The following is a 72,089-nucleotide window of genomic DNA, read 5'->3' on the forward strand; positions in this document are numbered from 1 at the left end:
ATTTAAATTTAAAATCACATAAGTAATATTTAGTTAAGATATAATACATAAATAATTTTTTATGTGTGTTAAAAAAAAGACAAGGTAGAAGGAATAAAAAAAAGGGGGGGTGGAAGGTTGTTGTTTCTAAGTCCCACATTGGTTAATGAGGGAAGAGAAGAGGTGCCTTCATGTATAAAAAGGAGGGGGTGTGTGCATTAGGAAGCATGAGAGGCTAAGATGCAATTTAGAGGAAATTGCAACTTTTGACCCAAAGGTTTGAATAATTAAATTCAAACCTATAGTTTTTTTTATATAATTTTGGGACCACAATCCCATTTTTATATTATTTTTCTCTCTTCCTCTCACATTGCTCGGTGTTTTTCTCGCAAGGGGGATTATTTTCTTTTTCTTCAGGTATGTTCTAAATTTCCTGTTTAGATTAGCATTTAAAAATTTATTTAATTACAAAATTAATTTTATAGTTATTTTCTAAATAATATTAGCTTTCTAGTGATATAATTATTTTGTAGGATAGAGTAAATATTTTGATTAGGATTTTTCTATAGGATAGTTAATCTGATGATATGATGGAGTAAAAATATAGGTTAAAACTCTTAGGGATATAATGAATATTATAGAATATTTTCTTGAGGTTGAAACTCATGTTTAAGAATTTTTGAGTTAAAATCTAGATCTATATGGTTGAATTTATGTGGAATCTGAGATGTGGGGATAAACCTATGATTATTAAATATTTATTTAAGTATGAATAGGTATTTTTGAGGTTATAGAAAGGTGATTTGAGGCTTCAGGATAATTCTAAAATTTTTAATTTATTTTTGGATAAATTTTTAGAATATAGAAGGATGAAATTGTGATATTAGAAGTGAATTGAGGATAAAAAAAATAGTTCATTAGGGTACGAGAATTTTAGAAAAGAATTTGGGAAGTTAAATGAGGCATAAATCTTAAATTAGTGTTAATATGGACTATAGATCTAAGACTTTCTAACTCTTTAAATTAGAGTTATTTATTTAATGTAAAATTAATATATAGTATTGTGAAATAATTATATAGATTATATTGACAAAAATAGTGGTGAAAAAGGAGTTGTGAAGGGGAAATTGTTATTCAAGACACAAGGTAATCATTATTAATGTGTTGTGATGGGTGTGTTTGTGAATGGTTATGTGCTGTTTTATTGTTTGGAAAAATTATGAATTATTGAAAATAAATACTGTATATACTTGTTTAAAATTATTGCCAAGTGGGTTAAAAATTTATTTTTATTTATCATGATGAGCTATTATTGTTCGGATATATTTCTGTTTGGATATTTAAATGATGCATGACTTGTCAGGGTATTTTAATATATGGTGTTAATGAGAATTTCTGTTCGGTTAATTATTACCACGTGGTAAGCCCTCATTGGACCCAATGAGTGGCGTGTCGCTTGGTCCAACTTACCTTTGGCCGGGTGATTTGGCGTCCGAGCATGGTGAAAGGAGGATATAAGGTGCAGTCATGCAATTAAATACTTGTTTGGTTTGTTTGAAAATATTGTTCGGTTAAATATTTTGTGTGCCCACTTAGCAATCGCATGATTAGTTACATCCGCATGCATCATTACATATTAATTTTTGGTTACTGGCACTTTTAAGTCTCATTCCCCGTGGTTAATATTTTTACAGGAGCGAGTCCGGCCGAGAAAGTACCAGAGGTGTAATTATAGTGTATGAGACACCATCTTTTACGTTGCCTCTTATTTTGGATTATACAATGTATCTTGTGCCAACTTAGGACATATCTTCTTTGTGGAGCATGTAAACTCTAATCCTTTTTTTATTAAATGCATTTATATTTTCAAGAGGATTATGTCTATCCCTTTTAATTTATGACCTAATTTGAATAACATGCTATGAGGATCATGTCTGTCCCTCATGGTTCTAATTGCTTTTTGAGATATTTTAAGACCTGTGGTATATTGTCTTGGATGTATCATGGTAGAAAAATTTTTCTACCATGATAAGGGTATGATAAGGGTTCAATAAAAAAAATGAGTTGTTGAATTAATAATTTGCGAAAAATCAGTTTGTAAATTTGAGGTTGTTACAATCTGCAAAAGTCTTATTGTGCTCTTTTAAGAACTTTTGTTCAGTCATTCTCAGCCGATTGCATTTTACCCTTAGAAGTTCTTTATGGGTATCTGTGAATATTGTATTTCTTTCAAGCTTTTAGATGAAAATTAAAAATAAATAAAAGCCCAATAAATTTAAGTAAATTAAAAAATAAACTAAATAAGGAAAAAAAAGATTTTATAAAAAATAAAATAAAATAATATCTTCATAACTTTAAAGAAATTTTTTTCCTTTTTCATGGCCCCCAAACCCCCTCATTTTTGTTGCTATCAAATTGAAAATTTGAAATAATGGAAAAAAAAAGTCAAATGAGGATTTCATTTGATATGAATGATTATATCATTAAGTGAAAAAACCCTAGTTGATGCCTATAAAAGGAATAGCAAAGAGGCCACAAGGGAAGGGTAGAGAGAAAGATAATTGAGGAAAATTTCGAGTGAAAATGTGCGGACAAAAGGATGGTGAAGCACAGCATACAATAAGTCCCTTAGAATATTGTTATGACACACGTATAAATTCTTGTTCATTTGTGCTATCTATGTTTTTCATCTCTAATGAATAGCCACCACTTTTTCTTTCCTTCAACAAAAAATTATTATGCTCAAATGAAGGGTGCAAAGTATGGTTTAGCATAGGAATTCATTGAGTGTGCAGCTAACATAGGTTTCACATATTGTGTATGATTTGTTTCTTTGTTATTACAAAATAAAAATCTGAAAGCGTGGCCATTGAGATTGCTTGAATGATGAAGAAATGCCATGGGGATTGTTGATATAGAAATCATTGAGATTGCTTTGCTTTTATTCTTTTAATGGTTATTGATTATAAAATATCGTGGTAAGAATGCCTGTGCATTTACATTGGTTAATAAGATAAGAATATAATTTTTTTTAATCTCTTCCTACTTCATGGTATTGTCAGCAATAAGAGGAGTAAAGCGTGATTTTTAAATTAATTTATGATTACAATTTTATTAATTTTTCATGAGTGATACTATATCACTGTGGATTTTTAAAATTGTCAAATTTGATACCTTGAATGATACTAAGTCATTGCAAGTATCAAATTTTATATTTAAAATTTTAAAATTAAATTATTCTATAGAAAATTCACTTTGAAAATTTCTTTAAGGTTTGTCATGAGTAATACTAAATTACCGTGTATACATGAAGGCATCAACTAATGGATTGTGAGTGATACTAAATCACTGCAGGTTTCAATATTTGTTAAATTTCCCTCTCTTATGCATTATTAAAAAATAATTAAAAAATAAAATGTTTAGCATATTTTAGGTTACCCCATAAGTGATACTAAATCACCGTGAATTCCTAAAAATATCAAATGAGGTACCATGAATGACGCTAAGTCATTGTAAGTATCTAATTTTATATTTAAAGTTTCAAAATTAAATTATTTTATAGAAAATTCACTTTGAAATTTCCTTTAGGGTTTGCCATGAGTAATATTAAATCATCATGTGCACTTAAAGTGTCAACCAGTAAGCTATGAGTGATACTAAATCACCACAAGTTTCAATACTAGTTATTTTCCTTTTATCCAAAGGTACTTCCTTATGACAATTTTTTTATTTAAAAATAAATATAATTTTGTAACACAAAATAACCTTCTCTTCATAAAATAAATTAATAAATAATTTAAAAAAAACCTAAATAATAATATTTCAAACTACGTGGATTTTGATCCCCATCACAGGGTATGTAGACCCTAGGCTTTGATCCTAAGTCAAGTCCTTTCATGTAAATAAATAATTTATTTTCCTTTATTTTTTATCTTTATTTTTCATGTGGAATAAAGGATAACTAAGATATTATTAAAATGCCAATTGATTTTACACAACAAATTTAGGGTAACTATTTTTATGAATGGGTGTCGTGGGGTACCTAATACTTTTCTTATGTACAACCATCTCCTAAACCTTATTCTAATCATTGTAGACCATTTTATTTTTTAAAAAGTTTCTAAAATTATTCTTTTAAATTTTGGTAGCGACTCCTGTATTTATTGATTCTCCTTTTCAGGGAGATCATGATTCGGGCGCGATAATATCTATGTAATTTCAAACTTCTTCAATATTATTCAAGATATATAAATGTATTTCTTGCACTTCATTACAGTTCATGCTCTTTATTGATACCCCACGTGTACCTTGACCTAATTGCCTCCTCCCCAAACGAGATTTAAGAATCCTAATTGGTTTTGTATTTAACAAATAATCAAAACAAAACTCTATAGCTTCAGAGCAGTAAGAATTCTTCACATACCCTTTCAATATTTTCATATATCTCTATTATGTATATCCATCGTAAGTAGATAGGGCCACACATTTTAACCTCCCTCACTAAATGAACTATTAAGTTTATCATAATGTTGAAAAATGAAAAAGGAAAGTGCATCTTAAGTAAACAAAATATAATACAAGTTTCTTATTCTAACTCATCTAATTTGAGGGGATCAATAATTTTACTACATATTCCATTGAAGAAAAAGCAAAGTTTAGTTATTGTGTGCCTCAAATCTTCTTTCAATATATCTTGAATGGTTATTGGTAATAATTGTTGCATCAAGACATGACAATCATGAGACTTTAAACCTATCGGTTTCAACTCTTTCATTAACACAAGCTTATTAATATTTGAAGAATATCCTAATGGCACTTTGATCCCATGTAAACACTCACAAAAACTTATTTTCTCCACCTTGGATAATGTATGAGAAGCTGGGAGATAGTAAGTCCTCTTACTTTTTGATCTCGGGTATAAGTCTTCTCATCTTCCTATTTATTTTAAATCTAATCTTACATTCACATCATCCTTCGTCTTAAGGGTGTTCATGAGATGGGACAGGATCGGGACACCCTCGTCCCGTGTCCCGTCCTAAAAAAAGATTGAGATTAAATTTTGGTCTAGTGTCCTGTCCTGTCTCGAAAGTCGTCCCGTCCTGTTAAGAGTCGGGACAAGACTGGGATAAGATTGGGACATCCCGCAATCCTGATAAATGAAATAATATCAAAAAAAGATTTAAATAATAACGTTCATTAAAATTTTAAATCATATAATTTATTAAGTTTAAAATCAAAACAACACAAGTACATAAATAACAATAATTTAAAATCAATTATTGAATTATATTAATCACAACTACACATTATAATAACAAATACAAATGATCTATATGCTATAAGATTAGCAATAACATGTAAGTCAAATACAACATCAAATCATTGTTCTTCTACTTTAGTGAAAATGTACTAAGCTAATTATTTTTCTAAAAATAAAGCAAGAAATATGTTATAAATAAAAGTTATTAAATAGATAGATATAAGAATAATTTATATTAATATAATTAATATATTATAAAAAAAAGATATCACCATGTTTACTCCATGCCATTAAAATTATCAATATAAAAAAACTTTAGTTTTAAATAAGAATTGCAAATATTAAAATTATAATTGATATAATTAATATAAATATAAATTATATTAATAAAATTAATATATTTAAAATAAAAATAATATATATAATAATTGGGATGGGATAGGACGTCCCGATGGTAATCTCGTGTCCCATCCCGTCCCGAACCTCTTTCCTGTCCTGTCCCATAAAGTCCCGTCCTGATTATTTTCGACTGGGACAAGACCCGTCCCGATATGATCGGGACGATATCGGGTCAATCGGGACGGGTCCAGATTGAACATCCCTACTTCATCTTACCTAGCATGTTCAGAAGTGTTCCAATAATACTATCGCACATGTTTTTTTTCCACACGCATAACATCAATACAATGCCTCACTTCAAGAAAGCACCAATATGGAAGATCAAAGAAGATAGACCTTTTTTCTCATATGTGTTTGGTACTTGTATTCTTTGGAGTCTTACTAAGAATAACATTGATGTCTTTCACTCATTCATAGATTTACTCCCCAGTTAAAACATTCGAAGCATGAAGGTGCTCTTGGTGGCCATGAAAAGCTTTCTTTAATTTACGTTAAGGGTAATCTTGTCTAAGAAATTTATGGTGGCCAAGGTAAACTATCTTCCTTCCATATTAAAGTTGATGGTAGCATATGCCTTCTTCACAAATTGGACATGCTTTGTGATACTTGACACTGTATCCAAATAAATTCTCATACACAGGAAAGTCGTTTATGATGCAAAAGATCATAGCATGTAACTTATAATTCTTCTTTTGATTTACACAAATATATCCACCCCTACCTCTTATAGCTTTTTCAAGTCTTCAATCAAAGGTCTTAAGTAAATATAAATGTCATTTCCAAGTTATTTTGGTCCTAAAATTAACATGGATAGCATCATATACTTTTGTTTCATGCAAAGCCAAGGTGATAGGTTATAAATCATCAAAAGAACAGGCCATGAGCTATGTATACTGCTGAGGCTACCGTAAGGATTCATTATATAGGTAGAACGCCTAAGATTCAGGTTTCCTGGTTCATTGCCAAATTTAAGAAACAATTGATCAATTTTCTTCCACAGAGGAGAATCAGTTGGATGTTGAAATTTGCCATTGAAAATCCTGACATCTGCATGCCACCTCAAGTTCTTCACATCATTAGCATTTGCAAATAAGCACTTGAATCTTAGTATAATGAAAACATACTGCAAGACTTTTGCAAGAGCCCCCTTTTCTTTATTTTGTAGTGCCTCACATTTTGGACACTTTTCCTCCCCTTTAAGCTCTTCTATATACAACACATAATCATTAGGACATGAATGTATCTTTTTAAAATTTATACCCATTGCGCACATGATCTTCTTAGCATCATTATAACAATTGGTAGTACATTTCCTTTTGAAAGCATTATTTGGAGTAACTCTAGCAACCATATAAAATTCTGATCATTCCACCCAACTATTGCCTTTAATGTAACTAATTTTAACACCCCAAACAAAAACTAAAATCAATACACCTTGGATATAAAGGCTTCTTTGCATCGGTGCAGAAGTTATCATATATATGTGCTCGTTCAAAGGCCTCTTCCCTAATATTACGGATCATCTCCTCTAATCGATCTTCATCCATATCTACCTCATCGCTAAGATCATTATCACCTTCCATATATTGAGATGTACCACTACAATTTTCCAATCGTTCACCATGCCAAATTCATATTGTATAATTCTTACAAATCTCATCGCAAATCAAGTATTCTGTTATTTCAGCAACACTTATTCTCCTCTCATTCAAGCAATTTGCACAAGGACAATAGAACCTTTTACTATTGTCAACAACATTTTTCTTAACAAATTTCAAAAACTCATTCGCATCATTATCATACACATCACTTGTTTGTCTAACACATCCAACTACAATCCTTATGCTACTACCTAGAGAACAATAAAACTAATGTGCATGTTATCGTCTTCAAACTATTTCAAAAAAATATAAATTCCTAATTAATCTATGATTTTAATTAATTTAGGGAAAATAATATATTTAAAAAAATTTCAATAGAGTCTCCAATAAAAAATGGATCTCCTAAAAATTTTACCAGAGAAAATTTATAATTTTACACTAAATAAATAATCATATGCAACACTTAAGGCCTTATAAAGCCACTAACAATATTTCCAGCAATAATTAATATCAATAAAATTTTGAAATATTTTTTCTAGACATTAAATATCCAATAACAACAACAAAAATTCTATATAAAAATAATAATAAAAATAATTCAATAATAATTACTTAAATAATAGTTAAAAATAAAACTACAATTAAATAGCTAAGGGGGAGGGGAGTGACCGGGGAGGGGAGGGGGGTGGGGTGATGGGTTAAGAGGAGAGGAGGGGGTGGGGGCTGATAGGGGAGGTGTGGGGGAGGAGGAAGAAGATGATAAATAATGCAGAAGGGTGCGGGTTACGGTGCAAGGGAGGTTTGGGGAAAGAGGAAGAAGATGATGAATCGAGAAGGGAGGGGCAGGCTTTTTTTATGTAGATTTGAATGAGATTCAACAGCGAGTGACACATCACCCATTGTTCAAATCTCACTTTCAATAATGGGTGACATGACACCCACTGTTAAATCTAAAAATATTTTATTTTTTTAAATTCTCAACAACAGTTGGCTCCACCTGCTGTTGAAAGTAGAAATTTTTTAAATTTTTTAAAAAATTTTTATAAATTGATTATTCTAATATGCTATGGATAGTGCAAATATCTATTAAAAAGAAATTTTGAAAATATTTAAAAAATTACAAATTAAATATTTTACATCAAACTACGTATTTGAATAATTAACTTATAAAAAATTAAATATTAAATTTGGACCATTAATATTAAATCTAAAATGTTCAGATTGGTAAGAAGGTTTATTAAAAATTTATAATTTTTATAATTTTTTAGTTTAATAAAAATAAAAAATAAAATATTAAATCTAGATAGTGCAGATTTTGTTAAGGGGTGTAATGGAGGGTTGGAGGAACAAAGCCAAGTCCCATCCCATTTCCTTCTTTGTAATATCCTCCTTCTTTTAATCTATGATTAACTTTGAATCTCAATTACTTAAGAAATTGGATTAAAATAAAAATAAATTTATCCAATTCACAAATAAGCTGTAAAGGTGAGATCTCAAGTTTTCACAATTAAAGCTATTTTAAAAGATTTCAAAATTTGACAAGTCAGAGTTATTAATTATGCAAAAGCATAAGGTCACCTTAAAGGTCAGTGCATATACATAGCAATCATAAAACAATGCAATTCTGTGATTTTCAAGGGCATGTGCTATGTCTCATTGAACAAGCGCTGTGGCTTATTCGCCTCTATGCCATACACAATGGCTCGTTACACAATGTGCCGTGATGCATTGCACGATTCATGATAATAAACTTCTATTGTTAGTAGGTGTTTATAGAAAGTTCTTTTCGAATTCTAACTAATAGCTTTAGTTTTATTACCAAATTAATATAGTTTAAAATTTGGACACTCTTTTCAAAACTTATACTTTTACAACATTTTTCACAAAACCAAGTATCCAAAACATTTATCAAAAGCCAAAAGTCATTAACATCATTTAGGCCATATACAATAAACCAAGACTAACCTGTGCAATGCACCACATCATGCAAAACACTTATAAATCACATTTTCAACACTCAACCCTTTAATTTTAAAAATAGAAAGGGAAGCTAAAATTACCCATTTCATTAAATAATCTGTAAACTACTTAAGTTATACCCAACTATCAATTGTATTAATATTTTAGCCGTGCTGTCAAAGCCATAAACCACAACCACACATCTTAAGGCGCAAAATACACTTATAACTCACAAAAATACATAATGTAAGTAAAACACAAAATGGATTATTTCTAATTGACAATTTCAATAATCTAAATACTCAAAATAAAGAGGTTTACTAATAAGATCGCAGTCCTATGTCTTTGGTTGTTTTCCTCTATTCGATCCTCTTGAGTTATTCTTTAAATATTAAAGATAGTAGGATGAGTATAACCACTTAGTAATCAATGTCCAACAAACTTATATTAATGCATGTTAATTAATTTAAATGCAAATGGCTAATTACAATATGATTTCAAATCATGTATCATTCTCTATAGCATAAAGTCCATATTTTCAAGCATAATTGCACATGCTCAAAGGATTTTGATTAGTAAGCACCATCTCATACAAGAAAAGAATTGATCACATGGTCTATTAACATAGTTTCACATGGAATCAAGTTAAACTCACGATTATCAATATTAAGGTCACAATACATACAACTATGTTCCCTTTTTTATTATATACATAATTACACTTTCCTTATATACTCCTTATTCCTCTAACATAAGTGAGTTTTATTTTATGGCTTGGACAAGAAGTAACATTGGATTATTCTTTCTTACATTAGGATATCTACTTTTTATTGATATATATATATAACAGCACTGAAAATGTTGTGTCGATTGAGGGCTTGTTTGATTGATTTCTAGATTGGAAATGTATATTGTGAACTATATAGGATGTTTGCATGAAATTTGAACTATTATATAATTATTTTGCCCTTTTCAATCATGTCAGTTTGTGTTAAGTGATGATTTGACTTTGGAAATGATTTATGATGGTGATTTAATTCTTTTAAGTATGCTTGTTGGTTTTTGAAACTTGATTTTTAAGAATTTAATGTATAGAGAAAATAAGGTAATTTGATGTATGATTGTTGTTTTTGTATTAGATATTGAGGTTATTGCTCTACTAGCTGGATGAATTCAAATTCAAATTAGAGCCTTGTGGCCGACCTATATAAAATGCAACGAGTGTATAATTGAAAGCTCTTTGACACCTTAGGAAATTATACTACATCAAGCAAATCCAATTAACTGTGTTTCAATGTCAAACTGGCTTGATCTTTCACTTTCAATCTAGACCTTCTAGATTTGTTATTTTGCTTTTCCCTCCGATCATTGAAGTGCTCTCATTGTACTTGTTACCGAGGAATTAATTATCATCTCTTTGCACATCTTTGTATTTTTTAAACTCTGAATTCACTTTGACATTTTAAGAAAATTGCGATAAAGAATCTTAAAAACTCATAATTGTTAATCATTAACTCATTTGATGCCTGGCACACCTTAAGGGACATGACATCTTAAAAATCCTATGCACCCTTAAATGTGAGTATAAAAAATGTGAGAACGGCAAAACAATATTTTTAAAATGTATAAATAACAAAAATGTATCACTAAATGTGATAGTTATTTTGTAGTTTTCAAGAATTTGTTTGTCATTTAATTTTAATGTAAAAAGACTTTTATACTCATGTGAAAAAAAAAGAAAGATGGATAAATTTGCATAAAGGATAAAATTATTTAAAAGATAATTAATTATTTTAGTAAAAAGTGATAATTGATTAAAAAAGTCTTCGAGTTTACAGGGAGGGGCCGCGCAATTCGCTGTCATTTATTTACGGTCAATCCCCAAAAGGGAAAAAATTCACCGTGAATTTATTGCAGCGCCCTGGCCTCGTTAAGCAAGACGATCCCTCGAGCAGTGCTGACTTGCCGAGTTTCCCTGGGTGGTGCGAGGAAGAGCAGGGGAAATACAGTTACTTAAATTACTCGCTCTAACCCTAACATTTTAGTCTAACTAAAACTAGAAGATTCACTGCGAATTATTCTTCTTAAGGCGTATCAATCGCTCAGAATTTCAGTATCCGAGCTCCAGGAAGCCCAGCCTTGATTGCTGAGAGCTCATGTGTTCAGGAGACGGTTGCAGAGCCATGCAATGATCATTTATTTTCTAAACCCTAGAATCATTTGTCGTAGCGAAATTGATTATACTTTGGGGACAGTTTGGAGGGTTGAAACTAGGGTTTGAACTTGTTTTGATACTTTCTTTATTTTCACAACTCCAGCATGAGTCCAATTCAGAATTTCGAGCAGCATTCACGTCATCTCGTGGAGCCCGATCTTCGTATGCATTCTATCCTTCACTTTTGCTGTATGGGGCACAACTTAGTGTCTTCTGAGTTTCTTTTACTATTTTATTGCTGAAAGATGCGTTTTGAAGAAAATTTACAGACACAATATACGTTCTTCCTGCAGAGATTTTGATACTTTATATTGCGTTTTGCCGTGGTTTCTTTTTCTGATTTCTAATTTCATATCTGCTTCCCTGCTCACCACATACTTTGTCGCAAATCTTTGTTTAAGTTTGCATTTTGCTAGCTCGTGTAACTCTGTTACGCTTATTTTAACTTTGTTTTTATTTTTGGGTGAAAATAGCAATTCAGACGAGGCTGCAGATGGTGATGGAAGTTCGGGATAGTCTTGAGATTGCTCACACTGCTGAGTACTTGAATTTTCTAAAATGTTACTTCCGGGCATTCTCGGTCATACTTCTTCAACTTACAAAGCCGCAATTTGTGGACAACCCTGAGCACAAGCTTCGAAATATTGTGGTGGAGATTTTAAACCGTCTTCCCCACAGTGAAGTACTCCGTCCCTTTGTCCAGGACCTTTTGAAGGTAGCTATGCAAGTGCTTACGACAGATAATGAAGAGAATGGCTTAATTTGCATCCGTATAATCTTTGACCTTCTGAGGAATTTTAGACCGACTCTAGAAAATGAAGTCCAGCCATTTCTGGACTTCGTCTGCAAGATTTACCAGAATTTTACATTGACCGTGGGCCATTTCTTTGAGAATGGGCCGGTGGCTGGGGAAGATGTCAAGCCTACGGAGACCTCGCTTTCAGATCAAAGTATAGGCACCACCTCTGCTACCGGTTTGCAGCTTAATCCAAGTACTCGCTCATTCAAGATAGTTACAGAGAGTCCACTGGTGGTGATGTTTCTGTTTCAATTGTATAGTCGTCTTGTTCAATCAAATATTCTTCAATTATTACCATTGATGGTTGCTGCTATATCAGTCCCGGGCCCTGAAAACGTTCCTCCACATTTAAAAACTCATTTCATTGAGCTTAAGGGTGCACAGGTTAAGGTAACTGGTTATTTTGAATGTTTCAATTGTCTCAGTAATAGATTTTTAACTGTTAATTTCGCATGTGTAACAAATGTTGAGTTTTTTACAAAGCTATGCATTCTTTAAAGTTTGTGAAAATAAGCCATCAAACAAGTATGAAGGTCGGTGAGGGTTTTGGAACTTATTTTCGTTTTGAATTGTAAATGAATATTGTTATTGAAGAAGCAAGGATTGAGTGGTTTTAGGCATGGAGACCAAATAAGCTTACTCTTGCAAATGCCTTAAGAGGGACTGCAAATAGATTTGCCGCCTTAGCCTCAGGAGGGTGAGAAGCAATGTTCATTACTGTACTAATTTCAAAGGGGATCAGACAGGCTATATGTCCAGAAGAATCTGGTGGCTTTTATTGGATTGCTAAACAGATGGAAAATCCTTGCACTTTTATTCTGTCTCTCTGCCTCTCCTTTAGGTGTATCTACTGGTTTTACTTCACTCAGTTTTAGGAATATGGATTTAAATTGCAGGATTAATTTTAGACTAGAAGCCTCTTCTTGGTGGTCTCAAGAGAGTAGATATATAACCTACTTTTTTTTAATTATAGCTACTGGGCTTCTTCTGTGCAATTTTTTGGTAATTTATATGTTCTTATCCTGTTATTCGCCACTGTTTATGCTAATTAATTCTATTTTTGTCATTGCAGACAGTTTCATTTCTGACTTACCTGTTGAAAGGTTATGCCGATTATATAAGGCCACATGAAGAGAGTATATGTAAAAGCATTGTGAATTTGCTTGTGACATGTTCAGATTCAGTATCGATTAGAAAGGTGACACTCTTGTTTCATGCGTATTTTTGGAAATTATTTTTTTTATCTGTGGCGTAATACCAAAATTGTTATGTTGCAGGAATTATTGGTATCCCTTAAACTTGTCCTTGGAACTGATTTCAGGAGGGGTTTATTTCCTCTGATTGATACCTTATTGGAAGAAAGGTAACATTTTAATCTTCCACAAGACCTTGGTGCAGGAAATGTTCTGGTTGGGTGTAATTGTCTGTCTTTCATGCTCATCAGTGATGCTAATCTGGATGGTCATAATTTTGTGACTGTGATAATTAGATACAGTTATTGTGATAATTAGATACAGTCATTATGATGTACTCCCTCTGTCTTTATATATAATAAGCCTTCCAGAATCTTTTTTGTCCCTAAAATTTAAGGGATTGTTAGTATTTTTTTGATGAATGAACCATTATACCCTTATTAAATTGGAAAGAGAAAAAGATAAGTATTCTTATTAATTTATTTTGGAAAAAGAGAGTCATTTTTTATTTATAATAATTAGAGGAACATTGGAATATTGTTGTGCTTTTAATTAGATAACCAACTTTTATTGGTTTGCGTGATTTGGTTAAAAACATTTTATATATAGGGACGGTGGAATAGGTTGTAATTTGGCACAGAGAGAGAAAGGGGGAAGAGGAAGAGAGATAGGGAACAAAGAGGAAAACAAAGAGGGATAGAGGGAATCGAAACTGAATTCTATTCACATTAACGATAGAAAACAGAATTACAATGCTAGTCTCAACTATTTACAGGCTTTAGTTTATAACTATACAATGGCCAATACTGTTGTATACTATATTACAATTATACAACACATTTTCTTGTCAAGCCAAAGAAATAAAAGATATAGAACATGTGACCTATCTTTGTAGTGGATGCCCATCTTTCAATTTTGTGGAAGAGAGACCTAGAGGGCTTTTAATATTATGTACTTGCGTCATTCCTTGGATTATACTTCTAGATTTTAGCTTTTAATCCTTTCGTGAGTTGAAATTTGATAGACACGATGGTTGGAATGAGATTGCGAGACAGGGAATTTAGCTAAGGTCACATGGAATCTATGGGTTGTTTTGCTTCAACCAAGGCGTATAAGAATTAATGGCTGCACCACTGTTTTGAACATTTTTCTTATAGTTACCTTATCTCTTAGGGTTCTAGTTGGTACTGGGCGGGCATGCTTTGAGACATTGAGGCCTTTAGCTTATAGTCTTCTGGCAGAGATTGTACATCATGTTCGACAAGACCTCGCCTTGTCGCAGGTATGTGGTTCTTCTATTTATTTTAGATTTTACATGGGTTGTGTATATTGCTGATTGTAATCTCTTGTAGGACATTAAATTCTAGTTTAGCAATGATCAAACTTGATATTTATTTTCTGATGGAATATTAAAGTCAATGTCTTTTCTCCTCAAAGGATTTGTGTGATTACATGGCTTGAAAAGTAGACATTTGAATGATCTATAGACTTAAAATTTGTTACCATTACCTAGTATGTTCAATGATGTTATCTGATTATCAGGGCTTCTACAATATTCTTGAAGTTCCATGATATATGAGGATATGCTTCTGCTGCATATAAAGTGTTATGAATTCTTGTTACTGGGTTTCTAATGGTTTAAGAATTATGTTGCAAGAATAAGCCCTGCTCAAAGATAGGATTTATCATTCTTCTGAGATGGGGATTATGGCTTATTGTAATTTGTGTTGTGACCCAAAATATTGCTTTGCTGTGTCATGCTGGATCAATTTCTAACAGGTTCCCAAAGCATAAATGTTAACAGCTGTTGTATCTTGTACCTAGCATGCAATGTGAGAATTGATAATTACAAAATAGTTGACCACATTAATTCATGTATTTTATCCTATAATAGTGAATTTGGTTAGTCGCAACCCGTTCCCTTGCATGGATATTTACCCGTACGAGCGTTGATGAAGCAAATAAATTGTTTAAAATAAAAAAATCAACGTCACATTATTAATTATTAAACAGTAAAATAAAAGTACCCTTTATTCTACATATATCTAATATATTGATTGAATTGAATTTGGATGAGGAGTGTTTAAGTTATTGTAGTTTTGTTTTGGTTTGCCTGTTAAGGCATACTATCCATTCTTAGTTTTCCCCTGATGTTGCTTGACTCAAACTTTATGTGGCTACAGTTGTCGCGGATCATTTACTTGTTCTCAAGTAATATGCATGATGCTTCGCTATCACTAAGTATTCACACCACATGTGCTCGCTTGATGCTGAATTTGGTGCGCAGCTATACTCTGTTCTTCAGAATCTATTTGACTTTATTTTTTGTTTACACTTTTTAATTTCCTATTTTCTTTATGAAGAGTTCTGTAACAATAAGCTCCTAGGTTTAAGTCGAAAGTTGTAAGGAAACATTTAATTTTGATGTGCAATAAAATGCTATGACTTATGCTTTATTTGGTACACGGAAACCAAGACTTTGGATGTGGAAATGGAAATTTCATCGGTAAATTAGTGTATAGAGTTACGCTTACTTGGGATGTGAAATTCCATCAAAATGCATGGAAACGGCTTCCTTCCATATAATGATGGAAGCTGTTAGGTGCCAGGCCAAGCCCATTTCTTCACTAAGTTTTATTCCATTTAAATATCTTTTGATTGTATTTTAATATTGCTGATTATTTCCGGTTTTAGGGGATTAGAGTCTGATTTGAAATCAGATTCAGATGTTTAGATGGATTTGATTGCTTGCTGTAACTCTAATCTCTACTTATATATATTGCACATGGTGATATTTGGATTGTTTTTCCCTTTTGTGAGGAAGAGATGGCATCGGAACTAGGATTTGTGATGGCTAACATGAACAATGATGTGGGTTGCTTGGTGCTGGAGTAGTTAATGGGGATGGGGTGAGTAATTTTGAGTATGCCAAACTTGCTAGAGTTCACAATGTGTGGCCTCTACGCGATGCTTTTTATTAACAAGTGAAGTGTAAATAAATAGATACAAGCTTCTAGGGTGTTTGAGTATCAAATCCCAAAGATATAAGATTTTATTTCATTTTATTTTTTTTACCAGACCAAAGATTTAGGATTTAGACTTATTCTAAATATTAATCCACCCTTTAGATCCTATCTAAATAAAATAAATGATATTCTGAAAATAATAATGGTAAGAATAATATTGAAGTGGTGTAATGTATAACAAGAGGGGGTGATTGTGACTACATGACGAGAAGCCTTTCTTCACTCTAGAATTGGCATTCTCATAGCTCTTTTTGCCAATGACTCTTAATTTCCTCTCATTCCCTGGCCCAATTTATTTTCACATTTAAGCAGAAATCTCTGAATTCCTTTGTGTACTCTCTTTATTGCTCTCATCCGTAGTTTTGACAGTCAAGGTTGGAAGTTTTGAGAGGGATGGTTTGAACAGGAGGGGAGGGTTTGTAATTGCTATTGAGAAGGGCACTATGGACGACAAGAGGGTTGTTGTGACAAAGAGTGTCGGTATGGCAAAATTGCCAATAGGAGATGAGAGTGGAGAATGATAGCGAGTGGAGGAAGGGTTCTTGAGCATATTCAAGGAAGAATCAATGGCATTGTTGAAAGTGTGGTTGGAGAAAGGTGTGAGGGACGGTTTTGAATTTGGTGAAGAGGGGACGGTGATTTTGGCGGAGGGATTTTTGTAGAGACATTATCATCTTTTCATATTTTTTAACTCTATTTTCATCAATCTAATTTGGATACCAAACTAGAAGTATGCAAGCATTTTTCTAACTTTTCATGTTCTAAGAGTTCTCATTCCTTACTTGCCTTTAAGGCAGCAATTGAGATACTTGTCTGTACTGACTTTGTCATATTAGACATTTCTTTACTCGTAGTACTCTCTTCTTTAGAGTTCGTTGGGAATTCTATTTCGTCCTTTTGGAGTCTTCCATGTTCTATAACTTCGTTCTCATCTGAAGCAGCAACATTACCTCTACTCTCATGCTTGGAATTCTGTTTGAGGCTTGAACGCTTCCCATGTAGCTTCCAACGTATTTCCTTCTGTTGACCATTCTTATTATGGTTGCACCCCCAGCCTTTTGAACCCTTTTTTCCTTTCTAGTCAGTATTATGTGCTCCTCTCTGCAAGTGAAAGCACCGATTTTTACTGTCATTTTGTATAATCAATCCCAGATACTTGAACTTTGCCACTTGTGGCGTGATCTAATCTGCAACTTTTACCTTCAAATTATTTATAATTTGTCTCTTATTGAACTTGCAATGCATGTATTGTGTATTCTGTCTCACTCATGCTTAAGGCAAAAACCCTTTGATTTAGGTCACTCTCCATCACTCAAGTTTAAAGTTAAGTTAGATGGTAAGTAATGGGTAAAGTTAAATGGTAACTAATGGATAAAAAATCCACTTATCTTAATTTGATTATGAAAAAAAAATTAAAAATTCTTGAGTTTACATAACTAGGTTTTTTCTTTTGGATGCCAAAAGAGAACTCTTCTCTGTTTCATTTTTCAAGAAGTCTTGTATGTTCTTTTCCTTCTTTATTGCTTTTTGTCTTTTTAGGTGATTTAAATTTTTTGGATGCTACTAGAGTGATTGCATTGATTAGTTGTACTGCTTATTTTTGTTCTTACTGTTTCTTTCAGTTAACATTGTGTTTTGTTTCCTTTATTCTTGTCCTTCCTCATCAAGAGAGGTTTTCTATTCAACCCAAATGAAGAGGGTAGGAGATTTTTGCTGATCCATTAACCAGTTTTCTCATGTTATACTTGTCATTGGATCTAGGTGGAGCCAATTTTTGAGAAAGGTGTTGATCAACAGTCTATGGATGAAGCGCGGGTTCTGTTGGTCTGCTGAACATTTTTTGCTGCATTTTGACAGTTTGGTAGTATCTTTGGACTTCATAATTTTCTGGGAATAACTTGCATTATGTTCCTCTACAGGGTCGTATTCTTGATGCTTTTGTTGGGAAATTCAGTACTTTCAAGCGTACAATACCTCAGGTAATTATGCTTCTCTACTGTAAATACATCATCTACACTCTGGTTTGAGGGGAGGGGAGGGGCGGGAAGGGGATGGGAGGGATTTTAATGTTTAATGTTACCTTGTGTAGTTTGGGAGGGGAGAGAGAATAATTATATGTGGACAACTATGCCCTTATCTTATAATTTTTTTTCCGTCTTTTATGAATAGTTAATAAAATATACATGTGAAGTTTAGAAAAATGCTGATAAAAAGATGATGTGAGTTAAATTATAATTACAATATATAATTATAATCTCCTCTTTTCATCCAAAAATATATAACTGTAATCATAATTATGTTGTTAATATATATAATTAACTATATAATTGATATATAGATATAGTTAATATATATAATTAACTATATAATTACGTAATTACAGTACTAAATTTGTTCCTTGAAGTTGTATTGCACAATGCATACTGCTGAAAGAAGGCTGACTGCTACAGTAATGTGGCTTATACCATGATTTATTTCAATGTTGGGGGAATGTGTGACTGTATAATTCACGACATGTAAAAATCAAGCAGTTACAGTGTCCGTGAGTGCTGTGTTAGATGAACGGGGGTATTCAGGCAAGGAAATAGGTTTTACTTGGGGAGGAAATAGGTTTTATATAATTAGTATGTTTAATATATATATAATTAACACTATATAATTAATATATAGATGTAGTTAATATATATAATTAACTATATAATTAATATATAGATGTACTACTAAATTTGTTTCTTTAGGTTGTACTGCATAATGCACACTTTTGAAAGGGGCTGACTGCTACAGTGATGTGGCCTATACCGTGATTTATTTTGATGTTGGGGGAATGTGTGACTGTATAATTCACATGTAAACACAAGCAGTTAACAGTGTCCGTGAGGGTGTGTTAGACAAATGGGTATTCAGGCGAGGAAATAGGTTTTATATGGAGAGGGGCATTTTTGGATTATCATAATGTAGTAGGGGTAGATTAGTCACAATGTAATAAAATAATACCCCTCCCCTCCCCTCCATCCCATTTCTACTCCCCTCCCCTCCAACCCAAATGAGGGGAGGGGATCAAAATCCTTCCCCTCCCCTTGAACCAAACAGAGGATTAGTGCAAAAGAAGTTGGATGATCGATTTTATTAGATTGAACAAGCAAATCTACTGGAGAAGAGAGTTATGGTTACTTTTTAGTTACCTAACAATTGGAAGTTTCATATTATTTATATTTAAAGCAGTCTCCTATTTGCATTTTAGGTGCTTTTAATAGCCAATGTTGAATTCATTATTTCTAAAGCCGTGTGAATTTCTATGCACTCATGGCTTCCATCTTTTATGGGAATATATATGAGGTGCATATGTCTGTGTGAATGTCCAAATGTATCTTCATTTCTTGACCATTGATCTGAAGCTGGTTGCTAAACCTGTCATCTGAATAATCGACTGTTATTCCTTTCATTGATCATGGGCTGTTTTTGTTTGGTAGCTTTGATTAGTGTCGTAATGCCTGCTGTTTCATGCTATGTTTCTTCTTAACTTGTTCGGCAATATTATGTTTGCTTATGCTAATAGCTGTTGGAAGAGGGTGAGGAAGGAAAGGATCGTGCTACTTTGAGGTCAAAACTTGAACTGCCTGTGCAGGTTAGTGGTATGCTATTGTGAATATATATCGGTACTGCAATAATTAATTGGGCATTTGGGTAAAAGTTAGCTTTACTCTCTTTTGATGTTTTGGGTTGAAAAAACCGAATATTGTAACTCATTTGGGACTAGCTTTACTCTCTTCTGATGTTTTTGGTTGAAAAAAACCGAATATTGTAACTCATTTGGGACTAGCTTTACTCTCTTCTGATGTTTTTGGTTGAAAAAAACCGAATATTGTAACTCATTTGAGACTAAGACAGCATTATTTAACGAAAATGGGAAGATATGGTTGTACTTATTAAGCCAGTATTGTAGCGAGTAAGCAAAGCTATTGATTTGACTCCATTAAATTTACCTTCGCAATTTTGCCCAAACATTTTTGTAATGGCTTAAAATTGGCAAACCAATAATTGAATGAAGAATTGTACATTTTAAAATTACTAATATAGAGGAGGGACAGTGGGAGAATATCTAAGGGTAGAGAAAATAGTTTACTGTGAAAATGTCTAGGAAATGAACTTATTTCTTCACGTTAAGAGCTGTTGAGATAATTTTCCAGTTTTAAATTGGCTGATATCAGTTGGACATTTTGCTCCATAACAAAATTCTGTACTATAATCACATTAGGTTCCCCCCCCCCAATTAACTGGATTTTCTCTCTCTTTTTTTAATGATGTCAATAACCGAGGAGACAATTTTTTCCAATTTTTTTATTTTATCTTTCATTGAAATCGTCAAACATTTTTTATTTATTTAAATTTTTGCACTTCTATTCTGGTTTGAAGAGAAAGTTATTTTCATCTTTAATATTTGGGTCTCTTTTGACTGTTGTCCCTGAATTTAATGTGGATCAAATGTTACCTATTAAACAAGTACTTGTTAATACAATTCAATTTATGTTATTTACATTGTTGAATTGATGAGAAATTTGATCAGAAGGAAATCAATACATTGTTGCTTCTTAATAAGGCCATAAATGCTGTGTGCAGAGTTTTCATTTGTTTTTTGTACTACATTGCATGTTGTTGAATAAAAGTTGTCATTAATATCATTGCTGGTTTATTATTATCTGAGTTGGTAAATCTCTACTTATTTTGCTGTAATTTTGACTTTTCTATGCCTTGATTCATTTATAATTTCCTTGCAGGCCGTTTTGAATTTGCAGGTTCCTGTAGAACATTCTAAGGAAGTAAATGATTGTAAGCATTTGATCAAGACCTTAGTGATGGGTAATTTATTTCCCTGAACCTTTTGCTGTTCGCTGTCCATATTTTGTTCAATTGTTTTGTCAAGCTCCAGCTAATTTTGGTGCTTGTTTCCTTTTTTTTTTACTGATAAAGATAACAGTTTCTCTTTTATTGTTAAATTTTAAATATTAAATGCTCAATTTTATGGGTGATTGCGCTTCCAGGAATGAAGACTATAATATGGAGCATCACTCACGCACATTTGCCCAGATCTCAGGTTTGAAATGCCCATGCGCAATCATTCGTGTCTTTTGTTTGGCTTTCATTGCAGTGTTATAGAGTGTTATTCATGATGAGGTTTCTCCTGTACGTGGAACATTACAGGTGCTTGCCCCCCAATCATCTAATTTACCATCACCTCAGGCGTTCAAGGGCATGAGAGAAGATGAGGTACTACAGATAGGCTGATTATCTTGACCATGAATTTTTTTTGCTTAACAGTTGTATTTGACTTAACTCTTTTATAGGTCTGGAAAGCCTCTGGTGTCCTAAAAAGTGGTGTACACTGCTTAGCACTCTTCAAGGAGAAAGATGAGGAGAAGGACATGCTTCAACTCTTTTCACAGATTTTGGCTATCATGGAACCTCGAGATCTTATGGATATGTTCTCTCTGTGTATGTCTGAGCTTTTTGACTGCATGATTGCCAACACTCAGCTTGTCCATATATTCTCTACCCTCCTAGCAGCCCCAAAAGTGTATCGGCCGTTTGCTGATGTGCTGGTTAATTTTCTCGTGAACAGCAAACTTGATGTATTAAAGAACCCTGATTCACCAGCAGCAAAATTGGTTCTGCATCTTTTCCGGTTTATCTTTGGTGCTGTTGCTAAAGCACCTTCAGAATTTGAAAGGATTTTGCAGCCTCATGTGCCTATTATAATGGAATTTTGCATGAAAAATTCTACGGAAGTTGAAAGGCCTCTTGGGTATTTGCAATTGCTTCGCACAATGTTTAGGGCACTCCAAGGATGTAAATTTGAACTTCTACTGCGGGATTTGATCCCCATGTTACAGCCCTGCCTTAATATGTTGTTGACTATGCTGGAGGGGCCAACTGGGGAAGATATGAGGGATCTCTTGCTGGAGCTTTGCTTGACCTTGCCTGCCCGGTTGAGCTCATTGTTACCTTGCCTTTCTCGTCTTATGAAGCCATTGGTATTATGTCTCAAAGGAAGTGATGACCTAGTTGGTCTAGGGTTACGAACACTTGAGTTTTGGGTTGATAGTTTAAATCCTGACTTTCTTGAGCCCAGCATGGCCAGTGTTATGTCTGAAGTGATTCTTGTCCTGTGGTCTCACTTAAGGCCTGCTCCCTATCTCTGGGGTGCAAAAGCACTTCAGCTTCTTGGCAAGTTGGGTGGCCGAAATAGGCGCTTCCTTAAAGAGCCTCTGGCACTTGAGTGCAAAGAGAACCCTGAGCATGGGCTTCGCTTGATTCTGACATTTGAGCCTGCGACCCCATTCTTGGTGCCACTTGACCGATGTATAAATCTTGCTGTGACGTCTGTAATGCACAAAAGTGGTGTTACAGATGCTTTCTACCAGAAACAGGCCCTGAAATTCCTGCGTGTTTGTCTCACATCTCAGCTCAATTTGCCTGGAACTGTTTCTGATGAGGGTTGTACACCAAAGCAGCTGTCTGCCTTGCTGATGTCTATGGCTGATCAATCATTGAGGAGATCTGAATCTGCAGAAGTAAAGGTTAGCTTGGAATTTTGTAGTAAGAAAATCAGAATTGTATGTAAGAACCATGCGTTTGCATGCTTGGTTGATTTGCAAAAAGTACTTTTCCTTGTTTTTGTTATTCTTGGATTACTCCTATTTGAACTTTCTCATAATCAACAACACTGACACAGTGGACAGGTCATTCATCTATGTTTACTTTGCTGTCTCATTGGTATTGGTTTGTTCTTTTTTCTTCTTCTTAGATCTTTTACCCCCCCTATTTCAGTATAAGCTTTGCATATTTGGAGTGGGTTTATTTTGTGAATTATTTATTGTTACTGGAATTTATAAATATCTCATTTCAGGCTGACTTAGGTGTTAAGACAAAGACCCAATTGATGGCTGAGAAGTCTGTTTTCAAGATTCTATTAATGACTGTCATTGCTGCTAATGGCGAGCCAGACCTTGTGGAATCCACAGATGATTTTGTTGTCAATTTGTGCCGCCATTTTGCAGTGATATTTCATGTTGATTCTTCATCCATTAATGCTTCAAATGCTGCACTTGGGGCGTCATCACTTTCAAATAATGTTCATGCCAGTTCCAGGCCAAAAACTAATGCTTCTTCAAATTTGAAGGAACTGGATCCATTAATATTCTTGGATGCTTTAGTTGATGTCCTGGCAGATGAGAACAGGCTCCATGCTAAAGCTGCTCTTGGTGCATTAAACGTGTTTGCTGAAACACTAGTGTTTCTAGCTCGTACAAAGCATACTGATGTCATTATGTCTAGAGGACCTGGTACTCCAATGATTGTATCCAGTCCATCAATGAATCCTGTATATTCTCCACCACCAAGTGTCCGTGTTCCTGTATTTGAGCAGCTCTTGCCACGTCTTCTGCATTGCTGCTATGGGCTTACATGGCAAGCACAGATGGGAGGTGTCATGGGACTGGGTGCCTTAGTTGGAAAGGTCACTGTGGAGACTCTCTGCCTTTTTCAAGTAAGGATTGTACGTGGTCTGGTATATGTCCTTAAAAAGCTTCCCATGTATGCTAGCAAGGAGCATGACGAGACAAGCCAGGTGCTCACTCAAGTTCTTAGGGTTGTAAATAATGCTGATGAAGCCAATAGTGAATCACGGAGGCATAGTTTTCAAGGAGTAGTTGAATTTCTTGCTCAAGAGTTGTTCAACCAGAATGCTTCTATCATTGTGAGAAAGAATGTACAGTCATGCTTGGCATTATTAGCTAGCAGAACTGGCAGTGAGGTGTCTGAATTACTTGAACCATTGTATCAACCTTTACTCCAGCCTCTAATAATGCGGCCCCTCAAGCTAAAGACTGTTGACCAACAGGTATATGCTTTTACTGACAGCTGTTTCTGGTTCTACTTAAAAACTTTTATGTAAAATTATTTGTGCACCTGATTACTCGATTTTGTATTTTGTATAGGTTGGAACAGTTACGGCATTAAATTTCTGCTTAGCATTGAGGCCACCTCTTCTGAAGTTGACTCCAGAGCTAGTTAATTTCCTACAAGAAGCATTGCAAATAGCCGAGTCTGATGATAATGCATTTGCCACAAAGATTTTCAATCCAAAAGTGGTGACATCATTGACAAAACTAAGAACTGCTTGCATTGAGCTACTCTGTACAACAATGGCATGGGCTGATTTTAAGACTCCAAATCATTCTGAATTACGTGCAAAGATTATTTCAATGTTTTTCAAGTCTCTAACTTGTAGGACACCAGAAATTGTTGCTGTTGCAAAAGAGGGCTTGCGACAGGTAGAAATGACATCTTAATATTGTAATTCATGCATCTTTGTTGGACTAGGATGTTTATGAAGTTTGTATGTCTCTGGTGATACGTGTTTACAGATGCTACTGCTTCTATCTTAGAACATATGTTTTGAAGATATCTGTAGTGTCCTTGATAATTTGTTCTTGATTGTTCAGTCCTTCCATCTCAATCTTTTCTTGCTTATTTAGTAGTAGAATACTGTTATGGCAGCTTAAATTATCCATCTGATATTGTTACAATTGTAGATTTCTGATGCAACATGGTGACTAACAAACTAAATACAGAATAAACAACACGCAACAGTCAACAAATCAAGGGAAATCCTTAGGTCTGATATTAATAATTCGAAAAGGCTAAACTAGTGTTACAAAAGACACCACTGATTTAGAATCAAACCCTATTCCCTGTTACAACAAAATATCAAGAACCACAACTCACAAACAATAATACAGCAATGCTTACTGAGCATGCCCTCTGGCTTATGACTACTATAACCCTAAAAGCATCTTGCACAGTCTCCAACATCATTTTCTGTTAAGACAGACCTAAAATCCCCTAAATCAACACTAAGTATGTATAGCTTTCCTCTTAAGAGTAAGAATAGCAAAGTCGACATTTAGCCCCTCCTAAAGGTGCTTTTCCTTTTTCTTGTATTTTCCTGTTTCTCCTCTTATAGGTTTGTGCAGTAAAAGAGATTCCATCAATTTCTTTACACTTTTGTTGTACATACATGCTCTTGAGCTTGTTTGGGATTTTTTTGGGTTGTTTTCTATTCTGTCACTTGCATTTAGGTAATCAATCAAAGGATGCCCAAAGAACTTCTGCAAAGTAGCCTGAGGCCAATATTAGTCAATTTGGCGCACACAAAAAATCTCAGCATGCCTCTTCTGCAAGGCCTGGCTCGTCTACTTGAGCTGTTGTCCAATTGGTTTAATGTTACATTGGGCGGCAAGCTTTTGGAGCATCTAAAGAGGTGGCTGGAGCCTGAAAAGCTTGCACAGAGTCAGAAGTCATGGAAGGCTGGTGAAGAACCAAAGATTGCTGCAGGTTTACGTCAATGGTTTAATCTATTTAGTCAAGTGTTGCGGATGCATCTTCCTTAGCTCTTAAGTGCACTGATAATGTTATTCTCTATTGTCACAGCTATAATTGAACTTTTTCACTTGCTTCCTGCTGCTGCTTCAAAGTTCCTTGATGAGCTTGTAACCTTGACTATTGATTTGGAAGGAGCTCTTCCCCCAGGACAAGTTTACAGTGAAATTAATAGTCCATATCGCCTTCCGCTTACTAAATTTTTAAATCGTTACGCACCCCTTGCAGTTGATTATTTTCTTGCTCGACTAAGTGATCCTAAATATTTCAGGCGGTAAGTTTCAATGCTGGATTATAATTATGCACACCTTAAAGATCGAGTCTGACTGGTTTCTTTCTTGCTGTTTTTGGTGGGGGGTTGTTGATTCAGGTTTATGTATATAATTCGATCTGATGCCGGTCAACAACTGAGAGATGACCTTGCAAAATCACCACAGAAAATACTTGCAAGTGCCTTCTCTGAATTCCTGCCAAAATCTGATGTTTCAATGGTCCCTGCGTCCACCAGTACACATTCTAGTTTATTAGCAGAAGAGAGCCTTGTCGCCCCTTCAACTGATGCTTCCAATCCACCGGCTGCACCTCCCAATGCAACTTCAGACGCTTACTTTCAGGGACTAGCACTGATAAAAACCTTGGTGAAATCCATTCCTGGCTGGTTACAAAGTAATCGCATAGTGTTTGATACATTAGTACTTGTTTGGAAGTCACATGCTAGAATCTCCCGTCTGCAAAATGAGCAGGAGTTGAGCTTAGTACAAGTAAGTATTTGATATATAGCAGCTTAATTTAACATATGATATGTTACTGTTTTTTATTGTTGTGTGCTAACTAAATCTTTATCCATGTTTTTGTTCTTTTCTTCCATTGATCGCTACTCAAAGGCATCCCAAGATAGAGAAAGGGCCTCCATAAGATCTCATGATTAGCTAAAGTTCAATGTGCTGGCATTGCTTACTTAGACAATGTTGTATAGATTTGGCCAATTTCACCATTGTGGATCCTATCTGGAATATTTTTTGATGAATGACATTATTTCTTTGTCAGTTCCCATTTTGGTTCACCTGAAATTTTATCTTACTTATATACTCCCTCTGTTCCTATTTGTAAGATACCTTCTAGAAGTAATTTTTGGTCCAAAATAGGACACGTTGTAATAATTAAACCACTTTTTTCAATTTTACCATTTCTTGGTTAGTGTGAAAGTATTTAATGTAGCTGTATCATTATTTAAAGCCAAAAGTGAAAATGAATGTGCATCTCATGTTCTTATGATGTTAAAAAAAAAAACAAAAACTAACTTTTTTAAGATGCATGAAATGGTTGAAAGTGACCTACAATAAGGATTGGAGGGAGTACCAATTAATTAAATTAATTAAATGTTAAAATGTTCATGAGTTATAGAAATGTATCAATTTATATGTCATTGTACAGCTTTTTTATATTATTCTTTTCTCTTTTTGTGACTTCTTATAATGTCCGGTGTCATCATACGCTATACTGTCTTGTAATTAATCTGTGCATGATTGTATGGTTGCAAGAATATTGCAACTTATAAGTATAACACTATGCAAATATGTCTTTACTATAAGGTGTGCATTTTTTATCCTCACAGACTACCATATATAATTGTTATTGCTGTCATCATGTACTCACTGTAGGATGTCCTGTGTCATCTGTTATGGGTTTTGTATTGGTATCTGACTCTGATATTTTTCCACTTCATTGATAAATTATAAATTTGACATGGGTTTTTCTGTGAGCTTATTAAATTGTCCAAGTCTTAGATTGAGATGACGAGAGATGCTATCAAATTTAGCTTGCTAACTTGCTTTCATGATCATCTTTCTATTGCAGGTTAAGGAAAGCAAGTGGCTTGTCAAATGCTTTCTGAATTACTTGAGGCATGATAAGAATGAAGTGAATGTTCTTTTTGATATACTTACCATATTTTTATTTCATAGCCGTATTGATTATACATTCCTGAAGGAGTTTTATATCATTGAGGTATTTTGTAATATCTGAATTTCATCTGTTCAGGTGTCAATTGATTCTTTTATGTGACTTTTATGAATATTGTCTTGGTACCTTTCAGGTTGCAGAAGGTTATCCGCCCAGCATGAAAAAGGTGCTGTTGTCACATTTTCTGAACCTTTTTCAATCAAAACAACTTGGCCATGACCATTTGGTGGTTGTAATGCAAATGCTCATTCTCCCTATGCTAGCCCATGCCTTTCAAAATGGACAAAGTTGGGAGGTTGTTGATCCTGCTATTATAAAAACGATTGTTGATAAACTTCTTGATCCTCCAGAAGAGGTATATGCTGGTCATATGTGGAATTTAATATTTGTCCTATATAGTCAGTGGACCTATTCATAACTCATGAAATTTTCATGATCCGATTTCGGGTGCAATTAGTTTGGGTTCTCAATGAATCTTGTTCCCCTTGTTTAGGTTTCTGCTGAGTATGATGAGCCTTTACGAATAGAATTATTGCAGCTTGCCACTTTGCTCCTTAAATATCTTCAGAATGATCTCGTCCATCACAGGAAGGAATTAATAAAGTTTGGGTGGAATCATTTGAAGCGTGAAGACACTGCAAGCAAACAGTGGGCGTTTGTGAATGTTTGCCATTTCTTGGAGGCTTATCAAGCTCCAGAAAAAATAATACTTCAGGTATTGAAGCTTGGATTTTTCTTAAAATGTGCTGTACTCAGGTCAAGTGAATAAACCCAATGTTCCTTTACTTAAGCATGCATTTTCTATATTTAATGCTTGCGAGATGTTAAGAAAACCAAAGTAATCACTGAACCAGTCAATTTTCTGGTTTATGGTTCAATGGTTTGGATAGTGGTACTGATTTTTAATGTCTTTATATTAATATATTCATCACCTACTCATATATCTGAAAAAATTAATAATTATGTATAAAGGGATTTTTCTAGAGACTCGGTCCTCTCTTCTCAGCCAACACTACTAACCTCTCCTCCAAGCCTCCCCCACTCACCTCACCTTTTATGTTTACCCACTAATCTGACATTGTTAGGGTCTGTTATCCTGCCATTTTGCCCCTCCTCACCATGCTGGTCATTTTAAGATTTATGGGCTGGATCCAATTGCCCATTCTGCCTTTTTTTCCAAGCCTTTTTCATGTTCATTTTCCTCTTTCTCTAAACAAGCTTCCAATGAAAAGGCTAATTTGTGGCTTTGGAGAGTATCTCCACATAAGTATAAACTTTTAGATTTTCAGTTAGCTTATACTTGGACTTGTCATCACTCAGATTCAATCTGTAGATAAAATTTGACTATCCATGATTCCATCTTCTTCTCTTGACCTTCCTGCAAAACTCCTTTCAAGTTCTGAGATTTCTAGCAAACATGCAATGCAGCACAAGAGTCGAGCAAAAGAAGGTTGAGATCTGTGTACTTTAAAACCACTTTCTGATTATTTTATTTCCTATTTAAATTCTGGTGCCTTTTTGTCCTCTTTTTCCTTTTCTTCCCTCTTCCTCTTCTCTTCACCTTGGTTTTCTCCATTTTTCCTCTGAAAAATACAATACCAACTGAACGGGTGAAATTGCTAGTTTTGACTGGTTCATAGCCATTTTGTCCGGTTTGAGGCTGGTTCTTAGTCCCTCTAACTTTCTTCATTTTCCAGATTGGACACTAGAGCAGTTCCTTGTTCAATCAGTGTCCTGTTCTCAGAGCCCTGCTTTTGGGCTAGTTCTCTCGATGAATTGACTGCACTGATTTCTCTGCATGTGGTAGTGGCAGTTTAACATTTGAACAACAACAACAACAACAACAAGCCTTTATCCCACTAGGTGGGGTCGACTACATGAATTGCAAGACGTCATTGTACTCTATCATTTGAACGTTCTACAAAAAAATTTAGACACTTCTTGATTATTTATAAAGTCATTTTTCCGTGTTTCTTTTTCTTCTAACATGATAGTTTCCTATGTTACTTTTTTGAAATGTTTGGCGTGTTTATTTCCAAGTTCTCATTGTTTATATTATACCCTTGTATATAAACAAAAGGACTGGGCTTCTTTTGTGTCATTGCTACCAAACTTACTCTTGAAAAATATGTATCCAAATTTGAATTCCATTACCATATTTGACTTTTACCAAATTGAATTTTGCCAAATGAACTTTTTGATAGATAGACTTCTTGAAAACAGAAAACTAAACAGGCATTTACTACTGAGCCAGGCTCACACGAAGACTTTCAAGTTTGACTATAGTCTGGGATGAGCTTTTGGAGTTGCATGCAAATGTGGAATATGTTTACGCATGTTTGTTGTATTTTCCCCAAGGACTCTTAACAAATTTGGAACTGCAGGTTTTTGTAGCACTTCTGAGGACTTGTCAACCAGAAAATAAAATGCTGGTCAAGCAGGCTCTTGACATACTGATGCCAGCATTGCCACGACGTCTGCCTCTCGGTGATTCTCGGATGCCCATATGGATACGATATACTAAGAAGATCCTAGTTGAAGAAGGTCATTCAATTCCCAACCTTATTCACATATTCCAGCTTATTGTTCGTCATTCAGATCTCTTCTATAGCTGCAGAGCACAATTTGTTCCTCAGATGGTGAATTCTCTGAGTCGTCTTGGATTGCCATACAACACCACGGCTGAAAACAGACGTCTTGCAATTGAGCTTGCTGGATTGGTTGTTAACTGGGAGAGGCAAAGGCAAAATGAAATGAAAGCTGTAACTGATGCTGAAGGCCCCAGTCAGATCAATGATGACTTCAATCCTAACTCAGCTGATGCCAAGCGATCCATAGATGGGTCTACGTTTCCTGATGATGCAACTAAGCGAGTAAAAGTGGAACCTGGTTTGCAATCCCTATGTGTCATGTCGCCTGGTGGTCCATCATCAATTCCTAACATTGAAACCCCAGGATCTGCTAGTCAACCTGACGAAGAATTTAAACCAAATGCTGCTATGGAGGAAATGATCATCAATTTTCTTATCAGAGTGAGGCTTTATTCTAATCCTGCTCCTTTACCAATGCATAGCATTGATGCTGTCAAGTTAACAACGCCATAGGTTCTGCCATATGTGAGGAATTTATATCCTGTATCGATTGAGATTAAAACGGTGCTAGACCCTCTCCCTGGTAAACTTGTTTTAAGTAGTGCCAACGGTTTTGACGTATGCACTGTTATCTTTACTGGCCCCTTCATGTCTTAGCCAAGGACAAGTACATGTGCATGCATAAATGTGATTGAAGTGGTAGTTCTGATTGAGGCAAAATTGAAAATTAAGTAAATGCATTATGATTGATTGTATCTTTAGCAATCCTCCGCTCCTCAATACTCAATGTTTATGATTATTAACTCTTAATGGTGAAATTAGGTTGCATTGGTCATAGAGCCTAAGGATAAAGAGGCAAGTGCTATGTATAAACAAGCTTTGGAGTTACTTTCACAAGCTTTGGAGGTGTGGCCAAATGCCAATGTAAAATTTAATTATTTGGAAAAGCTACTGAGCAGTATTCAGCCATCTCAGGCAAAGGACCCTTCTACAGCTCTGGCACAGGGTTTGGATGTCATGAACAAGGTTTTGGAGAAACAGCCACACTTGTTCATAAGAAACAACATTAACCAGATATCTCAAGTAGGTCTCTGTTAGTTTTCTTCCTTTAATTTGCTTAACAAATTATCCATGTATAATAAGTCATTCCTGTTTCCTCCCAGATTCTTGAACCTTGTTTCAAGCATAAATTGTTAGATGCTGGGAAGTCTTTTTGCTCCCTGTTGAAGATGATCTTTGTTGCTTTTCCTCCAGAAGCAGCAACAACACCAGCAGATGTAAAGTTGTTGAACCAGAAGCTAGATGATTTGATACAGAAGCATGTATCTACTGTCACTGCTCCTCAAACATCTGGTGATGATAATGTTGCTAGCTCAATTAGTTTCTTATTGCTTGTAATTAAAACCTTGACGGAGGTGCAAAGAAACTTCATTGAACCTTCTATATTAGTTCGCATCCTTCAACGGTTACAACGTGATATGGGTTCATCAGCTGGATCTCATTTAAGACAAGTAAGCTGCATTTTTCCTTTTATATTTTCACTCTCATTCTTTTGTTTCAAGGATTTTAAAATTGAATACTAGATGTTTAACCAGTTGCCCCAAGGGAACCAAGGTTTTTGCAATGGGGACTATGAGGGGAATCCAGAACCATTCCTCTCCCCTCACCATTGGAGCTCCTTGGCAGGCGGACTTGTTCCCATTCTATCCCATCATTCTTTTCTATTCCTTCCATTCTCCTTATTCCCTTGAGCTGCCATCTTTTTCCAAGCACATTGTATGAAAAGGTGGCATGCATATTAGGCTTTGGGATTGGAAGCAAGAACTCCTGATCCTGCCAATTATATGCAAGTTTTTTCTGGCTTTGGAATTTCCTTTCCTGCTGCCTCAGTTTGATTGTATTTTATCTGACACAGCAATTTGTTAATGCATTCTGATAAAAATACTATGGAAGTTGAGGTGTTAACTTTCCTTTGAAGTTGTTTTTATTGGATGGAAGTAATGTTATATTTATAATGACAAAATGGAGAAAAGGCTTGGTACTCCAACTAAAGCATATAACTCTAAAAAATAAGATAACTTTATCCCTATTGCAGTAGGATAACTCTATTCTAATTAAAACAAAACAAATGGCCTTATTTTTTCTACTTTAAGATAATCTTAAATGCATAGGAATGTGCTCCAAATAGATAAATAAAAAGCAAATAAGCTTTAATTGAATATATGTTTTGTGTGTGTGTGTCTATAATATAACTTTTAGAATCAATCATTATTTAAAATACTCCTTCAGGTTGGATATTTCAGCTTGGAGCTTTTCTTTAAGTGTTGCAAATTGTTTTCTGCAAGACCAAGTCCTATGTGAGCAAGATATTTCCCCCCTCTTTATATTCCCCCACTTTTCATACACTTGTCTTATTTATTGGAAGTCGGTTGGATTACGTGTACCATAGTATATGATAAAGTGTTTTCTTACTCCCATCATTCTTCTATTATCAACTATTGGTACGTTGGTTGGCCCTTTCAGTATTGAGTTCACTACTTGCCCTAATTTTGTTATTCATGCCTTTTAGGTTTCGTTGTGTAGAATGTGACGAAGAATACTAACGAGATTTTTGGCCTTCATTGGTACAATTTTATTGAATGTGAAACCAATACATTTAAGTTGGGAAAGTTTAGGTTTAGGAATATGATAATCTCCCTAACTAACATGCCTTGGAATCTAGGAAACAATTAGTAAAACATAATATTACTAAATAACAATATAAAAGGATTGAAATAAGTGAGACTTTTGTGGTGATAGTTCAATAATAGCAGCAACAATAAGCCCTATCCCATTAGGTGGGGTTGTCTATATGTATTGTATGATGTCATTGTGCCCTATTATTTATCAAGCTTTTAGAAATATTGTTAATTAAGAGCTCTCAGTTAGCAACCTTCAAAAGTGCTTTCTTTGACCTTCATCTACCTCTCTTAATAGGGCTTAAAGTTATTTGTTCCACTTTTTTCATAGGTGCCTCATGGTTTTTTTTTTCGTACATGTTCAAACCATCTCAAATGATTTTCTATCATTTCTCCTTCATTAGGTATGTCGCCCCATGTGTATTAATTTCGGATTTTATCTCTATGTATATGTTTGTATATCTATCTCAACATTCTCATCTTTACTACTCCAACTTTAGGCTTTTGCTGTCCCGTTAAAGCCTAACATTTATTGCTATATAATATTGCGGGTCTTATAGTGGTTTGATAAAACTTATCTTTAAGTTTATTAGGTATCTTAAGATTGTAAATAATTTCTTTAGTCTTTCTCCAATTTAATCACCCAATTTTTATCTTATGTGCAATATCTCCATCAATTTTTTCCATTATGTTGAATAATAATATCACCCGTCGATGCTTTTGGTTTTTACTCATAATACGCATATCGAGGACAAAGACCTTGTGTTGTGTCGTTACAGTATCCTTAGGAATCACCTTACAGTTTTTACAAAGCCTTCTATCCATGTTGCTTACCAAAAATACATCAACCTATGGCCTTGGGGCTCCACTTTTAAATGTGATGAGATGCTCGTCCTTCTTCTTGAAACAAGTGTTGGCAATTTTGAAATCATATGCGAAAGAGAAATCAAGAATAGATTGTCCTTCATTATTTAGCTTCCTAAAACCAAAACCACCTCTCGCTTAATGACCTGCCTTACTCTCGACATAACCATTAAATTCTCATCCAATAAAGATCTTTTCATTTTGTGGTTTGTGTTAAATCAACTCTTCCAAGCCTTTCCAAAATAATTCCTTAAGATTGGCTTCTATTGCGGCTTGAGGTGCATTAGCATTAATAATATTGATAGTCTCACATCCAACAATCATTTTTAAGGAAATAATTTTGTGTCCAATTTTGTTAACTTCTACCATGTCCTTCTTCCACTTTATATCAACAATGATACCTACCCCATTATATGTGCTTACTTTCCCAATATATTAAAGTTTGAAACCTTAAATATTCTTAGCTTGTTTACTAGGCCATTTAGTTTCTTGTAGGCACAAGACATTAATTTTTCTTTAAATCATAACTTCTACTACCTTCATAAATTTACAATTCAAGGTTCTAACATTTCAAATGCCAAATTTGATCTTTCTTATATAGACTAATTTCTTTAGTCATGCTCATCTAAATAATGCGATAGCTCTTGCTCATTTAGCACTACGTTTAGGTGCCGATGAAGAGTTTTTAACTCACTTGTCATTGCACTTGAGCCAAACATCATGTTACTTTAGGGTAACGGCCTATTATTAGCACAAAAATGTCTATTGTCCATATTCATGAAAGATTCAACAAAGTTTTATAATGGCTATTGTGGGCTTAACACAACTCGGCTATAGAACACATGCAGAGTTTTTGTGGTGATAGTGCAATTTTGTAAATATTCTACCTTGATTATTGGGAATTATTAGTTGATTATGGGGAATTATTAGTATTTATTATCTTGTCTCTTGGCTTGTTTACACAATTTTGAATCAAGAAGAATAATATTTTCCCTCTCAAAATCCCACATGATATCAGTGGGATCTGAAAACTTTGTCTAAGGTTTTTGGGTGGTGTTCCACATGGCAACCCTACGATCGTGTCTTTAGTCATTGATGTTAGAGAGTTCTTTGACTCTCATTGCTGGTCTAGGGCAGCTCACCAAGGTTTGAATGGTGCATCATGGAAGGATGAAATCAAGTGGTAGCACATGAAGATCACATGCACCACTTGATGATTTTACGCCATTGAACACTAGGCAACGTGTGGAGATGTGTGCACATTCTAGATGAATGGCGGCTTCTTCCTTTGGCAACGACTGGTTGTTTCCAACACCATCCCTATGTTACCTAAGTCTAGGGAGCATCATTCTCAAACTTCCTTGCTATGACTGTCTTAGTTTAGTTTATGTTTTGCCTCTTTGGTATGCATTGTTGTCTTCATTTGAAGTTTCTAGAGTAGTGTATTCGGTCATTCTTAGTTTTATGCCCAATGTTTCTCTACCATTCAAGGGACAATGGGTGCTCCAGTCATCAAATGATGCTGTAATTGTGGGTTGCAAGTTAGCATCCTCAATTTTTGTGGCTAAAATGGGTAATTTCCTTTAGGCCCTAAAAACCTCCTGACACAAATCTTTGTGGATTGTTGATTCTAGGGCATTGGATCACACGACTGATTGCCTTCAATTATTCTCCACCAATGTTCCATGTGTTGGGCACCTCAAGGTCAAAATTGTGGATGGGTCTCTTGCTCTTATTGTTGGGAAAGGGAGTGTTTGTGTCTTTGAGTCTGTCACTTTGGAATTTGTTCTTCGTATGCCAAAATTAGCACGCAACCTACTATTTGTTAGCCAATTGACAAGGCAATCTAAGTGTTGTGCTAATTTTCTTCCAACACATTGTGTCTTTTAGGATCTACCATTGGAGAAGACAATTGGACATGCTATAAAGTGTGAGGGGCTCTACTTCTTTGATGATGCTTGAGCAAAGTCCCAACAAGCCACCGGTGTATATAATTTTATATCAACCTTTAATGATACAAATATTCTGTTATGGAACAAGAGAATGGGTCATCTTAATTTCCATTGTTTGTCTTGTTTGTTTCCAAACCTTGGCCCTAGTAACCATGATGCCAAATGTGAGGTGTAAACTAGAAAAGTATCATCGAACATCATTTCTTAGAACACTGTACACACCCACCAAGCCTTTTGTGACCATACATAGTGATTTGTGGGGACCATCTTGTATCTCAAACCGCACCAAATCAAAGTAGTTCATTACCTTCATTGACGATGATACTTGCGTTTTTTTGGTGTATCTTTTAAAAGTCAAGTTTGAGGCCATGCCTGTGTTCATCAATTTTTTCACCATGAAAGAAACATAGTTCAACAAAAGCATCTACATTGACAATGTTAAGTAATATTTCAACCAAATCTTAAGTGCTTTCTTACTCAAGCATGGTATTGTCCATATACCCTAACAAAATGGGATTGCAGATAGGAAAAAAAAAATTGAAACATTCATGAAATTGTTTGGGCACTCATGTTCACCCATAGTGTTCTGAAGTTTTATTGGGGGATGCCATCTTAGTTGCAACTTACCTCATCAATCAAATGCTTAGTTGTTTTCTATTCTTTGACACTCCTCTCTAAAAATTTTAGTGTTTTGCCCGCATCTTGTATTGAAACAAACCTTACTCTTCATGTGTTTGGGTGCAAGGCCTTCTTTCACATCGACCAAAGCAGAAACTTGGACCCTGTGCTGCAAAATGCATCTTTGTTGGTTATTATCCTACCTAAAAGGAATACAAATGTTTTGATCATATTTTCAAACACACGTTTGTAAACGTTGATATTACTTTTCATGCAGACATCACTTTTTTCCCAATTTTTCAATTTGGGATGAGAGTATAGGTAAATCTTAGACTTGGGAATAAGAAACTCGCAATGAATGAATGCATCTTGATTCCTAATTTGCACCAATAGAGCTGTTATCGCCATAATACATAACCATCACCCTCACTAGAACCCTTAATCCCACCTTCTACATCCATTTCTCATTTGCCTTGATCATCTCTTGTGTTGGTCATGGAAGATAACTCAAAAGAAGTTGGAGATGTAGAGAAGTAGAAGGAAAAAGACTTGTTGGTTTATTTACTAAAGTATAAATCCAAAGAATGAGGGCACCTTGTATCTAAAGCTCCTAAAGAGTTGGAACCAATGGTTGCTCTTGAACCACCTCAGCAAATTCTTGAATAATTGGGTGATCAATTTAATCTTGGTTTACTCATTGCTTTATGAAAACAACCTCGCTCTTGTTCCTTACATCCAATATTGAAGTATGTGACCTACAAGGCCCTCTCTCTAAGTTATTGGGCTTTGTAACTAATCTAGATAAAGTAGTAATTCCCGACAACATCTAAGGCACTGGAAATACCAAAATAAAGAAATGCAGTCATGGAAGAAATGAAAGCTCTAAAGAAAAATGGAATATTGGAGATTATTTCGAGCCTGAGTGGTATGACACTTGTAAGCTGCAAGTGGGTTTTTAAACAAGGCTGATGGTACTCTTGACAAGTTAAAGGCATGCTTGGTGGGAAGAGGGTTTACTTAGACACATGGCATTGTGTCATAGAAGAAATGAAGGTTTTAAAGAAAAATGCAACATGAGGGATTGTTTTGTGGTTGAGTGGCAAGAAGCTTGTAAGGTGTAAATGGGTCTTTACCCTTAAGTACAAGGCTTTTGGTACTCTTGACAAGTTAAAAGTGTGCTTGGTAGCAAGAGGGTTTACTTAGAAGTATGGTATTCACTGCAAAAGAACTTTTGCACTAGTAGCGAAATTAAACACCATCAAAGTTTTATTATTTGTGGCAGCCAACCTAGAATGGCTACTTTTTCTACTTAACATCAATAATGCCTTCCTAAATAGAGTGCTACAAGAAGTATACATGACTCTACCTTTAAGATTTGATAAAGACAAAAGTAATCAACTGTGCAGATTGAAGAAATCTCTATATGGTTAAAGTAGTCCCCTAGGGCGTGGTTTGACAAGTTCTCAAAAGTCCTCTAGCTGGAGGGCTACATGCAGGGATTGTCAGACTATACAATGTTAAAGTTGTGGGAGTTAAGAGGTGCATTTTTATTATGTACGCTGATGACGTTATTCTCACAGGAGACTATCTTGAGGAAATAATATGTGTAAAGATTGCTCAGGGAAAAGAATTCTAGGTAAAGGACCTTGGCAACTTAAAATGCTTTCTTGGGATAGAAGTTTCATGGTCAAATAAAAGTATTTGGGTATCTTAAAGAAAGTATGTACTTGATCTTTTCAAAGAAATAACAATATTGCGCTATAAGCCTGTTGAAACTCCTATTGTGGTTCCAAAGAAAAAGAAGCCTGAGAAGGACGAGGAAGAGTTAGGAAAAGATGATCCTAATGATGAGATTGAAGAAGTAGAATATAATGAGAAAGAAGAGGCCATTGATGTAGAAAGGCCATTGGAGACTTGTTAGGAAGTTGATTTATCTCCTATATAAGATCGGATATTGCCTTTGTAGTGAGTGTGGCTAGTGAATACATGATTAAACCAAAGAAGTATAGGGAAGCAACCTACATGATTTTGAGGTTTCTATAAGGTACTCTTGGTAGAGGGTTGTTCTTCCAAAACCAATAATAGAGAACCATAGCGGCTTACACATATATAGATTAGGGAGGAACTTGTCCTAACAGTATATCAACCTCTAGTTGTTGTTCCTTTGTATGGGGAAACCAAGTCACCTGGAAGAGTCAAAAGCATAGGGTTGTCTGTAAGAGTAGTGCTGAGTTTTAAGAGCATTTGCTCATGGAATAATGGAAGAGTTATGGTTAAAACAAGTCCTGGAAGAGATATATGTCAAAATGGACCACCATTGAAACTCTATTGTGACCATAAGGCAGCTATAAGCACTCGAAATCCTATTCAATATGGGAAATCTAAACATTTAAATCAGCATTTCATCAAAGAAAAAGTGGAGGAAGGAATTATATGTTTGACTTGTTTGCCTACCAATCTTCAAGCTGCGGATGTTTTGACTAGGGCTACATAAGCCTGCATTTGAAAGATACATTACCTTGTTATGGTCGAAGTTTCACATTTGGATCCTTAAGAGTATCAACATATTTACAATCATATTTTTGTTGTAATGTGGCAACTCTAATTAATGATTGAGCTACCTGAACACTTAAGTAAGTATTTGAGGTTGCCTAAATTCTTCGTGTAAAAGGATGTCATTAAATGGTGTTTGAGTTTAGAGATTGTGAGAGAGAGTCGACTGAAAATACTTCCGTATGTATATTAGAACATGAACATGAGACTACAATATATGCAAAGTGCCAAACTAATCTAATCCCTAATTTCTAGCTTACGATAAGGGAAGGAATTATAGAATTGCAAACTTGAGTTATGGAGGAGGACATTGGAGTCGAAAGGTTTTCGTCTGAGTAGAAGTAAGACGGAATATTTATATTGTAAATTTGGTAAAGGACTATTCGACAATAATTTGGAAGTGAAATTGGGAGATCAAATTATATCTCAAGTGGAAAAGAAATGATGGCGAAATCAGTGGAGATATTTCACATGGAATTCAAGTTGGGTGGTTTAATTGGAGAAAAGCTAAAGGAGTTATTTGCGACCGTAAGGTGCCTAATAAACTTAAAGGAAAGTTTTATCGCACTGCTATCAGACCGGCAATGTTACATAGTAGTGAATGCTGGGCTCTAACGGGACAGCAAGAGTATAAAGTTGGAGTAGCAGAGATGAGAATGTTATGATGGATGTGCGGACATACACGTAAAGATAAAATTCGAAATGAGCACGTACGCGAAAAAGTGAGGGTGGCACCTATTGAGGAAAAAATGGTAGAAAATCGGTTGAGATGATTTGGGCATATACAAAGAAGACCAAGGGAGGCACCAGTAAGAGAGGTAGAGGAAGGCCTAAGAGAATACTTTTGGAAGTTGTTGAACGCGATCTCTTAATTAATAATATTCCTAAAAGTTTGATAAATGATAGAGCACAATGGCGTCTTGCAATCCATGTAGCCGACCCCACCTAGTGGGATAAAGGCTTATTGTTGTTGATAAGGGAAGGAATAATCAAATTTAATTCTAACGGTCAGAGGCGAAGGGGAAGGGATAACAATAAAAAACAAATCAAGCCTATTTACTATTTACACAATTAATGGGATTTCCACACTCCCCTTCAAGTTGGACTATATATGTCAATCATTTCCAACTTGCCCACAAACTTCTCAAACATCTCCTTGTTCAAGCCTTTGGTAAAGATATCCGTGGTTTGATTCCATGAGGGCACATGTATGAGCGACATAATACCTCCTTCAATTTTTTCTTTAATAGTGTCTAACAACCTCAACATGCTTGGTTCTGTCATGATGAACCGGGTTATGTGAAATGTCTATAGCAGCTTTGCTATCAGTGTACCGCTTCATTAGAAGTTCTAACTCAATCCTTAGTTCTTCTAATACCCGTTTCACCCATATCTCTTCACATATACCATGAGTTATTGCTTGAAATTCAGCTTCCGCACTACTTGCAACTATGTTTTGCTTCTTACTCCTCCATGTCACTAGGTTTCCCCACACATACGTGCAATATCCTTATGTTGATCTTCTATCATTATGGGCACCTACCCCGTCTGCATCTGTAAATATTTCTACACTTTTCTTCTCTGTCTTTCGATATAATATTCCTTTTCCAGGTGTGCCCTTCAAGTATCGTATAATCTTGTAAACTGCCTTTAGATGTTTCTCTTTAGGAGTATGAGGATGTTGGCTTGCTACACTTACTACAAATGCAATGTTTGGTCTAGTATGGGAAAGATGGACAAGTTTCCCAACTAGTCTTTGGTATTTTCCTTTGTCAACATCTTTGCCTTCATTTTCTTCTTCCTCATCATCATCATCATCATCATCATCTTCTTCTTCTTCTTTTTATCATCTTTTTTTATCTTCTTTTTTGATGTTACTTTAATGGGTGTGGTATTAGGTTTGCACCCTAACATTCCTGTCTCTTTTAGCAGATCGAGAATGTATTTTCTTTGGGATATATAAATCCTTTTTTTGGATCGTGCTACTTCCATTTCCAAAAAATATTTCATTTCCCCTAATTCTTTGACTTGGAAGGATTTGCCCAATGCTTTTTTAATCTTCTCCATCTCTTCATGGTCATCCCCTGTGAGGATGATATCATCCACATATACGCTCAGAATGGTTTTCTTTCTTTCCTTGTGCTCGAAGAACAATGTATGGTCACTCTGTCCTTGAGTGAACCCTTCCTTTCTTAGACCCTGTGTGAACCTTTTGAACCACGCATGAGGTGACCGCTTTAATCCAGACAAGGATTTTTTTAATTTACAAACTAGGTTCCTTTTCTGGGCAGAGAATCCAGGTGGTGACGTCATGTATACTTCTTCCTTTAAGTCTCCATTTAAGAATGCATTCTTTACATCTAACTGATACAATGGCCAATCAAGGTTTGCAGCAAGGGACATAAGAATTCTTGTTGTGTTGAGCTTACCAACTGGTGCAAATGTCTTTGTATAATCAGTTCCATAGATTTGGGAAAATCCTTTTCCACAAGACAGGCCTTGAATTTTTCAACAGTACCATCTGCTTTGTACTTCACTGTGAATATGTATTTGCAACCTACAGGTTTCTTTCCTTGTGGTATCTCAACCTCTTCCCATGTACCATTTAGCTTGAGAGCATTCATTTCCTCCATAACAGCGTTTTTCCAATTTGGGGACTGCAGTGCTTCTTCGATGCATGTTGGGATTGTAATGCTTTCCAAATTGGTTGTGGAGGCTTGAAATCGAGGTGAGAGAGCTTTATAAGAGACAAACTTGTCTATTGGGTGTTTTGTGCAGCATCTGGTTTTCTTCTGAAGTGCGATTTGGAGATCCAAATCTTCTTCTACTCCTCTTGGTTGATCATGGTCAGTAATATCTTCTTGAGATTCAGGATTTGTCATAGGTTCAGAATCATGGTCTGCTTTGAGAACTTGGGTCTGGTTCCTTGATGTTTTCCTTCGAACATCGAATCGATCATAGAATTTATCAGTGTTTGTTCTCTTTCCCTTATTTTGATCTCCCTCGGTGTTAGGTACATTATCTAAGTCAGGTTCAATTGTTGACTCACGAACTTCAAACGGAAGTTCTAATGGAGGTTCATACTTAGGGTATTTCTAATTCAGGTTGGAAAGAGGATTTTAAGGAAGGCTCCAATTCCAATTCACTCACTCTCCCCCCGAGTTGGAAGCTTTGGATTGAAGGATTCATCTTCATGGAAGGTGACATCACAGCTAATAAAGAATTTTTGTGTAATAGGATCATAGCACTTGTACCCTTTTTGGGAAGCAGAATATCCAAGAAAAATGCATTTAATTGCACGGGGGTCAAGTTTACTATTGTGATGAATGTGAACAAAGACAGTGCACCCAAAAACTTGTAGCGGAAGGTTGTTTTCAAGGTGAGGAATAAGATGGGTGATGTGAAGAACTTTAAGTGGGGTTTTAAAAGGTAGGATTTGGTTAGGCATTCGATTAATGAGATGGGTGGTAGTGAGGATGGTAGCACCCCAATAAAATTTGGGTACATTATGGGTAAGAAGAAGGGCTTTAGCGACCTTTAAAATGTGCAGATTTTTCCTTTCAACTATACCATTCTGTTGGGGGCTATAAGCACAAGTACTTTTATGAACAATCCCATGGTGTTGTAAAAAATTGCCCAAAGAGTTATTAATGAACTCGGTACCATTGTCAGTATGTAGAATTTTAATAGAGGTGTGAAACTGGGTTTGAATCATTTTGTAAAAGTTGATGAATACAGGGACAACATCAGTTTTGTCTTTAAGGAGAAAGGTCTAGCAAACATGGGTGTGATCATCGATAAATGTTATAAACCATTTTTTATGTGTCTTGTTGGCAGTTCAGTTGGGTTCCCAAAGGTCACTGGGAATAGTAGTGAACGGTTGGGAGGGTTGGCAAATATTGCAACAAAAAGTGGTTCTGTGGTGCTTTGCAAGTTCACAAACATCACAATAAAACTTGAAAATATTTTTATTAGAATTAAGAGAGGGAAACATTTGACTCAAATACTGAAACTTGGGATGACCAAGACATTGGTGCCATAACAAAATATTACTATCCTTAGGAAAGGAAACTTTATTGCAAACAACTATACTCTTTAGAGGATGCATTAAGGTAATAAAGACCATTAAATTCTCTAGCACTGTCAATCATCGTCCTCATTGACATTTCTTGAAACATATAATAGTTGGGATAGAAGTCAGCATGACAATGTTTATCCTTGGTCAATTTATGCACAAATAACAAATTACACTTCAATTTTGGAACATGAAGAACATAATGAAGAATCAGCTTATTGGATACTTTTATGTCTCCAACACCAACAACTGGAGATACTGTAGCGTCAACAATTTTAATCTTAAGGGAGCCATCATATGGAGTATATGTGGAGAATAAAATTCTTGATTATCTGTCATGTGATCAGAAGCACTTGAGTCAACAATCCAGGGATTTCCTATACACAAATGTTAAATGACATGTAAGGCTTGTAGGAAATTATCTTTGTGAACCACCGTGGCTGTTGGCTGTTTTGTGCCAGGCATTTGGAGGGTATTCAGAAATTCCATGAATTTGGAGAACTATTCAGTGGGGAACTGTGATTGGTTGGATGTACTTGAGATGTTGTGGGCCTATCATCACTCTTCTGTGCCAGCATGATAACCACGACCCGTTGGCTTCTTTGGTTTCCAGTCTGGCGGTTTGCCATGAATATCCCAACAAGTATCTTTAGTGTGACCTGTCTTTTTATAGTGTTCACAGGTGGGTCTATTCTTCTAGCCTCTTGGATCTGCACTTCTAGTGACAAGTGCTGATGGTTTAGGTGCAATAGTAGTCCACTTGGCATCAGTTTTCAGCATAACACGTCGACGTGCATCTTCACGTCTTCAACAAATGCTTCATGGACAGATGGTAGTGGTACAAGACTCAAGATCCTCTCCCTTACAGTATCAAGTTCTGGATTGAGTCTTGCTAGGAACTCAAATAGTCTTTCTTTATCAATACGTTTTTTAAATTGGGCAGTATCCTCAGCACACTTCCAGGCACCTTCATTAATTAGATCCAATTCCTGCCAAAGAGAAGTCATTTAGTTTTGATTTCAAACATTTGAGAAACATTTTCTCCATCAAAATATGCCTCTCGTACAGCCTCCCATATCTCTCTTGCAGTGGGTAGATACATAAAGCTCCTTTTTATGGTTGGAGTCATTGCATTAATGAGCTAGGAAGCCACCAGAGTTTTCATTTTTCCAGAGGCGAAGTGCTTTCGGATTTGAGCCATTTGGAATTATAGACTTGCCATTAAGGAAGCCTAGTCATCCTTGGCCTTCGATAGAGAGCTTCGTCATCTATGTCCACTCCTGGTAATTGTCTCCGGTTAGTTTTCGGAGACGATGAGGACGTTTGAGCCCTCTAAGCTCGACATTGATGCACACGGTCCCCCTTTCTGGTTCGAAATCAGACTATTGAACCCCTAAAGTCACTCGCGGAGTGGTTTGTTCCCTCTTTGATTAGGAATCATGCCATCAGAGCCTCTTGGGTCAGTCGTAGATTGTGTCTGGGTGTCGTGTACTGCTCCAGTTGGCTCCATCTCTGTTTTCAAATCAGATAAGCTTTCGATTTCTCCCTCAAGCTCTAATACCTTGTGAGAGAGAGTCGACTGAAAATATTTCCTTATGTATATTAGAACATGAACATGAGATTACAATATATACAAAGTGCCAGACTAATCTAATCCTTGATTTCTAGCCTACAGTAGGGGAAGAAATAATCAAATTTAATTCTAGCGGTCAGAGGTGAAGGAGAAGGGATAACAATAAAAACCAAATCAAGCTTATTTACTATTTACACAATTAATGGGATTTCCACACAGATCCCGTCCTAATTGTTGCTTGTAATAACAATGTTGTTTATATAAACAACCATATAGATGCATTGACCTAATAATGAGTCATGATAGAACAGTGTGATCTGTGGTGATAGTTTTAGTCCATAGAGGGATCTACATAGCCTACAAATCTTCCCAAACTCCCTTTGAGCAACAAACCTAGGAGGTTGCTCAATAGACACCTCTTCCTTGAGTTTGCCATGAAGAAAGTTATATTTTATATCAAGTTGGTAAAGAGTCCAGTGGTTAATTGCCGTAATATCCAAGAGCAAGGAACAAACTCAATTTTGGCAACAAGGGAAAACATATCCTTATGATCAATGTTGAAGACTTGAGTATAACCTTTGGCAGCACATCGTGCTTTTAACCTATCAATGGATCTATTAAGAGCAAACATTATGGTAAACACTCATCAACAATCAACAACTAACCAGAGATTAGCCTTGAGGTAAAGCAATGGGATCCAAGTAGGACTAGCATGGAGATTTGTCATTTCATCAAGCATAGCTTGCCATCACCCAGGATGAAAAAGTGCATTGCTAACATTCCTAGGATTGGCAACAAAATCCAAAGAAGACACATGAGCATTATATGATGGAGATAAATTATGACTTAAAAAATTGTAAATAGGATAGGGATTATGAGTAGAACGAGTACCCGTATGAAGAGCAATAGGAGCATTATCAAGAGGAGGTAGGAGCTGATCAAGGATGGTGTTAGAGTAAGGGGTAAGTCCACAGCTATATTTCACGATGAAGGGTGTGAATGTTGTTAGTATGTTTGAGTGATTGTAGGTATAACAACTGTTGGTGGATCAAGGAATGGAAAAGAAAAGACCTCAGACACAGATTGTGTAGAAACATGATATATAAAATAAAGAGAGCTTTCAAAGAAGTAGAAACACAGCACTTATTGGTGGCAGGAGAAAAACACCAATATCCTTTTGGACATGGGAATACCCAAGGAAAACACATTTGATGGTTGTCTTAGCCAATAGTTTGATTATGAACAAAGCAAGTACAATCAAAAACCGGGAGGGGGGGAGTAAACAAAGAGATGCAAAAGGAAACAAAATAGAGTTGGAAATTTGGTCATATAAAATAGAAGAGGGCATGCAATTAACTGAATAACAGGCTGAGATACTTACATGTATTATCACTTTGTAATATTAAGACTAATGTACCAAACTGAGATTTAATTTCAGCTCGAAAAGATTGAAACATAGAAAGTACCTTAGAATGGTTTATTATTAAATATAACCTAGAGCAACAGGAATAATCATCAATGAAGATTACAAGATATCGAAAACTTGTTTACCCCAAAAAGGGGGAAAAAACTGTTGAAAACCAAGACTAGACAACACATGACTCAAACAAAATTGTAGGGCACTTAGGAACATAGAAAAACATATTGGAAATTGATGAAAGGAGAAATAAAAGCCTGGCCAATGCCTTTAGCTATAGTGTGAGAACCATTAACTATTGATAATAGCGAGAAGTGAAGCAGAATCAGTGAAATCAGACAAAATACTTTTATTACCAGACATCAAGTAGCAGGATAAGCAGCATAATTACCAGTTTGAGTAAGTCAACATTTGAGGACTGTTTGTTGGCTTGGAAGCAGAGATACTTTTCATAGTCAGCTCCGATCAAGAGCATAAGAGACACACGTGACTAGGAGTTTGATGCCTGAGCAACATTTGCATTGTGAGAGGGCCTCCCATGGATATTATAGCAACGGTCTTGGGTATGACCCATTTTGTTGCAATAAGTGCATTGAGGACATTTCTGAGGGATGTAGCCATTGCATCCTCCCCTATCATGATTGGAGCTTTGTGAAACCAAAACTGAAGCATCTGAAGCAGCCACTTTAGAAGTCACATTGTTAAAGGATATTTGTAGTTCGTACTGGACAAGAAAGAACATCAGCGCAGGTAGAGAGGAACCACCAAGAATCTAATCGTGAAGATGACTAAGTGCAGACCATAGATTATATAAGGTGAGGAATAATGAATAATAATTACCAAAAGGATGCATGTCAATATTCCTAGTCATAATCTAGTCAGCTGTAATGTCATACAATTACAATGTCTGATTTGATTCTCAACAAGCCCAATCATCTTCTACATAAGAGTACATCTTAAGAATCATTCTTTGTGAAAAAAGTTCCCGTTACCAGGATTTATATTCAAGTACTGTAGTATTCTTTATGCTACTGCTATATGCTCTTCAGTTGGATTGCTAATGAATCAGTTGACTGCACTGTCGAGGAAGGTTATGTCAAGTCTTGTATGACAAATGAATGAGCACTCTAACCAGCTTCTAGTAACATTCCTTATCAATAGGTGGATTGTCCTTCTTGAAACTAATAGTGTAGTTTGCCTCCATTGGAGTGTTTTCTGGTTTACACCCTAGCATCCCTATCTAAGCCATACTTCCTTTGTGAGACAACAATTCCTTTTTGGATCATGCCATCTCCATGCCCAAGAAATATTTGAGACATCCAAGTGTTTTTATATAAAATTAATGCTTTAGTTGCTCTACTTCATTTCATGTAACCACAGTATCTTCCACATAAACTATGAGAATAGTAATCTGTTGGGACCTGGTTGTATGATTATTGGCCTTGGTCGTACCACACCCTTGGATAACTTAACAAATCAATCACACCATGCTCTCGGTGACTATTTGACCTCATATAATGTGTTGTAAGGAGAGTTCCATATCCATTTGCAGCCTACCCGTATGGTTGAGTTTTGTGCTATTGTAAGGACAATAGCACTTCTGGCTGTTCTTACAATGTGAATAACTAATGAAAATACAGTTGACAACTTACTATTATGTCATGCTTATGTGCAAAAGTTGTACAATCAAGGATTTTGTACGGTAGTGTTAACTCTGAAGTGCATTGTTAGGGAAAATTTTTCAAGGTGTCAAATGGTATTTGGTTTTTCAAATCGCAAGACAGCATCCTGTTGTATAGTTAGGTGGCAGTAACAATGGCTACACCCCAATAGGTTTTCTGTGCATTTGAAGCAATGAGTAAGGATCTGGCTGTGCCAAGAAGACGGTGATATTTCCTTTCTACAACCCTATTTTTTTGGGGAGAATTTGCACAAGACCTTCGATGGATGATTTTTTTTATTGTGAGGAAAGAATTCATGGTGTTTTTGAAAAATTCATTCCCATTCCATTATCACTGGAAAGGGCTTTAACGGATGCATGAAATTGATTTAGGAATAGGGAATAACAATTTATGAAAATTTCAGGAACCTATGATTTTTCATGTAGGTACAAGTAGAGTGTGTGTGTGTGTGATTGTCAAGGAACGTGAGGAACCACCTTGCACCATTGATATCTGGAATTTTTTATGGTCCCTGAACATTGCTGTGAGTAAGAGTTTGAGGAGAGGTTGGGAAATGGGGGTGTTGCGGGAAGTTCGTGTATGCTTAGAAAATTGCCACTCTTCACTCAAATCAGAAATTTTACTCAGATCTAATTCACGATACTATTTCTTGAGATACACAAAAATTAGGATGTCCTAGTCTATGATGCAATAACTTGAAATCATCAATTATAGAAAAGGCAGCTTTATTCTTCATCATCACACATTGCCAATCATCACCAGGGTGTCATTCAACATCAGTAAATACAACCTTACATTTAAGAGTTCTGGTGACCTTTTTGCAGACAATAGATTTTAGAATAAATTGGGAACTAGCAGAACATCAGTGAGAAAAATGGCTGTTAGATGCACATCATCCATGCCACCTTATTGACTTTGACGTTAGCTAGAGTTACGAACCAATTCTCAAGACAAGCGTTCAGATTAGCAAGACAGGTGGGGTTAATCTAACTATCCGCACGTTGCCTTCATGAGAGCTAGATGTTAGTGCACTAGCTGGATTTGATGTAGTGGCTGAGGCCTGTGCTTGAGTCCTCCGGTTGAGAATGCAGCAGTTGTTTATCAAGCATCTGCTTCAGGATTTACAGCTGTTTGGAGGCAAAGGCCATGAGTTATCATCAGATTCAGAAGCACAGCTGCTCCATTTTTTCCTTTGTGATTAGGTGGCTTGCCGTGTATTGATTAGCAGATTTGAGGCTCTAATACCATGTAGAATGCGACCCAGAATACCAATGAGGTTGTTAGCCTGCACTGGTTCAGCATTAAGTAGAGAAAATTTAGGATAGAGATGAGAATCACCTCTTAACTAACATTCCCTGGAATGTAGCAAACAATCTTTAATACAGAATAACTCTAAATAACATTTTTTTAGTACAACTGGTAGCATGTGGGATTGAAGTAACGCCAGTGAAGGTGGCAATGTGCCATTAGACCACTAGGTCACTGGCACTAAATAACAATTTAAACGGATTAAAACAACTAAAAGACTTCTATAACCCTTAAAGGCATGGCAGCATGATAGAATACGGCCTTCCTCTCCAGCATGATGCTGCATAAAATTCTGAAGTTTTGATTTTTCTGTTAACATATTTTATTAGATGGAAACGTTACATTTATACAACAACAACAACAAGCTTTATCCTACTAGGTGGGGTCGGCTATATGAATTATATGATGTTAGAAATGTTACATTTTTAAATGATAAAAAAGAGAATAGACTTATACTTAATAGAAGATTTGGTTACTTTATTCTAATCAAAATTGAATAAATGTATCCTTATTGAAACATAACACATAATCTTGTTTTAATTTGAAAATAACACTTCATTTCATTTTAAATGCTAGAAATGTTATCCAAAAGAAAACTGAAAATGCCAACAAAAAAAAAAAAAAAACTTCATTAAGACAACAAATAAGGTAACTAAGTAGTTTGATGAAAATCAATGGTAATTTCCAACAAACACCATATTAATAGGCCTTCTATGGAATGTCTGAGATGCTATGACCATGAGTTCTCCATTGTTTCGAGTTTTTTGATTATTTTGAAACCTGATAAATAATATTTCATAGTTATGCATGAATCTTTTGGGGGCTTGAGTTTTCACAGCATATATGGATGTGATTTGATGTATCTTGCATTATTGATTATTGGCTCTATTTTTTGTACTTATATAGTAGGCTGATTATTATTACTATGATTATTATTATTTTTAATTTTAATTTCCAATCTTCTGATGAATTAAGTTTGGGAACTTGTCCTTCATAATTAGGGTCAGAGGGCAGATACTGATTCAGCTGTCACATCTTCTCGCCAAAGTGCTGATGTTGGAGCAGTTATCTCTAATTTAAAATCTATCTTGAAGCTGATCACTGAAAGAGTGATGGTTGTTCCTGACTGCAAACGATCAGTGTCTCAAATCTTGAATGCGTTGCTCTCCGAGAAAGCTACTGATGCTAGTGTACTTCTTTGCATACTTGATGTGATCAAGGGATGGATTGAAGATGACTTTTGTAGACAAGGCACATCAGTCACGTCAAGTTCCTTTCTCAATGCTAAGGAGATAGTCTCATTTCTTCAGAAGCTTTCACAAGTTGATAAACAAAATTTCCCTCCTGCCTCTTTGGAAGAGTGGGATAGGAAGTACTTAGAACTTCTTTTTGGGATTTGTGCTGATTCTAATAAGTAAGTAATGGCCTCAACTTTCTGCACTATGCTTGCATCATATTTTGTCTTAATTATTTTCGTTTATGTACAGATACCCTTTAGCCCTACGTCAAGAGGTCTTCCAGAAGGTTGAAAGGCAGTTCATGCTTGGTTTACGAGCAAAAGATCCTGAAGTGAGGATGAAATTTTTCTCTCTCTATCATGAATCCCTTGGGAAATCATTATTCACTAGGCTCCAGTTCATTATCCAAATTCAAGATTGGGAGGCTTTGAGTGATGTCTTCTGGCTGAAGCAGGGCCTTGATCTTCTTCTGGCTATATTAGTTGAGGATAAACCTATCACACTAGCACCAAATTCTGCCAGGGTTTCACCACTTCTGGTTTCAAGCACTCTTCCAGAATCATCAGGGATGCAGCACAAGGTCAATGATGTCTCTGAAGGTACTGAGGACACTCCACTGACATTTGAGACCCTGGTGCATAAACACGCCCAGTTTCTTAACAACATGAGCAAACTGCAGGTAAACTTACTGATGTTTAATCTCTATCTGCAATTATTGTTCAGCATGTTAATGTGCTTATCTCCCAACATCTTGAATTTTCTTTTCATGGTAATATTCATAGGTCCAGGATGAATAAACAAGCTAACCACTTGCATTATGGGTTTGTTATTTTGTGATGAAGAATTCTAGATTTTGAAATTGCTATCTGATTATCTGAGGCATTTTGGCTATTTACTTCAGTTTGACTGGTTGAGTAGTGCCTCAGTTTCATCAGTGTTTTCTGTGGCAGTGTCAGCCAACTCCTGAAATAAATTATTAGTTTGGATAAATTTTTAAATTGCTTGCCTCATTGTTTTCTTTTGCAGGTGGCTGATCTTTTAATTCCGTTGAGAGAGTTGGCTCACACTGATGCTAATGTTGCCTATCATTTATGGGTCTTGGTGTTTCCAATTGTCTGGGTTACATTACAAAAAGAAGAGCAAGTAACGCTTGCAAAACCAATGATTACTCTTCTGTCTAAAGATTATCACAAGAGGCAGCAAGCCAGCAGACCAAATGTCGTGCAAGCTCTGCTAGAAGGGCTTCAGCTGAGTCATCCTCAACCACGTATGCCAAGTGAACTCATCAAATATATTGGGAAAACTTATAATGCATGGCACATCGCATTAGCATTACTTGAAAGTCATGTTATGTTGTTTATGAATGACACCAAGTGCGCTGAGTCTCTGGCTGAGCTCTATCGATTGCTTAATGAAGAAGATATGAGGTGTGGTTTGTGGAAGAAACGATCAATCACTGCAGAAACTAGGGCAGGGCTTTCTCTTGTCCAGCATGGTTATTGGCAGCGTGCTCAAAGCCTCTTTTACCAAGCCATGGTGAAGGCAACTCAAGGAACTTATAACAACACCGTGCCAAAGGCTGAGATGTGCCTCTGGGAAGAGCAATGGTTATACTGTGCCAGTCAACTTAGTCAGTGGGATGCCTTGGCAGACTTTGGCAAGAGTGTTGAGAACTATGAAATTCTTCTTGACAGTCTCTGGAAATTGCCTGATTGGACATACATGAAGGATCATGTAATTCCTAAAGCTCAGGTGGAAGAAACTCCAAAACTTCGTTTGGTTCAAGCATACTTCGCTCTTCATGACAAGAACACAAATGGCATTGTGGATGCTGACAACATGGTGGGTAAAGGTGTTGATCTTGCTCTAGAACAATGGTGGCAGCTACCTGAAATGTCTGTTTATTCCAAAATTGCCCTTCTGCAGCAATTCCAACAAATAGTTGAAGTTAAGGAGTCATCCAGAATTCTGTTGGATATTTCCAATGGAAATAAAGTCTCTGGAAACCCTGTAGTTGGTGTGCAAGGAAATCTTTATGCAGATCTCAAGGACATTCTTGAGACTTGGAGACTGAGAACTCCAAATGAATGGGATCACATGTCTGTTTGGTATGACTTACTGCAGTGGAGAAATGAAATGTATAATGCTGTCATAGATGCATTCAAAGATTTTAGTTCCACGAATTCACAACTTCATCACCTTGGCTACCGTGACAAAGCATGGAATGTTAACAGGCTTGCTCACATTGCTCGTAAGCAAGGCCTATATGATGTTTGTGTCACCATACTTGAAAAGTTGTACGGGCACTCAACCATGGAAGTGCAGGTAATATACTAGCATTTTTTATAGCTCAAGATTTGAGTGAGCTGCTTACGTTTTGCTATTATATCAGCATGCATTATCGATCATCTCTAAAGGGAAGAAGTATAATAATTTATGGATTAATTTAATGTATATATTATGCTAAAATTATTATTATTTTAAAATTATATTGAGGTGAAAGCAGGCAAAATATTCTTTTACCAATTTTGAAACAGTTTTTATGAATAAAAATATGACATTCCCAACTTCATTGGTGGAATTCTTGATGTATCTCAATTTTTGTTTATTAGGTGGTTTTATTAGTTAGCTATTTATTTTTGTTGCATCAATAGGAAATTGTTTTTTTTCCCCCATTTGCATTCATTGTAAAGACCTTTTAGTTTCTTTCCCTTCCTTATCTGCTGTCTGTTATCCATGTTGTAGACGTGTTTCAGGGAGATTGTCTCGTTTTCTTAGTTTCAGGCGTGTAAATGGGCTGTATTCATTGCTTGCAGATACCATAACCATGGGTCTTAGTTTTTCATAGAAGCCTAGTCTTTAATGTAGACTTCACATGCATCAGCCTGAGTTTCTTCTGATGTTTGTAACTTACATCAGCATAAGCTTTTGACTTCTCATGAATCATAATACATATAGACATGCAAATGCCAATAACCATATGTTATGGTATGGTTGGTTGTGTACACAGCATGCTTTTCTATTTCATGATTTGTTTTCTGTTAGGCTGTGAACAATTTTGATGTGATGGGGCTAGTTTGGATTATATCTCACTTATTCTTTTTTGTATATTTGCAGGAAGCATTTGTTAAGATAACAGAGCAGGCAAAGGCATATTTAGAAATGAAAGGAGAACTAACAAGTGGTCTTAGTCTGATTAACAGCACTAATCTAGAATATTTTCCTGCAAAGCACAAGGCAGAAATTTTCCGCCTGAAAGGAGATTTCCTGTTAAAATTAAATGACTCTGAAAGTGCTAACCTTGCATACTCCAATGCCATTAGTCTGTTCAAAAACTTGCCCAAGGGATGGATAAGCTGGGGAGATTATTGTGACATGGTAATTGCTTGTGTTTTTTCATGCTGTCAATATGACTTTTGAATTGAGATCTTTACTTACTTCTCATGCAATTCTGATAGGCATTTAGAGAAACCCATGAAGAGATTTGGTTAGAATATGCTGTCAGCTGCTTCTTGCAAGGTATAAAATTTGGCGTGTCAAATTCAAGAAGCCATCTAGCTCGAGTGCTTTACCTTCTTAGCTTTGATACTCCTAGTGAGCCTGTTGGAAGGGCATTTGATAAATACCTGGACCAGATACCTCATTGGGTTTGGCTCTCTTGGATTCCACAACTCTTGCTCTCCCTTCAGAGAGCAGAAGCTCCTCACTGTAAACTTGTTCTACAGAAGATTGCAATCGTATATCCTCAGGCAAGTCTTGTTTGCATCTGTAATAGTAACTAATATAGAACTTGAATAATTTTGATTCTCTTCCTAACTCAGGCTCTTTATTATTGGCTACGCACATACTTGCTGGAAAGACGTGATGTTGCAAATAAATCCGAAATTGGAAGAATGGCAATGGCTCAGCAAAGAGCACAGCAAAGTGTTTCTGGTGCTAGTGCAGGTTCTCTTGGTGGGTTGGCTGATGGAAATGCAAGAGTACAAGGACCAGGTGGGGGTGCCTTATCCTCTGACAACCAAGTTCACCAAGTTTCCCAGTCTGGTGGTGGAATTGGATCTCATGATGGTGTAAACTCTCATGGCCAAGAACCTGAAAGGTCTACAAGTGCAGAAAGCAGCATACATAATGGAAACGACCAACCTTTGCAGCAAGGTTCAGCCAATATCAATGAAGGTAGTCAGAACACATTAAGGCGTGCTGGTGCAATTGGTCTTGCAGCGTCAGCTGCCAGTGCTTTCGATGCTGCTAAAGATATAATGGAGGCTCTTAGGAGCAAGCATGCTAATTTAGCTAGTGAACTTGAGGTGATGTTTATTTGATAAATTATGTTTTACATGCATGTTTTTTGTTTTTCGTTTTTGCCTTGGCTAGGAAGCTGCAGAGGCACTTATGGTTATCTGGCTAACCTCCGTCCCTATCCTTTCCATTGGTTACCCAAAAAAAGTAAAAAGAAAAAAGAAAAGGATGCATAATCTATATACAATAAACTACATAATTCTTGCTGGTGCTTGGATAAATTATGTTGTACTGTACTGCAGATATCATAAAGGACCTATGGATCAAAGTTGTGGATACCTATTAACAGAATATAAAAAATATCTTCTGAACCTGGATATGCAGTTAAATTTTATAATTTTTAAAATTTAGCTTTTTTTTCCCTGTGCTAGTTGTAAATTGTTGGAATGATTTTCTATCTGATCTTGTCATATGTTAAACCAATTCTATATAGTGTGTATTATACTGTGTCTGATATTGAAGATTACAATCATTTGTTGACTAAAATTGACTTGACTTTCATGATATCAATGAGCCTTGTATTTTTCAGGTTCTACTAACAGAAATTGGTTCGAGGTTTGTCACTCTTCCTGAGGAGAGGCTTCTGGCAGTGGTCAATGCTTTGCTCCACCGCTGCTACAAATATCCAACAGCTACTACTGCAGAAGTTCCTCAATCTCTCAAAAAAGAGCTCTCAGGCGTTTGCAGGGCTTGCTTTTCAGCAGATGCTATAAACAAGCATGTTGATTTTGTGAGGGAATACAAGCAGGATTTTGAACGCGATCTTGATCCTGAAAGCACTGCGACTTTCCCAGCCACCCTATCTGAGTTAACTGAGCGATTAAAACATTGGAAAAATGTTCTTCAAAGCAATGTTGAGGACAGGTTTCCAGCAGTATTGAAATTGGAAGAGGAAAGTAGGGTGCTGCGGGACTTCCATGTTATTGATGTTGAAGTTCCTGGGCAGTACTTCACAGATCAGGTAAACCCTTAAATTGTCTTTCAAATTGCCAAATATATCATTATACTCTTTCCGGTCCAATGTATAAGCTGCTTTTGATAATGATCCGCATATCAATATAATCCTTATTCTTGTGATATTTTCCCTTTTTACCCTTAGTTTCAATCTACGATGAATGAAAAGGTTATAAATTCACAAACACAAGAATCTAGGTTAATAAATACAAAGGGGTAAGATGGACAAAATTTTTTAACAAATGCTAAGCTGCTTATATTTTGGACCAAGATTAATTGAAAGAAAATTCTTTATATTTTGGACCAGAGGGAGTATCTCATTATTTCAGTTTGTTACAGTTTCATTGCAAATAATTCTTTCTAAGTTGAAGTTTTTGGGGCATCTTATGCTGATTGATATTCAAATATCTAATTCCATTTCAGGAAATTGCACCCGATCATACTGTGAAATTGGACAGGGTTGCAGCTGATATACCAATTGTGCGGAGACACGGAAGTAGTTTCAGGCGCTTGACTCTAATTGGCTCTGATGGTTCCCAACGCCATTTCATTGTCCAGACATCTTTGACTCCTAATGCTAGGAGTGATGAACGCATATTGCAGCTTTTCCGTGTGATGAACCAAATGTTTGAGAAACACAAAGAATCAAGACGCCGTCACATATGTTTTCACACACCAATAATTATTCCTGTTTGGTCCCAGGTCAGAATGATTCTTCACTTACGTTGTTGTTTCATTTACTTTATCTATTTCTTAGTTGGACCCATAGCATTTCACTCTTATGAATAGTTGTGATATTGGCTGTAATGAGATTACAAAGTCAGCAGAATGTACCATTGTCCTTTAAAAGATATCTACTGAACCCTTCATTAAAACGTCTGCAGGTTCGCATGGTTGAAGATGATTTAATGTACAGCACTTTCCTAGAGGTCTATGAAAATCACTGTGCTAGGAATGACCGAGAAGCAGATCTTCCAATAACCTATTTCAAGGAGCAGTTGAATCAGGCTATATCTGGGCAAATATCACCTGAAGCTGTTGTTGATCTTCGGCTGCAGGCTTACAATGAAATAACAAAAACTCTTGTTACTGACAACATCTTTTCACAGTATATGTACAAGACGCTGCCAAGCGGCAATCATATGTGGGCCTTTAAAAAGCAATTTGCCATCCAGTTGGCACTTTCAAGTTTTATGTCTCTCATGCTCCAAATTGGTGGGAGGTCGCCAAATAAGATCTTGTTTGCAAAAAACACTGGAAAGATATTCCAAACTGATTTTCATCCTGCATACGATGCAAATGGACTGATTGAATTTAATGAACCAGTACCATTCAGGCTGACAAGGAACATGCAAGCATTTTTCTCCCACTTTGGGGTAGAAGGCCTTATCGTATCTTCAATGTGCGCTGCAGCACAGGCTATTGTTTCTCCTAAGGTGAGAAATACAAGCTTGTACACGCATGTGTAGTTTCATATTGATGATTTAAGCATAATTCATGTTCCAGAATGTCAGTTGATTTGGTCTCACATTTTGCAGCAAAGCCAGCATTTGTGGCATCACCTGGCAATGTTTTTCCGTGATGAGCTGTTGTCTTGGTCTTGGAGAAGGCCACTTGGAATGCCCATGGCCCCTTTTGCTGGAGGTGGTTCTATGAACCCCCATGACTTTAAACAGAAGGTCACCACTAATGTGGAACATGTTATTACACGGGTTAAGAACATAGCCCCACAAAATTTCTCGGAGGAGGTTAGCCACTGAAATCGTTGCATTACAATTCCTCCTGTTATGTAAATGCCTTTTTTTGATTTTCTACCTTCCTCTGTATCTGAAATCTGTCTTATGGGTTCACCACTGCAGCTACCTTTATTTATTTTTATTTTTATTTTTATTTTTTTTCCGGTGAATCTAATGCTGTTACATATATTTCTATTTTACTTGTAATTAGGAGGATAATCCTATGGAACCACCCCAACCAGTGCAGAGGGGGGTTACCGAGTTGGTTGAAGCAGCTTTGAATCCAAGAAACTTGTGCATGATGGATCCAACATGGCATCCCTGGTTTTAAGATCTAAATGGTGAAAAAGCAGATCCACGCCACACTTAAACTTCTGTCGAAATTCCGTAATAAGTATGTAAATAATAGAGTAATTCTGTAATTGTTAAATATATATATATATATATATATTATTATTATTTTTGCTGTACGTGTTAGTATAGATACTTGGAAAGCACTTGAGAATTAATCAAGTCAATATTTTCCCCGATCGTCTCTTTCCTGTCATATCCTCGACTTATCCCTTCCTCTCCTCTGACTTCCTCCCTCACATCTCACATGTATTAGAGCGTCCTATTCGCTTGAGCTTTTTTGCTCCTTTACTCTGCCATGAGTTTGACTTTGGAGCAAGCTTTTCTCTGTCATGAGTTTGACTTCGGAGGCTATCAATTCTCTTCCGCCTCTCAATCGGCGACTTTCACAGATCCTGCTCAAAAGCCTAGCAACCCGTATTACATCTATACCAATGAAAATAAACTTTACGGGACCAAGCTCAACTTTTTAGATGGCTTCATTTCGAGTGGGAAATGTTCAATGATTTGGTTCATTTTGAAATCTTCCTCGCCAACAAAGCATGGAGTGCGTTGGATTGACCGTGCAACTGATATTTAGGACAACTTGCGAACTTGGATGGCATATGATGGTTCTTTTCGCATTGCTAAGCTACATGGTTCTTTTCGCATTGCTAAGCTACAAGAAATCAACACTGGCAAGGTGACCTCAAGGCTGGTGAATATTTTACCGAAGGGATGATATAATGGAATGACAATTATGCTGTAAAGATGTCAGAAAGTAGAGACGAGAATGAGAGAATTTTTAATAGATGATTGTGTGCTTTAATACAAGTAACATGCCCCATTTGCAAGGATAGTTTTGCATTTCAAATGTTACACAAATGATAAAAACAAAAATTATGATGGTGAGAGTTTCATAGAAAAAAATAAAATGCTGAGAAATATAAACATCCACTATCTTTTTAATATTCGTAACTCTCTTTGGGTATCTATTATATAAAATTATGCCTCATCAAAAGCTTCAATTAGTAAAAATCTTGTGAGAAATAACCTAGCAAAAGAGAAGATTACATCATTTGTTTATACGTTATTTAATGTTGTCTCAGTAAAAACTCTTTAAATTCAAATATTTTATTAATTTCAATGTGAAATTAATATTTAATATTATGAAATAATTATGTAGATTATATTGATAAAGAGAGTGACAAAAGAGGTGTTATAAAGGGGAACATGTTGTCAAAGAAATAAGGTAACCATTGTTAATATATAGTAGTATGTATATGAGGTTAATTGTGCTTTTGTTTTCTTGTCTAAAAAATCTTGACTTTTTGTTGAGACATAATGTGTGAATTTATGTTAGAAAATAATAGTCAAGTGGGTTAGATTTATATTAAAAATTGTTCGTTAGGAATTTTTTCTAATTGAGTTATCACATGGTAAGCCGCATTGAACCTAAGCTGAGATTTGTTGTTCAGGTAGATAAGGTAAGGTGTAGTCATACATTTTAATATTTGATTGATTTATTTAAAAATATTTGTTCAAAAAAATATTTTACGTGCCTGCTTAGCAATCACATGATTAATCGCCTCACATGTGTTATTACATATTAGTCTTGGTTACTAGAACTTTTAAGTGTCATGCCCTATGGTTATTAATTTTTACAAGAATGAGCTCAACTGGAGAAGTACATGAGGCGTGATTCAGTGTATGAGACACCATTTGCTAATTTAGCCTTTTTATTTTATTTGATGATGTATATTTTACAACCTAGGACTAATATATATATATATATATATATTGCTAAACATGTAGACATTATTTATGAATTATTGCATCTTATATACCAAGAGAATTATGCTTATCCCTCTTGGTCCTTAATTTGATTTGAATATTATGCCATAAGGATTTTATCTATCCCCCTTAGCCTTGGTATTTGTGAAGTAATATTGTGATCAAGTGTACTCCTATATCATAGTTTTTGTTTGGGTGGTAACTAATGTTTGAAAAAGTGTATTTAGGCTCGAGTCAGGTTTTGATAGTAAAAGTATAGTTTGTAAAGTATTGGTTACTTGACCATGGTATTGAAATTGTAACAAGGGTGTATGCTTAAAGTGCTTAGTGACTATTTTCTTTATTACTATGGTAGAGTAAATTTAAATCTTTCTACCATGATAGATTTTTTTTACCACGGTAAACTATTGGTGAAAAGTTTTTCTGATAGGAAAAACTCTTTTTCTATCATAGTAAGAGTTCAATGTTATTAAAATGATTTATTAAATTATTAATTTTCAAAAAATAAGTTTGAAAATTTAGGGTAGAGCATTGCATGTAGTTGGTTGATAATATACATTGTTGTGATGCTTCTTCTTAATATGGTCATTTTGTTATTAGAATAATTTTATTTTTGTATATCTGGCATCATTTAAGAAGGGAGATAAGATGCCAATTAACACACGAGCAAATAATGGGGCTCAAAATGGGCAACTTTACCCACAACCCAAACAAGTAAATGACAACCCAATTCTAACTCAACCTAAGAGAATGTTAGAGAATTTGACTGAGAAAGTAAATGTTAAGAAAATGGCTAGTGCAGCTTAAGAAGTAGATTGCAAGAGAATGGAGGCATGTGGTCAGAGTTATCGAGGTACTCCATATATGTATAACACAATGATGACACCAAGTAGAAGACAAATCACCTATTAGAGAAGGTAAGGCCTTAATTAAAAGAGCAACTACCTCACTTGGGAATTCAGGACTATGATGAAATGTGCATGAAGCTATTGATTGTGGTCCACATAAGAAGGAGTCCTAGAGAGAGAAGTATAGTAAAACTCCATCCTACCCATGACTCATTGGAGGCATTGTAAAGAGGAACCATCAGTGGCTTATAGAGACAAGGAAAAAAGAAGGGTCCATTTTAGAAGGGTCAAGGTCAGAGGAGCCAACAGTGTGGCTACCAAGAGTAGCATAGGAGCTCGTCTATATCTATCCCTACCCCAAGTACGATGAGCTCATAATAGTGCACCAAGTGTAAGTGCTATCATTATGGACCATGTTACGTCTATAAAAAGCTTGGCCACATTGCCAAGTTTGTGGAGATAACTAAGACCCGAATGCAAAAAATACCACTCACCATCCCATCATATTTGGTCATGTGTTCTCCTTCTCATAGGACACTATGAACTCTTCAAATGCCATCAAAGGTAATATCAAAATGCTAAATTATAGTATCATAGCTTTGTTTGATCTAGGTGTTATGCATTCGTTTATATCTAAACATCGTAACTTAAAATTATCTATATGTGTTTTACCCTTTGATATGAATGTGTCCGGAGTATTTGTGAGGATTGTTAAGTGATGCGTTAATTTAGCAATCAAGTTTAAGAATAGGAAAATGATTATGGACTTAATTGTCCTACCACTAAAAGGTATGGATTTTATTGTGAGGATGAATTGGATGTTTACGAATGGTGTTATTCTAGATTGTAGAGAGAAAAGCTTATCCTTATCTACTTCGCGTGTGACTTTGATTGAGACACAAGTTCAAGTTTTCTTTTAGTAGCACAAGTTGGTTCATATGTGAAGAAGTGCTGCTTGACCTATATGGTCTTCTTTTCCATCTAAGCCAAGATAGACGAAGGAATAAAAAATATCCCTATTATGAAAGATTGCCCTGACGTATTTCCAGAAGAAGTTTTTGGTTTACATCCAAAATGTAAGGTTGATTTCTCTATTAAGTTGGTTCCTAATATGAGGCTAATCCTTTAAGGCTCCTTATTGGATGTCCCTTTTAGAGTTGGTTGAATTGAAGAAGCAAGTTTTGAGAAGGGTTTTATCCAACCAAGCATTTCACTTTAGGGATCACCAGTTCTATTTATAAAGGAGAAAGATAGAAGCCTTTAGTTATTCATTGACTACTGATAACTAAACAAGGTGATCATCAAGAATCTTAGAATTGACAATTTGCTTTATCAGCTAGTTACTTCAGCAGTATTTTTAAAGATTGACTTAAGGTTAGGATATCATCAGTTGAGAGTAAGAGCAAAAGACATTTCTAAAACTACCTTTTAAACTAAATATGGACACTTTGAATTTATAGTAATGCCATTTGAACTTGTGAATGCTCGTGCCCGTAGTGTTCTTGGATTACATGAATAGGATACTTAGGCCATATTTAGATAAGTTTGTAATAGTATTTATCAACAACATTCTCATTTATTCAAAGGGTGAGAAGCTTATGTCTAGCATTTGAAGACTATCTTGTAAGTCTTGAGCGAACATAAGCTCTATACCAATTGAGCAAGTGAGTTTTGGCTCTAGGAAGTAAAGTTTTTAGGCTACGTTATATCAAGTGGTGATGTAGCAATGGACTGAAATCTGTAATGGAGATTCAAAGTTTCTTGGATTTGGAAGGTTACTATCATTGCTAAGGGATTTTTACAAATTGTGATGCCCTTGACCAAATTGATTAAGAAGGATGATCTGTTTATTTGGACTAACAAGTGTGAAGCCACTTTCTAAGAGTTAAAAAAGAGGTTGATCACTACTCCAGTATTGACTACTCTTAACCCTATGGTTTCATACATTCTATACACCGATGCTTCTTTAAAAGGTTTATGATATGTATTGATGCAAAATGAACAAGTAGTCACATACTCTTCAAGGAAACTAAGGTCGCATAAGGAAAACTACCCTACCCATGACCTAGAGTTGGCTGCAGTCATGTTCACCTTAAAGATATAGATTTTAGGATAGGTTGGCACCCAAGAGGGGGTAAATTGGATGACACGCAAAACTTTTTTAAAACTAAAAAGCATGAAGAGTTAAGGGGTGAAGGAAGATGACACACTCAAGATTTATACTGGTTTAACCATAAACTTGGCCTGCATTCAGTCCTCAAGATTACACTTGAGATTTTCAACTAAAACACAAGCTTCAATAGGTGCTTACCACCATAGTACAACTTTCAAGACTAACCTTGTCTTAAATCACTTAACACATCTTACTACAATCCAGCAAGTTGTTACAATACTTGAAAAATCCTTTTCAAGATTATTGAGATGATGACAAAATATTTTTACATTAAACTCTCTAAAAGAGTATATATGAATACAAATGAAAGCTTATAAAACTTTGAGAGATTTTCACAATTCTTTTAAAGAATAATGAATGAATGCAATATGTAAAATCACAATGTGAAAGCTTTTTAAATGCACAAATGATATTATGTTTGCTCAAGGATTGTTGGCCTCTATTCTAGTTAAAATGAATCGCTTATATAGTTTTCAAAAGTTGATAGATCATTGGAACAATGATTCTATTTGTTGGTGCATTTTCTTGTAAGTGACTGGTATAATCACGCGTGTTTTTGCACTAAGAAAGTTTCTAAAGATTGAATGTGACAAATCATACATGAATACCTTGTTCTCTCACGTGTGGTTTTGCACTCCTAAAAGATCATTTTGTTTTGTGTGCTTAAACATGTGTGGTACCATGTTGCTCTCTTGTGTGGTTTTTCACTCATGAATAATCATTTAATTTTGTGTGCTTAATTACGTGTGGTACTATGTTCTCTCTCGTGTGATTTTACACTTATGAATATACTATCATAAAAAAGTGTTAAAACTTGTGAGTGCATCACTTGCTCCCATGCATTATTTTGCACATCAAGAACTATCATCAGTTCTATGTGACAAATTATGCATGGAACCTTTACATTCTCTTGCATGAAATGGCTGGCAAAATACCAAGGCCATTCAATGTGATCAAAACTTGTGTGGAACTAGATCCATATCATGTGTGAAATTATAAGTACTGAAGTATAAACTTATTTGATGCATATTCACATGTGGAACTCAGCACACTTTAAGCAAGATTTTGCATGATCAAGAGATATAAATTTGTGAATAAATGATCATACGTGTAAACAATTTTAACTTGGCTTGAGAGGTTTTAAGACATTATAAAAACAATGTTTGATTGACAAATCATGCGTGGTACTATTAGTTTTTCATGTATGGTTTTGCATTCAGTTGTATTTCAATAAAGCTCAGGTGCTAAAACTTGCATGAACACTAAAGCCTTTCCCGCTTGGTTTTGCATGCAAAGATAAAGCATAAGGCAACATACCACACAAGTGCTTAATCATGCATGAAGTTCTTCATACTCGTATGATTTAGTAGTTAGTATGCTTAACAAGAAAAAAATCATGAATGACCTGTAGAATCACGCATGATTCTGCCTTTTAACTATGTAAACTTTTTATATGAAAAACTATATGAAAGAGGGCCAAAGTTTACAAGCTTTAACATACTTAGATGAGTCTTAACGCATATGAAAGAGACATATGTTGCATCCATTTAATGATTTAAGAAAGGTGAATACGCTCTCTAAGTTTTCTCATTGAATCTAAGAGAATTTAAAATTACTTATCCTAAAATTCTTCATCTTCTCTTGATTCTTCATGCTCTTAAAGTTTTGTCTTTATCCATAATTATTTATATCTATACAATTAACAAATACCTCTTTTCTTGGTTTTATAATCATCAAAACAGAGGCATTATCTATATGGATCCAAGTTCTATATCTATAGTGGCCACAAAAGCCTCAAGTATTTGTTTGATCAGAACGAATTGTGTTGAACCATATTTTTTATGATTATAAAAATAGAGAAGTTTGTATTTACAGATAAGAGTCATTAGAATATTGAAGGAAATGAGGTGTTTATAGGTAAATTCTCTTACTTTCCCAATCCTTAATTGTTTTCTATCATTGAAATTATTATATGAATTATTTCTTGTCAATAAATTGGTTTAGTTTGAATTAATTTGATTTAAATCTGCTGCTAAACTAATTCTTGAACATATCCATATATGTCATTCCTACCACTATGTCAATATCCTATTCATATAAATCTTTTATGTTCTTGACACTTTTATCAGTATGTATGAACTTCTACTGATGTGATAGATTCCAACCCAAAAGGCTAGCTTCTACGTAAATGTCCAACCTGATTTATATCATAGTATTTCTATCGGTATGGTTTAATCCTATAATGTCTCTTTCCTACCCAAGTGTATTTAGAGCTACTTGTATATATCCTCAAGAGTTAACGTCTTTTATGTAAATCATTCCAATATCACTTTCTATTGGTATATCCACACTCATATGGGTATATCTTTAAAGTTTTTACTTTGTTTTTTGCATCTTGAGCAGAGTATCTTGAAGTACTCCTTAACACTAATCTTTTAGATTCAAAGACTATGATTCACTTTTTTATCACCCTAGAACATACTTAAATACTGTCTTGGTTGAAATTTATTCTTATTCAACCTTTGATTAATTGCTTCTACCTATATGTCTTTGCTTTACCACTGTTAGCCTTCTTTTACCTTTTGTCAGAGTATTTAATGCATATAGCCATTACTTTCTTTAAGGAGCTAACAACATGCAAAATCACTGGAAAGCACTATTTTATTGCCTTAAATAATGAAAAACTTAGAGGAAACAAGAATGAAGTATTTAATGGCAAACACATGAGCTTAATGAATATAAATAGGACTGATTTATGGGGCAGAAAAAGAGGTAGTTAATTGAGCCAACTACACGCATTTATGCTTTAACAACTTTCTCATGTTACATTCATTATTCTGAGAGCCTTATTAATTATGTATTCACACTAAAGAGATAGTTCTTATTACAGGAGTGATTCATTATTAAAGCCACTTTTTTCATCTCTATATTTCACATTTGAATCAAAGTAACTAAAGCTTTGGGAGTTTAAAGGAATTTTTTATCACCTTTGTAAGAAGGAGAGTTTCTGATGTAGAAAGAAGTCTGTATTATACTATGGTGACTAAGAGCCTGGTCCAATCTTAGTAGATTTAGTAAGAAATCTCATGAATACCTTAAGGATTAGATGTAGGCTCAAGTGAATAAAGTTGAATTAAGATAAATTCTCTTTACAAAGCTTCTCTTCTCTTCACTCAATTTTATTTGGTGACATCGTTCTGTTCTAATGACAATTGAAGATAACAACCTTATAGGAGAAAAGAAGAATAGAGTGATAAAGATAAGCAGCTCGTAAATGTCAATGCTAAAGCCAAGCTTACAATAGCTTATGTACTAAATCATGTCAAGTATTATCGAGTCACACATTATACAGTGGCTAAGGAAATGTGGGATGTATTAAGACAAGAGCATGATTGAACTAATAGAGTTAAGGAGAATAGAAAGAGTAGTCTCATGCATGAGCATGAGACATTCAAAATGAAGGATGACAAGACCATCAAGGAAATGAGAATCAAGTTCGCACACATTATAAATCATTTAATGATTCTAGAGAAGACTTACACTCAAGCGAAACAAGTAAGGAAAATTCTAAAGTCTTCTAATATATTGCCATCGTAAGATCATAGAAATCACTAAAGTTTAAGATGTCTCAATGTGTTTAGTAGCCATACTCTTTCGGAGTTTAAGAGAGCATGAATCTATTCTCTTATAATATAAGGAGGATATTGAAAAAAAGAAAAAGAAAAAGTGGATTGCTCTAAAAGCCACTAAAGAAGAAGAAGAATTAGATGGAGAATCTAATGAGAATTAAGAATTCACCATGATGGTAAGATGATTCAAAAAGGTTATACAAAGGGACGAAAAGTTTTATAAGAGAATCCTCAAGTAACAATAAGAAAGATAAAAAGAATCTTGTACTTAGTATGAATGCAAGAAGCTTTGGCATAAACAAGGAGAAGTCAAACATAAAGAAGGCCTTAGCAGCTTGGGGAGATAGTTCATCCAAGGATAAAGAAGATGAGGAAATTACCAACTTATGTCTAGTAGCATAAGAACAAGAAGACAATGATTTGATTGAATATCAATCTGAAGAGGTAAATTTTGATATGCTTCAAGCTGAATATAATGATTTTGTAGAAAGAAAGTTTTACAATTAAAGGATAAGTTAAAAACCTCCTCTAACAAGGAGAGTATAGAAAAAGAAAAACATGTTCTATGTGCTCTTTGCATTACATTAAGTAATTAGAATGACATCTTGAAAAGGGATTTAGTTAAGTTTACTTGGTGTAGTAAGATGCTAAACATTTTGATTGGCTCTCAAAGGTGCATCTCTGATTGATTAGGTATTGGGTATAATCTCATAATTGATACATCTTAGAAGAAGCTAAAAAAAGCTATAAAATTCTATCATAATTATTTTAAGCCTTTTGTGCATTCCTTTAGTCCTTTATTACTTGTGTTTACTATAACAAGAAGGGTCAACATATCAAGTTTTGCATTCGTACGAAGAATGGCATAATTGACTATATAAAATGGGTTCCCAAAGGTAACAATGTACCTAAGAAACCAACTAACAAGAAAGGACACTTGAAGAAGTGGGTCCCTATAATGAAATGATCTTCTTATAGGTATGACTCATTATCTTAAAGAAGAAAAAGAAGAAGAATGACATTGACAGTGGGTGCTCAAGGCATATGATCAGTGATATTAGTTAATTCATAGAATTAGTAGAAAGAGAAGGAGGTCATGTTACCTTTAGAGGAAATCAAAAGGGTCACATTGTTGGTATTAGAAAGATTGAAAGAGGAAAGAAAGTAAGCATAAAAGATGTCTTATATGTTAAAGGATTTTTCCACAACTTCATTAGTGTTAGCCAAAGCTGTGATAAAGAAACATAGTCATATTTGAATCTAAATTCTACATTGTTCAAAAGAAGTTAGAAGGAAAGATCATTCTCTATGGTGAGAAGGACGATAATTGTTATACCTTTAGCTTAGATACAAAACCTTTTTCTTAAAGATGCTTTCTAAGTAAATGTGAGGAAATTTTTTGTGGCATTGATGCTTGGCTCAAGTTAATAAAAAATAGTTAGAAAAACTAGTGAACAATAACTTGGTTATTAGACTTCTACCCTTAAGTTTTGACAAAGAAAATGTTTGCCAAACTTGTCAAATTAGGAAACAAACTAGATCTTCTTTTAAACCCAAAGACTATATATCTGTACTAAAATCCTCTATAGCTCTTGTATATGGATTTGGTAGATCCTTCAAGAGTAAATAGTTTTGGTGGTAATCTTTATACTCTTGTTATTATAGATGATTATTCTAAGTTTACTTGGACTTTCTTTCTTAGTTCTAAAGATGAAAAGTTCTATGCATTTAGTACTTTTGCTAAGAAGGTCGAAAATGAGAAGGGTATCTCCATTATATCTATCAACTCTGATCATGGAGGAGAATTCAAGAACAATGAATTCATTGAGTTTTGTAATGAAAATGGAATATCTCACAACTTCTTTGTACCTTGAGCACCATAAAAAAATGGGGTAGTAGAATGGAAAAATAGAGTGCTCATAGAAATAGCCAGAGCAATGCTAAACAATAATGGAGTCTTTTAAGTGTTCTAGATAGATGCTATGAGTACTACATACTATTTCATGATTAAATCATACATTTGACTAAAGCTCACTAAGACTTCATATGAGCTTTACAAATGAAAAAAGCTAAATATTTCTCATCTTCATGTGTTTGAAAGCAAAGTGTATATCACAACAACAATAAAGAGAAATTAGGAAAATTTGATGCAAATTAGATGTTGGAATCTTTCTAGGCTACTCCAAGAAAAGCACGGCTATCAAATTTTTGATCTCAGAATTAAGATCATAGAAGAATCAATCCATGTGTTCTCTAATGAGAATCCTATGAGAAAGGAAGCTTCTAATGCTGATGAGGTGATTGAGATGATGGACAACCTTCTAATATCATAACATAATTACCAGATCTAAAAATAAAATGTGCATGAATCAATATAAAATTTCAGATGGGGTTTATATGAGAGTGGAAGCATGAAGAGGGATCTTGACTAGCTGTGCTAGAGCTTTCGTATAGGCAAGACTAGAAGATGATTTGGGTTCTCAATCATCTGAGTAAGATTACTAACACCCTCTCCTCTTTCTTTAGGTCATTTTTAAAAGGATGGGAGATTTAGAGATTTTGGGTTTGAGTTGAGAAAGATTATACTCAAACCTTAAGGATTGTAAATTAGATCAAGCCCTAGTTATTTTATGAGGTTTTGAGTTATGACAATTTGTGATATCAAGTTGTATATTATGATAGAATTAAAGAGAAGCTTGAAGGGACGATGTGAGTTGGTTATAACCTTAACTAGTTTATTTGTGTTGAGGATAGGAGCGAAAAGTGAGAGATCTAAGGTGATATTGATGCCTAATAATGCTTGTGTTAATTGAAAATTAACATATAGTACTTGTTGCAGATTGAGAGGGACAACTTATTGTGACCCAAGAGGAGATTTAGTACCACGGATAACCCTTTTTGTAACAAAAGGGTTGACCCTTTTTGTAACAAAAGGGTTGAGATAACTAGATAATTTACATTATTTATTATCTTGTATAAGTTATTTATAAGTTATTTTTATATGATTGCTTATATTTACATATAAAAATTTTGTAAAAGATAAGTATTTTAGAAGATGTGTAAGTATTAATTTATAAAATTTCCTATTTTTGAAGTAAGTAGTAAGATTTATTATATTTTTTTAGAAAGTAATTATGCATGGTCAAGTGGAGATATGTAGTAAAATATGGCATGTTAGAGGGTGGAAGGTCATCTTAGTGGAGTTAATAGAGATTAAGTTCATATGGCACTGCTGGCATCTTGAGATGTCAGGTGCAACTCATATTTCTTCTTAGTGCTTGAAAAGTGTGTGGTGTTGGAGACTACTCTCCTTAATTTCTAGAAGGGTGCGGAGTTGCAGACTATGCTCCTTAGCATCTGTAGGATACGGTGTTAAAGTAACGATACTCTAATTACACATAATGGGGGAACCGATAGACCAGAAGTGGTTTAAGATGCCTTAGCTGAGTAGTCCCACCATGAATGGTGAGCTTGGGGACCATACATGTGGTTTGGTTTTATGAAATAGTTTATTGGTTTGGTCAAGAGTATTAGAGGATCGGATGATTAGTAATCATGTATTATAATTGTGGTAATTTATATATGGTGTGTACATTGTGTATATTTTAAAGCTTGTTTATAATTTGATATGTTAATTGATAATGTAGATTATCTTAGTTATTAAGATTTTTATCTTATCCTGTGGTTATTGCAAGTTCTGCTACTGAGTCTAAGCGAGGGAAGGAGTCAACTAAAGTCTATCATATTTGCTATGTTGCAATTGTAATGCCTGATTTTGCTTTGGGTTGTGTGTACATAAACTTAAATATAAGACAATGAGTTGCCAACTAAGAATGCATAACATTTTGTGGTTAGCACTTGTATTATACTATGCCATATTATATTTTAGCCTAATGTTGTATATAATGTGAACATGTGGTGATTTTTATGGTGAAGGGCTGAAATACTAATACAAGTGTTAGAATGGTCGCATATATGTGATGATAATGTATACGTGGTGTATATATGGCATTAGAGGCGAAATGATATATGATTGTGATTTTGTGCTTTTGGCCATAATGGGTGAAACTAGCTTTAAGTGACAAAATTTTGTGTTTAGTGTGTTATTATGTGTTTCAATGCTCAATCAGGTGTATATTGGTCCATTGGACTTGGTTCAAGTATTAAAATAGGTTAATGGTATAAGTTTTGAGTTTTGGGTACTTGGATGCTTGAAAACCATTTTAAAATCTCACTTTTACATCTAGGTGTCTAAATTTCGCATACGATATCGGATCGTAATGAATCAAATAAGCTTTGCGGGTACTTGAATCACTCTAATCAGATATTGGATGTGAAAATGATACACGTTGGAAGTTCTAAAAAGCTGTCATGACAATAAAAATGTTCTTTGACATTAACGCCGTGGCATAAATTATGTATGTCGTAGCATATGATATAGTAATGAAATTGACTCAATGGTACAAGAGTCAGCCTTGACTTGCTAAATGTGGTACAAGTCACAGGATCGATTCTCAAAAGGTCGCAAGGGGATAACCCATGTACCATTATGGGGAAAAGCTGGCTCTCGCTGCAGTGACGTGGATGAGTCCAGTGCCAGGGAGGTCTGGAGTGATGCACTGGTATTGTTACATCAATTGAGGTAAATTTGATACTACCTTATTCATTAAGAGAAAGAAAAATCATTTGCTTATAGTTGAAATTTATGTTGATGATACCATATTTAGTGTTACTGATGAATCATTGTGTAAGGAATTTTTTAAGTTAATGCAGGGAGAATTTGAGATGTCTATGATGAAAGAATTAACATTCTTCCTTAGACTATAAATCAGCAAAAAAGATGAAGGAATATTTTCTAGACCAAATATCTCAGAGAAATGTTAAAGAAATTCAGGATAGACCAAGCTATTAGAATTGACACACCTTGAGCTCATCAATCAAAATGGATGAAGATGTAAAAGGAGTGGATTATGATTGTAAATCATATAGAGGAATGATTGGATCTCTACTCTCCTTTATAGCAAGTCGCCCAAACATTTTTTTAGTATGGGTCTCTATGTAAGATTTCAATCTGCTCCTAAGGATTCACATGTGGTTGCAGTGAAGACAATATTTAGATATCTTAAAGATTCTAGTACCTTGGGATTATCATATCCTAAAGAAGGAAGTAAGTTTTTTATTAGATCCTTTGATTTGGATTTTGGAGGATGCAAAACAAAGAGAAAAGGTACAAGTAGAGCATGTCACCTCTTTAATGGCTCTCTTATCTCTTAGGCTAGCAAAAAGGAAAATACTATCTCTTTGTCTTCAATAGAATTAAAGTATATTGTTGCTGGACTTTGTTGCACTTAAATTTTATAGATGAAATAGCAACTTGAGGACTTTAGAGTTAAACTCAAGGAAACTCCAATAAAGTGTGACAATATAAGTACAATATGCTTGACCAAGAATCTTGTACATCATTCAAGAACCAAGCATATTGACATTTTTCATCACTTTATTAGAGATTGTGTATAAAAGAAGGATGTGACGGTGGAATTCATTCTTACTAAACTTTAACTTACTGATTTCTTCACTAGCCTATTGGAGCATATCAATTCATTTTTATTAGAAGAGAATTAGGTCTATTAAATCCTAATGAGCTGTAGGATCTTTTAAATCCTCATTTTAGTTTGAATTTATCATAAGTTAGTTTCTAACTTAAGCTTTAAAGTATGTTTTGTCTCTTTTTCCAGGAGCTCAATTCTTAATTTTCAAAAACTAAGGAAGATCTACTTGTATGACTCTAATCTATTAGTAGAACTAGCTCATTTGGGTAGAAAATGCACTTATTGGTATGAATATTGAAGTCTTAAGAGAAGGAACCTTCGATAGAACCCACTTATTTAAGTAGATCATAAACCTACTAGTATGACTCTTATCCACCCAAATGTTTGAAATCCTATC

General features: G+C 35.1%; 1 protein-coding gene across 1 annotated transcript; it reads left to right on the forward strand.

The window, feature by feature from the left end:
* The first annotated feature begins 11,133 nt into the window (after nt 1–11,133).
* Nucleotides 11,134–57,904, forward strand: LOC129310982 (transcription-associated protein 1). Its single transcript, XM_054952890.1, has 35 exons — nt 11,134–11,575; nt 11,887–12,602; nt 13,285–13,410; nt 13,490–13,575; nt 14,579–14,687; nt 15,589–15,684; nt 18,193–18,255; nt 18,351–18,410; nt 19,988–20,056; nt 21,207–21,288; nt 21,471–21,523; nt 21,631–21,696; nt 21,774–23,006; nt 23,336–24,328; nt 24,426–24,761; nt 25,569–25,824; nt 25,921–26,143; nt 26,240–26,630; nt 27,727–27,876; nt 27,965–28,186; nt 28,325–28,546; nt 30,216–30,863; nt 31,245–31,505; nt 31,586–31,933; nt 50,144–50,556; nt 50,630–51,059; nt 51,407–52,705; nt 53,498–53,758; nt 53,839–54,129; nt 54,202–54,687; nt 55,209–55,640; nt 56,057–56,335; nt 56,518–57,069; nt 57,172–57,381; nt 57,581–57,904. Exons 1-35 carry the CDS (start codon nt 11,518–11,520, stop codon nt 57,698–57,700), a joined length of 11,640 nt encoding a protein of 3,879 aa, XP_054808865.1. The 5' UTR covers nt 11,134–11,517; the 3' UTR covers nt 57,701–57,904.
* Nucleotides 57,905–72,089: the final 14,185 nt, after the last annotated feature.

The sequence above is a fragment of the Prosopis cineraria genome, unplaced genomic scaffold (genome assembly GCF_029017545.1).
Source record: "Prosopis cineraria cultivar Desert tree isolate PC_DT_omini unplaced genomic scaffold, ASM2901754v1 PC5, whole genome shotgun sequence".
Lineage (NCBI taxonomy): Eukaryota > Viridiplantae > Streptophyta > Magnoliopsida > Fabales > Fabaceae > Prosopis > Prosopis cineraria.

What these genes read in the sequence shown, in the direction of transcription:
- LOC129310982 (XM_054952890.1), top strand. Translation starts at nt 11,518, where the DNA reads ATGAGTCCAATTCAGAATTTCGAGCAGCATTCACGTCATCTCGTGGAG. An exon ending in CACATTTGCCCAGATCTCAG is followed by an intron (nt 21,524 to 21,630) that starts GTTTGAAATGCC and finishes GGAACATTACAG; the next exon opens with GTGCTTGCCCCCCAATCATC. An exon ending in ATTTGTGCTGATTCTAATAA is followed by an intron (nt 50,557 to 50,629) that starts GTAAGTAATGGC and finishes GTTTATGTACAG; the next exon opens with ATACCCTTTAGCCCTACGTC.